Here is a 72,089-nt window from a genome sequence, read left to right as displayed (position 1 = left end):
CAAATAAGTTTTTGCCTAAAATTTTATAATAAACATAATTCAATAATTTATTATAGTATTTTCTTAAAATAATTTCAAATGTTTTGTTATTTTGTAAGGAAAAAGGTTTTAAAAATGCAATGTGACATCTTGGACTCGTATTCGGATCGGGTACGGATTGAGGTGTTACAATAAGTGAGACAACTAGAGTTGTAAATGAGACGAGTCAAGTTTAAGTATTGTTGAGTTTAACTTGACTCACAAATTTAAAGTTGAATTCGACTTGATTCGAAAGCTCATGAGTTTAAAATTTTCAAACTCGACTAGAACTCAATAAAAAATTAAAGTTAATTCGAGCTCGAAAAAACCGTGAACTTAAGACACTCATAGGCTTAGCTCAATTAAAACTCGAACCAAAATTTGAACCTTAAGAACATGACAATATTATGTTGTATTTAAAAAACATAATATAAAAGTTAATATTATTAATAATTTAATATTAAAAAATTAAAATTTTAATATATTATTTTTTGAGTAGTTCAGGAGTTTTTAGATCTTGATATCAAGTAGCTCGTTTTGACTCGTTAAGAACTAGAGTCAAGTAAAGAACAATAGTTGCCCTAGTTTTCTCTTTTCTCTTTGGTCGCTGTTAGTCTCTTTTCTTCTTCATCTTTGTGATCGACGGAGAAATCGGTCTTGGTGCTTGTCGTCGATCATTGGTATTCATTGTTTTTCTTTTATTTTGTCATAGTGTATTTTTACTTTTTTTTAAATTTTTAATAACTCTATCTTTGTGGCACATTTTTCTATGTCTTTATGACATAATTTTCTCTGTATTTATTGGCACGTTTTCAGTTGTTTCACCGTTGTTTTTGTTTATCTTTTTTTTAAGGGTTGGATTTGACATCGCCAATATTGATCAATATGATACTTATTTGTTATCATGTTGATCTTTCTTGATTTAGACCCTCATATTGGATTTAGATGTGTGATTTGTGTTTGTGGATAGTTTTTTTCCCACATCGCTCAACTATGTTTTGTGGTTTATCGTTGATCTTTCAATATTTTGATCCACTTTTGTGGTTCATTTTTCATGCGATCAGGCGTATTCGTATGTACCTATTGTTCAAGTTTATTTGTTTAGATTTTTAACATTTTCCTTGCATGATCCTTTTTATGAGCTTAAGTAATTAGTTTTCTTGTGTTAATTTATAGGAAAATGTCTTTATTATGTGTTTAGCTTACAATTATGGCTGTAAACTTTTATTGTCATTTGAATATTTTTTATTTTTAATAAAATTAGCGGCTTCTATTAAAAAAATCGATTTAAATCGAGTCGAATCGATTCAAATAAAATATTAATCAAACTTGTAGTCGAATCAAATTCAAATTTGTTTTTGGATGGAACCTGTGCAGGGCTTCATCAAAGAAACTTTGTTTCATTACCAAATTTGCGGAGGATCATTTCCCAGATCCACATGTTCCCTTGAAAAGGCCACTTCCAAATCATCTTTTTGGTTAATCATAGATACAGAAATACCTAGCATGTTGCATAAATAAATGTGCTACCTCATGAAAAGCTGCTTCATTTACTTCAACATTAGGGTCCCATCCCCATGCCCCAACCGGCTTTGCATGAAAAATCAAAAACAGAACAATGGATACGAACCAGAAAGTGTCAACATTGGACAAGGCTTCCTTTTTGCAATACATGTATGTGGGATGAACTGTGTAAGTTCAAATCCTTGTTTTTAACAATTATTCAAACACACTGTGTTGGAAATAATGTTAGGAGTTAACACTATTTGCCGACAAAGTTCTTTCTCCCCTCTGTTCTCAATTTTGCCCCCTGGGGATTGTACAATGCTTCCCACTTGCCTGTCCCAAGCAATTTTTTTTTATACAGGCAGAGGTTAGTTTCTGGATGTTAAAAATCTAGGTTTAATTATATTCTTAGTCCCTGTAATCTTCACACATTTGAAGTGTAGTTCCTCTACTTTTAATCACATGAACTTAATCTTTCTACTCCTTTGATTTAATAATTGAGAAGTTTAATTAATAATACAGTAAAAAATGTATTTTTGTTAAATCAGATTGTATGACATTTGAAAAAAATGTTCATATGGGAAATATTACACGAATGAAAGATCAAATAAACAAATAAAGATATTAAGCAAGAGATTGTAAAGATTTTAATTATGAATTTCGAGTTATAAGATTCTTAGATACTATTACAGAGAAATAAAGTGAAAATTTAATTTTTTTACTTATACGGCTACCATGTGACTTTTCAGTGGTCACGTGAGCATTTGTAAAATGTTACATGATTCAATTAATCAAAGGACTTCAATCACTTAATCAAAGGAGTAGAGGAATTAAACTTCAAATATGTGAAGACTACAAGGATTAGAAGTATAGTTAGACCAACAATTTAAGCAGGATGGATGAGAATTTCATAGTTCAAAGTTTGAGTCAGCCAGATCCCGTATTTTATTCGTTACATTACGAATTTAATATTTTTTTAAAATTGGTACCTGGATTTTTTATTATTTTAAATTGATTGTTAAATTCAAAAATAAAATAAAATTAACATATAATATTTAAGGGACGGATGTATTAAGCTTCCTAAGGATCAAATACATCCCATTATTTTGAAAAAATGGTTAAATTTAATTTAATATATTAAAGAAAAATAAAAATAAAATAATTGCATAACAATTATTTAAAAAAAATTAAAATTTTAAACCCTCGTCTCAAATTTTTAGATCCACCACTACAATATTCACGTGATATTTCAACAATCAATCATATTGAATATGTTACTTAATAACATTATTATTTTAATACGTTAACATCACATCAATAATTTAATCGATTATTAATATAAATAATTTTTTTAATTTTTTAATCTTATATATTAGTTTAAGATAAAATAAAATTTAAAAAATTAAAATTAAATATCAGTTTATATAGTAAGAGTTAGGATCTACTTACACTCAATGTATTACTTTAGTTTTACACCATTTTATGATCATTGTATGAGAGAAAACTAAAGGTTAAAATTAACTAATTGTTTTTTTTCCTAGTGAATATCTTTCAAATTCCTAATGTTAATCTCAACTTTTGATTTCTCAAATTTAACGATCTTAAAAAAATGTATTTTTTTTGTAATTTGATCTTAACCCATATAATAAACCATAAAAAACAAAGATCCTAACCCAATATTTTTTTTCATAATTTTTATTAATCACTAACAAGGTAAGTACATTTTACATACACAATTAAGATTCAGGACTTAAAAAAATATTCTCCTTAAAAAATTATCTGTTTAAATGTAACCAAAATTAATTTTATAAAACGTTAGAACATCAAGTCGTATAGATTATAGGCTTTTTTGTAGCGTAGCCTTTTACTTGGGAGACAATTAAAATTTTTAATTTTGTTGATGTAACTTGTTGCATGTTTTAATTTTAGAGAAAATAACCTTAATGACCAAAAATGCCTTATAATATACGATTTTAACCAATTTTTTTTGGATTTGCCAAAATGACCAACTAAATCGCAATGCGATCGATAATTCGCAACGCGATCTCCGGTATCGCAAATCAGTTTCCAGATTCGCAACGCGATTCTGACTATCGCATTGCGATTTCCCAAATTCGCGTTGCGATTTTCCTAATTCGCAACGCGATTACGTAAATCGCAACGAGATTCTGACTATCGCAATACTGAATTTCAAATTCGCAACTCGATTTCTGAATTCGCAACATGTTTTAATTTCGCAACACAAATGTTTTGGGTATATAACTACGCAGCAGCAGCAACTCATAACCTAAATTCCTAAATCGCAACTCATAACCTTTACCCATGAATCTTCAACTAATACTGTCATTAAAAAAGTTAACTTATGAAACTCTAATGTTACGTGTTGCAAATAAATTGAATTTAGAGCCCCTAAGTGGATTTAGGCTATCTTATCAGAGAAATGGTAAAGTTTATTTGTTAACCGACAATGAAGATGTTGAACGATTCATTGCTTACATTAGTGTTTCAAGTGATGATGTTACATTGTATGTTGTTGAACCTAGAAGTAGTGAAGTTGGGTCAGTAGCGGGTAGTAATCAACTAAGTTTTTCAACCCCAGTTTATGGTGCTCAAAATTTAATGGTTTCACCACAATTTCATCACCAAGCAAATATTGTTTCACCACATTTCCAATACCAAACACAATCTCAAAACCCACAACCTTTCCCTAATCCAAATCCCAATCAACTTTCAGCACCAAATTCCGGTTTTCGTATTTACCAGTTAGACGATGATGAGCTAACAAAAAAAATTGTGAGTACTAGTCAGTATTCGAAATTTGATCTTGGTCAATACCCGGACTTTGATCTTGGTCAATACTCGGATTTTGATGATTTTTCAAAAGAAGAAACAGACCATGAGTGTAATGATTTTGATATTGGTCAATACCCGAATTTTGATGATGAAACAGCCGTTGCCGAGGAAGATGTTGTTAATGATAATGAGGAGGAAGTTACGACTATAAATGAACATGTTGAACATCCATTCTGTAATTCATATAACACTGAAGAAGAAAAAGAAGAAGAAGAAATCCCCAAAGAAAAGTCCCTGAAGAAAATTCCACGAGAGTATAACTGGAATATGCCAGAATTACTTCAGATACCGGAAGAAGAGTTGGTAAAGATAGCAGTTGATTGTTACACAAAAATTATTCGTATCAAGAAAGATGATTGTTTTGATACAAAGGAAGACTTGAAGATAGCTTTGTATACGAAATGTGTGGAAGATGACTATCAATTAAAAGTTAACAAATCAAGCAAAGATCGTTTCGAAACAAGGTGTATGATTGACAAAAACTGTATGTGGCGTATGATTGCAAAGAGGATAAAAGATTGCGAAATGTTTCAAGTTAGGACTTTTATTGATAAACATACATGTTCAAGAACCCAAGTTTTTCCTCACCATAGACAGGCAAACAAAAAGGTGTTGGGTGGTTTTCTGGCTGAGTTAATGTTTTTGAATGGTAGGGTATATCGGGGACATGAAATTATGACTGACATGAATGCTCGGTTCAATATTAGTATCTCATATTCTCAAGCTTGGAGAGCCAAATGTTATGCCTTGGAATTGTTGAGGGGGTCGCCAGAAGCATCGTTTGCCCAACTGCCGGCTTATTGTCACAATTTAAAGCTGAAAAATCCTGGGTCGATAACTCATATCAAAACAGATAGAGATTGACACTTTGAGTTGCTGTTTATCGCCATTGGTGCTGCGGTTAGTAAATCAATATAATTTTGTTGACTCATTTTTGTTAGTTACATGCATTTCACATTTAAATGATTATATTTCTTGTGTATATGATTTTGTAGATTCGTTCGTTTATTAATTGCATGCACCCAATTATTATAGTTGACGGAGCACATTTAAAAGGTCGATACCTTGGAGTAAACTTATTAGCAGTAGCCATGGATGCTAACAATGGGATACTGCCAATAGCTTACGGGGTTGGCAAATCTGAAACCTCTGATTCATGGACATGGTTTATAGGGCATCTTAGGGATTGCATAGGTCCTATTAGCAATCTGACAATCATATCCGATAGGCCAAACTCAATTGACAACACTGTTAGAAGGTGTTTCCCAGATGCTTTTCATGGACTTTGTGGTGTTCATTTGTATAGAAATCTAAAATCAAGGTCTGCTGGTATAAAAAATCACAAATGGACATACTAGAAGGCTGTAAAAGCTTATCGGGAAGTGGATTTTAATAAGCATATAAACTGTTTAAGACGTGTTTTGCCTCAGTGTGCTCAAACACTAGAAGATGTCGGGTTTGAAAGATGGTCAAGAGTACATCAACTTGGAGCAAGATATGGTTTCATGACGTCTAATAGTGCAGAATCAATAAAAGCTCTAAGTCGTCATTCCCGGAAATTACCCATTACTATGTTAATAGAGTTTTTTCGAGCCTCTATTCAACAGTGGTACTACAAGAAAAGAAACCATGCAGGTATAATTTCTTTAAATTTGTAACTTATCATATATTTTACTAAGTATTATTTATTTAAATTTACAGGAACATTGGAACATCGTGTTACACCATGGACAGAAAAAAAGATAACGAAACGTGTTCTGAAGTCAACGTCATGGAGAGTTGAACCATGTTCAAACACTTTGTTTGAAGTACTGGATAATAACTTAAATGGCCTTGTCGATCTAAATGCAAAGACGTGTAGTTGTATGAAATGGCAAACATCTGGTTATCTGTGTGGCCATGTTATAAAAGTTTCTCTTTATCTAAACCAAGATGATTCAAGCGCATACGCTATGGATTGCTACACTACAGAAGTATATCGACAGACTTATGGCGAGATTGTCTACCCTATTCCACATCCTTCTGAGTGGGACATACCATATGACTTACAAACAGTTTTGCCACCAGCCATGGATAGAAGGCTACCTGGCCGACCAAAAAGTCACGATCGTATACCGTCTAAGGGCGAAGAGAAGAAAAGATCGACATGTAGTCGGTGCAAGGAAAGTGGTCATACAAGGTTGACATGTGGATCACCAGTGCCATCACAATCATCTTTTCCTCTACCAAAATATGGATCCTCATCAAAATCCAAAGCTCATATGGTGTCAAGCAAAAGGCAATCAAAATCGCAATCATCTTTAAAATCCCAATCACAACCGGCTTCACCTTTTGGGACTGTTAACTTAGGTGATTTTTAAATGCAAACGTTGTATTATGTGGATTTTATGTGTGAACTTTTAACATTTTCAGTTAGGCATATATTAGTAACTTGTGTTTGAAAAATTCTATGATCTGTTCAGTTGTTATCACTTATTAGGCATTCATTTGAATATCGCAACACGGAAATGACGTTCGCAATCATCTTAATGTCTATCGCAACGTGGAAATGAAAATCGCAACGAGAGAATCGCAATGCGAAATGAAAATCGCAACGCGAAACTAAAATCGCAACGCGAAAATGACTATCGCAATGCGAAATGAAAATCGCAAATTATTGAATTCTAGGTACTTAACCAAACATTTTCAAACAAAAAGCCTATAAACTTACCAATTGTTTATGGACATTTTTATAACGCGGATGCAGGTAGGCAGCGTCTCGTATATATCGATCTAGCCATATAATACCGAAACCACAAGCCTACTGCAGCTCTATCTCTATCGGTGGGAGATAGATACTTTATACTTCCTGTGATCAAACGCTCCAACGCCAAGCATACGAGAGGACCACAATCCCCTCTGACTCCTTTCGTTTGTTGTGGTGCGGTCTCGTCTCTGCTAACTGTAATATTGAGCTTCTTTGGCTTCTTGTTTCCAGAACGAGTCCAATAATTTATCGCATCCAAGAATTTAGCCAAATGAGAGCTCCATCCCTTAATAATATCTCTTAAATCAGCCAATGATATGTAATTTATCATGCTGTCATATACTATTGCCTTAAGGGATGGGAGCTGAAGCTCGACGAGAAGCCAATGTTTACGTTTCAAAACAGGGATAAACACCTGCAATCATAAGTAATAATTCATTCATTTGCACACTTATTTATGAATACCTTTAAACTCAATCTAAAATAAATACTAACCTTATCGACCTCCCACCATGCAGGATACAATTTAGCTTGTCCATTGCCCAACGCAAATGATTCATCTGGTTGATTCTTCAAGTGAACGGCGTTAAAAGACGTCGGTATAATTGTATATCATGTATTTCTTTTATTTTCCTTAAGTTTCCTAATTATTAAAAGACGTGACACCCACACATCGATATGCTGTTTTACAAAAAAAGACATATATTAGTGACTTACATAAATTTAAAAAAAATAATCAAATTGAAATATAAGAAAAATATAAGACTTACCCCTCCATCGAAATAGCCATTGTCTTCGACCCCTAATAATACGCCCCACCAAGACCGATCAAGCAACAAATAGATATCATCGTTGAGCTTGCATATGTCAGTGAAATACCCCTGGCTCCGCTCATGTAGATAAAAATCAACTGCGGTCTTAGCCCAAAGGGTGTTATCCAGAATTGTGTCCGGTAGTTGTCTCCTCTCCACTTCAGATACCGGAATGGTACTGGCCGGTAACTCATACGAGAGCCAACTCTCATCCATCATGTCCGGCACGTCAGAGGGTTTCTCAAGAATCTTACATATGACGCCATGTGAATCGGGCTCTTGAATGGTGGGAGGGACCTCTTCAACGATGACAGTGGCCTCTTGAACGGTGGGAGGGGACTCTCGAGGAATGATAGGGGCCTCTTCAACGATAGGAGTGGACTCTTGAGGGATAACAGGCGAGTCGGGCTTCTTCTTGCGGTGTCTTCGCACTATTGAGGTGTATGGAGACTTAATAGCACGTGCACGCCATCTGATGCGTGAACTCCGTCGTGTAAGAAAAACCCGACGTAAAGCATCCATCTTATCGGGCCGCTAAATAATTAAATACAAAAATCAGTAAATAAACAGACATGATATTTATCATCAAGTTAAATATGGAAAATCTTAAACTTACCTCGTTGCGTAGAGTATGAACCTCATTCTGCAATGATACTACCATCTCACGTAGAGCGGCAACCTCACCACGTAAAGTAGACACCTCCACACGCCATGCACCATCGTTATCGCGTAGAGTACCGATCTCCTCACGCAAGGCATTGACCTCATCACGTAACTCCCTTGACTCATCCCGTGGAGGTGGAGGTGGAGAACAAGGAGATAGAAGTCGTGGCATCTTTGTCGATCGCCTATCATGAGGTGATGGTGGAGAAGAGGCTCGATGATGTGACGGGATAGGTGATGGCTCTCGTTGTAGAGGTGTATAGTCGGGTCGATCAAGTGATGGCTCTGGGTGAGGTGATGGCTCTCGAAGTGGAGGAAGTGGAGGCTGCTCATCATTCGTGCCATCAAAAAAACGCTGACAAGCTTGCCACCAATCAGTGGAAAGCTCAGCCTCCGTGGGTGTCAGTCTCTGTAATGGAGTGTTGGCCTCCTAAAAATATAAAAACTCAAACAAAGTTAAACGTCTACTATTAATAACTTGTTTATATATGATAGTATTTGTGTTAACTTACATTATTTATTGTCGCATATGGTATTAAGTCTTCCCAATCCAACAGACGTTTCCTCTTCCAGGAAATAGCCCTAGGAATATCATTTGAAGTTTTTAATGCATATATCCGCATGCTGGGGAAAGCCTCGAATATCCAAATCTACAAACAATATAATAACAAACATTAGTAATTGTTAAATAATTAATTATAATTTTGAAAACATTATATATAAATTCTTACCTTAAAGGCCCAAACAAAGCCTGACAAAGTGTATTTCGACCCATCGCCACGCAAACTTTTGCGGTCATCAAAGGCAGTCGACAACTTAGTCCAGGTAGCTTTCCATATATACGAACCCCACGGAAACAGATTCCATGCATTTAGGTCCTCTACCAATAATATTAGCTCCTGAGGAATAGGTTGTCTGGCCTCTCTGCCTAAAAAGCTGGCATACAAAAGTACTAGAAGGCATACTCGGACAACATCGACGTCATTCATCCGAGTAAAACCATCTTTCTTATTAAACAATTTCTTCAGGTCTTCGACGTGTAAGTTCGGCTTCTCTATTGACTCATCAGGAAAAACCCGGGATAACCATGATGGGCGGGTGATATGATGAGTGTACCGACCTACATCATCGTGTCCGAATCGTAGACCAGTGATTAAGCAGAACTTCTTCCGCCCAAAACAAGTATACGCCGGTGGAAAATGAAACCATATTTCTTCCTCACCACGTTGTATACTGTCGGGTAGATCGCTAGTTATGGTCTGAAGCCACAAATGGGTCAAATTAGCATCTCCACCCGAATGTTGTACTCTCAGCCATGGCCCGAAGCAGGTTTCCTCAAACAATTTTCTTTGTGCAGGTGAAAGCTTCGAAGCAATTGTAGTGGCTAGGCTAACTTTATTCCTTAATGTCAATGAAGCCGAAAAAAATTTCTACAAAAACAATAAACATACCAAGTTAGATATACCAAAAAACTACACTGTGAAGATATACCAAAAACAATAAACATAAAGAGTAGTAGTTTATTCTTGAAACTAAAATTTGCAACACTGTTTTGTGTTTTGGTTGAAATGAAAATTCCAACGAGAAAATGACTATCGCAACGCGGAAATGACTATCGCAACGCGAAATGAAAATCACAACGAGAGAATTGCAAAAAATTAAAATAGCAACGAGAGAATCGCAACGCGAAATGAAAATCGCAATGCGATTTTGGTTTCACGTTGCGATTATCTCGTTGCGATTTTCATTTCGCGTTGCGATTTTCATTTCTCTCGTTGCGATAGTCATTTTCGTGTTGCGATTTTCATTTTCATGTTGCGATTTTAAGTTTAGAAACTATTCTTCTTTTGCAAATTGAAACTTTAATGGATTGCATTACTTCAACCAAAAGACAAAACAAAGACAAATACTAACTTCACAGGGTTAAAGACTAAACAATTTAGCAGTATTAACAGCAATCGAATGAATTTAATAAGAAATCTAAGTGAAATGGTTAATCTATTATTGAAATTACCAGTAAACTTATCATCAATTTCAATATGAAAAACCTAAAATAATGCAAAAATTTCAAAATAAAAATAATTAAAAAAACTAACCATCGGAGGTTGATTTTCCATTTCTGAATGATTGTGAGGGATTTCTGACCGTGAATGGTTGTGAGGGATTTCGCCGGGGATGGGGACGAAAATCTTCGGAGATGGGGACGGATTTCGCCGTAGAGAGTGAGAGATGGAGATGGGGCTGAGTTGTGATTTTAGGTTTTAGGTTATGAGTTGCGATTACGGGATATACTGTGGATGGTTCAGTGTTCCGATAATTAATATTCGTGTTTGGAATTTGAAAATAAAATACGCGTCGCGATTCTAATGGCGCTTTAAAAATCGCGTTGCGATTTACGGATACGCGTTGCGATTTTATGTATTGTCGTTGCGATTTACGGATACGCATTGCGATTTACGTATTCTCGTTGCGATTTACAGATACGCGTTGCGATTTACGTATTCTCGTTGCGATTTACGGATACGTGTTGCGATTTTACGTATTGTCGTTGCGATTTACGGATACTCGTTGCGATAGTCAGAATCGCGTTGCGATTTATATGTTCGCGTTGCGATTTTCATATTCGCGTTGCGATTATGGAAAATCGCAACGCGAATTTGTACTATCGCATTGCGATTCTTCATAATCGCGTTGCGATTCTGGTAACTGATTTGCGATTCTGGAGATCGCGTTGCGATTTTTATTTCGCATTGCGATTTTGTTGGTCATTTTGGCAAATCCAAAAAAAGTTGGTTAAAATCGTATATTATAAGGCATTTTTGGTCACTGAGGTTATTTTCTCTTAATTTTATATCCTAAGGTGATCAAAGTGGTCCTCATACTCTTGGATATGGTTTTATACAATATATGCATTGTATTATTTTGTTTATCAAGTATTTATATTAGATAAATAAAAAATCATATAGAAAACATATATGATCATCGGATTGTTGATTCAATATGATTATATTGATATTAAATATGTAAACATTAATATTCAAAGTGGTCCTCATACTCTTGTTTAATTTCTTTCATCTCTAGTCACTTTGCCCTACACACATGCATGTATCAATTGATATTTGCACGCATTTATTTGATGAATTACTGCAGATCCATAAATTTAAGAATAATGATCTAATTTTTTTAAATTAATGGGTATGCAAAATTTTTATTTTTTCCCTTAACACATTAAGTTAAATTTATTTATTTTTCCAAAATAATAGGGATGCACTTGGCCCCTATCGGGGCTTAGTGCATCCGCCCCTGGTTATATCCGTATATAAATATTTATATTTTTAATATATTCAAATGTATTTATATTTAGGGATAGACACATGATTTTATATTAAGAGAACTAATTTAGAAATTTCTAAGTGAGAAAGAATTTATAAAATTTTAGAAAAGTAAAAACAGATTTTCAATCAAAAACATAAAAAAATATCTAAAATATATATGAATTTAAAATTTTTACGGACAATTACCTCCACCCGTTCCTTTCGGTCCAATGTTTATATTATTATCTATTAGGCCTGTAAACGAACCAAACGCACATGAACGGATGTATGTTCATGTTCGTTCATTTAATAAATAAACGAACACGAACATAAACGAACATATTTTTTTTTGTTCATGTTCGTTTATTAAGGAATATAACTTGTTCATGTTCGTTCATTTAATAAATAAACGAACATAAACGAACACGAACATAAACAAACATAAACATTGGAGACCCTACATTCCATTGTTCTTTCATGAAAAATAGTCGACAATGCAAATCAACAAAATCTACAGTGATAAATAGCATAAGAGCTGATTAGCAGTGATGAAATATTTGAAGATATAACTTGTTTTGAAGCTTTCAGAGATCGTCTCCACTCTCCAGTGAACACTAGGGTTTGGGAAAAAAGGGGAGAAATAAATATAGGTGCGAGGTGCCTCACGGGTTAACATATTGGATTTAATCTCCAAATAAAATTGGGTTAATTATGGAGTTGGTCATCAGAATATCAGATTAATTAATATTTTTAAGATACTTACAAATTGGTCACCAAAATTGATTTAAGAAGATTGGGTTAAACATAAATGAATGAACATAAACGAACATAACCGAACGAACATAAACGAACATAACCTAACGAACGTAATCGAACGTTCACGAACGTAAATGAACGAATGAGACCTATTTTCATGTTCGTTCATTTAATTAAACGAATACAAAATCTTGTTCATGTTCGTTCATTTAATAAATAAACGCACATAAACGAACTTACCGCCACACGGTTCATGAACGGTTCGCTGAACGTTCAGTTCATTTACAGGCCTATTATCTATCTATTTTTCACTTATAGTTTGAATTATTATTATTACATTATTAATAAATAAATATTTTATAAAAAATAAAATAATAATAAACATTTTAAAAATAAACTTAAAATTTTAAAAGTAAATGGATAAAATAGTCATAATCATTTTAAAAATGATTATAAAATAATTTTTCGCCGATAATACATCAAATAATATTATTTAAGTATTCAGAAATATTCTTTAACGTGAAAATGCAGTATACTTCAGTATTATATTTCATATAATTGAAAAATTACTTTAATACTGTGTTTTTTTATAAGGGTCTGTATCTGGTATACACATGCCAAAATTAAGATCCCCTAGGGCTAGGGTTCAGTGCGGGGCTCATTGAATAAGGACCCATTTCCGATTCCCATCAAGCATCTTAGATTAATTAAGCTTACACGGTCCATTGAATTGAGGTATTTAAGCTTTACGGCCAACTCTCCCATTTCCATACTCCATATATTCATAGGCTTTCACATGTGCCTATCTATAGATATATATAAACAATTTAATCCCTTTGAAATATGAGTGTTCAAGAGTTGGGGTATCAACTACCAAGAAAATCAAGTAATTTAGATATATATCCATTAAGGTGCTTACCTAACACGATAAAGATTATCTAAAAGGTAAATCTAATTTATAATTGTTTAAATTAAAAGGTTGTACTTAATCATTGAATTAAAATTTTAAGTAGGTTTTTAAAATAATTTAAATAAAATTATGTTTTACTTTTTAAAAACATCATTCGTATTTTAGGACTTCTAGAGAATACAACATCTTAAAATATCCCGTAGATTTATAAACATCTTTAAATTTTTGATCTTTTACGTGCCTCCAAACTTTTGGGAAATTCAGGAAAATTATCTTTAGACAGAGAATCTTTGGAGCCTTATACCTCGAAAAGTTATAAGATATGACTTTTGACGGATTCACGTTGTTTATCATAATCAAATCTATTTTCAAATGATTGTATCTACTTAATTTGTTAATCTATGAGTAATCATAATAACTCTATGTCTGACATCAACACTAAGAGTCAATATAAATCTTTTCGTTCAAGATTAAGAGAAAGCATCTCTAACCTTCTTCAACAACCTCTTTTGTCGTTTCATCATCAACTACGACTCTCCACTCAAATTATAAGAAATAAACCATCTACAGTCATCACAACTCATCTGTTCTCATCAAAATCTAGAACACTGATATAAGAATAAGGATATTGAGATTAAGAACAATTCATTTGGTTTGGGAAACAATTTCCCTTCATTCCTTCTACCTTCCCCACTATGATATTTTGGTGGGGGGGGGGGAACTTTATCACTTAGACAAAGATATGGTAATGTGGACCATTGAAAGTATGGTTGGGGAAGAGGCCTACCCAGAAGTTGTCCAAAGTCTTGAATGTCTGTATGGTTTACCAATACTTTGGTCACATTGGATAGAAATGACAGCCTTTATGAAAGGTGTAACAAAACAATGTATCTTTTTAAAGTTAGTTTGACTTTGAAGATAGCTTGCGCAAATGAAAGGAAGACCGAACCCTTCTTTTTCTTTATCTTACAACTAAAACAAACTAAAGTTGATTCCCTTTTATTGTTCTTACCAGGTTCTGTATTTGGGTTTCCGGTGGATTGCTAGATTTTCAGGGTCCTTTCAATTAATTTTCCACATGATCCGTCTTTTAATTAATGTCGGATTTTGAACCATAAAATTCTATAAATTCTCGAAGTCCATGGATTTGATGACGCCATAGAATATAAACTCAGTAATTAGACAACAACAAGACAAGTTGAACCACCATATCTTGTTCTGTTTTATCAGAAATAATAATACAATACAAGAAGAAGCCGATGTACTTTTTAACCCAAAATCATTTTCACACACAATTTGGCAATGGTAGAGGAAAGCTCAACTTACTATCATTTTCTATACAGGAAAAAAAAAGTATGTTATTATTAGGTTCTCTTCGTGAGAGTCCTTATTATCCAGCTTTTCTTCATGGCCTTGACTCCCTCAGCCTTGTTGGTGGACCTCTTCCACCTTACGAGCTGAAACAAGTGGCCCATCCGCTTTCGCCACCGGAGCGAGCCACCTGGTTTCGGATGCTCGATCACACTCTTATTGCCCTCTTTTAGTCCTTTGTCCAACGTGGGGTTCCACGACATGCTGCAATTCTCAAGTGAAACCTTTGAAACTTTGCCTTTTTCCCATGAACTAACACCATTCTCTTCAAACTTGATTGAGATAAAGGAGTCTGCAGAAAGAAAAGGAAGAAGATTACAATAAATCAAAGCACAGTTCTATAACATGGAAAAGTTTATTGTATGTTAAAGGATCCTCAGAATATATCAAAGTAACTTGGAAGATATGTAATTTAGTACATCCACAAGATTTGTAACTGGTTAATTAGCTGCATTAATGGTGAGGCCAACTTGTAGCCCGAAAAAGAATGTAAAGGAAAGGCAAGTTTTACCAAATGGAATGGACATTCAAGGGGTCCATTTTTTGTGGAAGATTAGATGAATTTGCATAAATTATATGCAGAATTCAAATGACTTTTTGCTAGCCAAACATATATTTCCATGAAAACACACACGAATATTTTCATGCAGGGGAAAAGTTGCAGAGGAAACTGAAAAAAACAGGATAAGATTCTTGGTTTTCCAGTTTTGCCATACTTTGACCACACTTATGTCATTTACACAAACAATAATTCTGCATACGAAGAGACATGTGCATGCATGTGATGGATATTCAAGAAAGAAAGAAAAAAAGAGAGAGAGGGAGAGGGATCTGAAACTGAAATTGAAAAGGGTGTTTACTGTTTACCTTCTTGACTGGTTGAAGCATCATGGTCATCAAAATCTTGAGATTTCCGTTGCTTGAGCTCACGGCGATGGGGAAGTGGGCCTAAAGCAAAGATCTTGGGGAGGTGAATATGTGGTTTCTTTTGAAGAAATCTATGGCTGCCTCTGGTGGACGACGATGAAGATGAAGAGTGGCCGCCTTGCTTTGAAGCTAAGATAAGAAGCCTGTCGTTTAAGCACAAAGGGCAAACCCCGATGACCACTTGTTTAGGATGGAAATAGCAGTATGAATCGTCTTCCCTATACCCATTCATCATAATAATATGGTGGCTATGGCGATTGTACTGGAAAACAAGAGAAGCAAATGTGAACTCTTACAAGACAAACTACAATGAGTCCTTGGATTGCTGTTCTGATACCTTATATTGCGGAGAATGTGGGTAGAGAATTATGAAAACACAATAAAATTTGAGTTCCGAGTCAACAACTCAGAAGAGTAAATGAATATTGCTAATTCATATAGAAATATTAAAATTTATTTGACTTATTATTAAATGTTGTATAAATATAAAATCTTTAAAATACAAATTATTAGAAAATATATATTAAAAACAATAAAACAATTACTAAAATTATTGTTTTATAACAAATTGGTCACTCTGCCTTTAACAACCGTTATCCCAACAACAAAGTACTGATGTGGCATGTTAGACCGACTTATTTGGCATTCTTTGGCCGTGCAAGACATGAATAAACTGCATAAATAATCATTGAAGTATGATTAAATTCCTTTTTTCAACATTGAAATTTCAAAAGTAATGAAACGATCACTAACGTTATTGTTTTGTAACATTTCAATCATATTTCCTATTCATTGAGTAAAGGATCGAGTAACCGGTTTGTTATAAAACGATAATATTAGTGATTATTTCATTATTTTTGAAACTTCAATATTAAAAAAGAAATGTACTCGTACTTTAATGACCATTTCATGTAATTTACCCTTTTCCAAATAACCATAATTCAGGGAATTTGAATTGTTTATTGATAGCGGCCTAACAAGGAAAAGATTTGAATTGTTTATTGATAGTTAAATAAACATACTAACGTTATATTATAATTACATCCAATAATTCCGAGCATGAAAGTACCAACATTTAGAACAAACATATTTGATCGGTTTGTTAAGTTGTTCCTTCACGTTCCTCTAAATATAATTAAAATTAAATTTAAAATTTATCAAAAATACATATCACCATTTAAATATATACGTTCCAAGTACAATCATGATTTGTTAAGAGTTTACATCAATTCCCACCCAATAATTATATCCCATGGGCATGTTATTCTGTCCCCCTGCATTTGTACAAAAGTAAATGCTTTTGAAAATGAAATGTCTTAAATGAGGGCTAAAAATCATAAGAAAAAGAAGAGGTTGATTTGAGTTTTGAAGGTGTCCGTGAGAGAGTTTAAGAAAAGGTGAAAGGGAAACAATGAAAAGCAATAGGGAGTGAGTCACAGTCACATGGGGAAGAAGAAGGGGCTGTTAGGTTCCCAATGTGGGTTGGGCAAGTATTCTTATGAGCATCATCACATACCGAGCAAACTTTAGATGTCCCTTTGTATTCAAAGGTAAGTGTAGCAGTGACAGATCTTAATAATACAGTTTAATTTTTTTTTTTAAAAGCTTTGAAGACTTTTAAAATTACAGGTATATTTTATTTTATTTGATGGAACATTATGGTTCAAAAGAAGAAATAGTGATAACATAAAGGTTTGGGCATCGACTCCTTCCTCACATATTTTCCTCTAAATTATAAATCTCTCTTTCTAGAATAATACTTCTCCAGACTTGCTGACCCTCAATGTTCACTTTTAAGTGTTCATGCAGTACCGACTGTTAAAAAAACCGTTAATAGACACATGTCATCGTTAAACGACCCTCAATGTTCCTAAACCCAAATCATCCAACTCTTTTGTCGGTCGCTTTTGTTGCTGTCACAGTTGCCAGTGGCCGTTACCTCTGTCGCTGTTGTTGGTTGCATACCCACCGATCATCCATTTTCACGAGGTCACAAATTCCAGTGATAGTTTTTAAATATATATGTTGGACGGGGTACCTTTTGTTGAAGCGCATCCTCTGATGATACCCTCGGTTCGGTTTTTTGTCTGACCAGTTCCTTTTATTGTGATTCTTTGTCTCTATCACAATTCCCTGTTGTTTTGGGAATCATCTATGTCGTAGAAATTATCTGCCTTTTGAATTCGAGTGACGGTTCCTTATGCAGAAAATGAGAATTGTTTGATGTAGCATGCTATGCTACATACGTCAGTAGCTCCTTCATATTGTATGAACGGTTCCCTTGCTCTCCAAGAGCTGCCTAAATAGTGTTCATTTTTTTTTGCTTTGGAATGTCAAATGTGGATAAAATGATGTTCATGCTAATGCTAGTTTTAATTTCACTTCTCGGTGACAAACTTTTCAACTTGTTTTTCATATTGTTTGTCTCTCTGTATCTCTTCTCAATAATGAACTGATGACATAGGATTTCCCGACGAGCAGTATATTTCGGTTTTTGACTACTCATTTTTGCCAGAAAACATCAGTTTTTATCTTATCTGAACGAACTCACAATTCTCTTCATTGCAACAGGTAAGGAAAGGGATTGTCGATGCTATTTTCAATAGTCAAGAGATGACAGGAGGATTTGTTACATTTTAGGCCCTAGTTTACCACTGAACTTTGACAACATGAGCCCATCTTATTGATGTCTATCCAGTTCAGAGTTTTCCGAAGCACACTTCCCGCGGTAAGTTCGAGTAGCATGGATAACAAGAATATTATACTCTGCACATGCAAAGTAACAAAAACACAGATAAATCAATGCTCAGTTCTATGAAGAAGGAAACATTCTTTGAGACTGTTATAAGCGAAGATATAAACATGCGGAACCTGACAAAAAAGATTTGGATCTAACGATCCTGCGTAATGGCACACAAAGCAAAAACATGTGTGTTTTGTTGTAGCTTGTTTAGAATTTAAACATAAACTGCAATGGAAAACTAAAACAAATAAAATCATATACATATAAAAAAAAAGGAATGTTGAAATCTGGGTTCTAACGTGTATATTTTGGGCAGGTCTTTAGAGAAAGCTCTTCTAATGGCCTCTTTCTTGATCTTGAGCGCTGCAGTGACAAGGGCAGAGTACAAACCAAATTGATTTTTGCAAGAATCTCGAACTTCTCCAACCGTGACTTCTTGGCAGCCTGCATTATAAAAGCGACATTCGAAAGGTCGGAGTGAGAAGGCTTGATTCTCCCTGTCACTGTTCGCCATCTCAATTAGAGACACACAAAGGGTATGCTCGATGTAATTATGAGTACCATATCTTTCTTTTATGCATCAAACAACATGCAAATTCAAAGCCTTGATTCTTCTTCTTTTTTTCCCTAACTTTTCCATTGTTGGGATTTCAAACCCCAAGCTGTCAGGCTTTCATAAAGTTTATGCAAGCTCCTGAGTTCTTTCCACAAAAATGAACTTAAACATTTTTTTCACCGTTTTCTTTCGTTCTTTCTCTCCGGGTGTGTTCTTCAAAGTTCAAAATTGCACACGACTTGGAATTTTCAGCACACAAATTAAGGCATGTGATGCATAAACTATTACTGTTCTTCTTTCATCCAGCAATTTTGGGATTTAATGGTTATTACTGTTTTTATTTCATTTGGAGATTTTGAGATTTAATGATTATGCCGAAATCAAGATAAAACAGACCAAAAAAATTAAGAATTAAATTGATAAAAAAAAATCAAGTTATACACTACTTTAAACTATAGTAGTTGGATGACTAACGACTTAGTTTGCCCTACATTATATTGATAATTAAGTAAATAGTAAATTATTAGAATATTAATCTTAATTTTACACCAATGTACGTGAATCCATCTTATATAGAATTGGAAAAGTAACAGGTAATATAACCCATGACATGAGCATCCAGGGACTACAACCCACAATAAAAAACAATGAAACACTCTATGACCCAAGCAATAACCTGAATAGTTCAATCCTTCAGCAACGAATTACAAAATCAGTGATTTGGATCTCTACTTTCTACAATAACAATAAGAGAAGTTTAATATATTTTCTCAACTACCAAGAGTACCCTTCGTAACTTGCCAAAAATGGTTAAAATCGAAAGCACGGACCATTAGAAGTTGAAAACAATGGGGTAACATGTTTGTATAGTAGTTTAGTTTGAACCCGATTCCCCATTTCTGTCCTGGTTGTTTCCATGCGGTGGTGTCCCTGAGAACATATCCATCACTGATCTGAAAGCGCCAGTTAACTCTTCTGGTATTTGCATTTGCTCACCGAAATTCATGTTGAAGTTCCCACCTATTCTTATTCCAGGTTCTTCCAATCCTTCATTCATGTTGACATCTCCACCCTGCCTGTTTTGAGATGGTTGTCCCTGATATGCACTTGCAGCCATATTCATGAGCATGCTCGCAATGTCCGTCGGAAGGGAACTAGGGTCGAAAGGCATTGTAAAAGGAGTTGATCCGCTATGACTCCTTGATCCAGTTGATTGGTCATTAGATCCTTGATTATTTTGACTGGAACTAGAACCCTGCAAGATGTGTATTAAAAGATGGAAAGAAAATGAGACATTTCGATGAAAACCTCAATATGATCTCTTCAGAAAGGGAAGGGATACATATGAATATGGAGAAACACGAGAAATAATTTCAGAATAACATTCCTTCAAGCAAAATTTATTGAGAATAACTGAGTAAACAAAATGGGGTCGCATTATCAAGGGGCTTGAGAAAGTCATATCCACCGTCTTTTAGTGCCAAATTGTAAGGTGGTAAACTGATAATGAATATTATTGTGAGTTATTTACAAGAAACTGATAGTTCATATTACCCGATCCCTTTCAGCTCTCTGCTGTTCATCTTTCAATTTCTGCTCAGCAACCTGTATATCAAAACCATAATGTCAAGATCGCAATATCAATGTAAGAAAAGGAACACTGAAACCTACCTTAATATTTCTTTCACAGATTCATTGTTTGGATCCAGTTGTAAGGCTGCACAGGTCAGATGAAAGAGGAAAAATTAAAGATTAGAAACTACCATGTTTGACAGCATAAAGAATTGGCAACCATCAATTCTGTGATTGATACGGGGAAGGAAATAAAAGGACTTTAAGAAAATGAGGAAGCTATCTTAAAATGTGAATGTAATAAAACAATCCAAACCAAGAGATAAATGCTTAGAAATGATATCATATATTTGAATATGTCCATAACAGTAATCATGTATAGTTCAGAAATAATTTCTCAACAACCTTTCTTAAATCCTTTCTCAATAGCATCAGCATAGTTGCCTTGAGCATAATATGCTAAACCAAGACGACTGTATGCCTTGCTGTAATTCGGATCAATTTCAATGGATTTAAGACAGTCTCTAATAGCTTCACTATACTTGTGAATTTGAGTGTAAGCAGCAGCCCTGAGAAACATGCATCATGGTTCAATTAGAAATTACGGTAACATGAAGATGCATGAAAATATCAAAATTTACTGCAATCAAATGCAAGAAATATGCACCATATCTAAAAGTTACTATAAACCAAAGGTTAACAAGAACCAAATTTCTAAATCCTAATATTATTGAGACATGATGAACAGAAAAAACAAGTTTACTATTCCTAGCAGTCAAAGGCTAAATGCTTTTGCTGTGTTCAATGAAACCAACAGTATGACCTAATAGTGCAATAATAATGTGGCTTATGCTGATAAGGACTTTCCATCTTTTGGTAAGAAAAAATTAGCCACCATAGGTCTAATATTATTTCCCAAAATATCCATCATTGAATTCATTATATTCTTTTCCCTTCCATTCCCTACATTAACACATGCATTTACAACCTAACTCGAAAAATATAAAAATTGTAAATTGAACAGATATATATATCAAATTATCAGCATGAGCAAATTATTGTTGTACCGATTACAATAATATACTGCATTATCATTGCAAAGAGAAACAGCAATAGAATACAACTCTATTGCATCAGAGTATAGCTTTGATTGCATGGCCCCGTTACCTGAAAGCAAAGACTATATAAATTAAGAGCCGCTTTTAAAGAGAATAAACACTGCAAGATATTTATAAAATTATGCTACTAAAACAACACATATGGTTAGCATATTTACACTTCTCAAGCAATAGTTATTATTAAAAAAATTCAGGTATTGGATTCCTATGTGACTTTAGGTTTGGTTCATTTAGAGTCAATTCAGGAAGGACCTGTCTAATATTGGCCTGGCAGGTTTGACGAGTCTTTCAAGTTCATGTTTTCCACATTTTGTTCAACAAGGATATACAGCGGTTAAGTCACCAAGTAAAAAAATGTGCTGGATGAATTGGATTTCAAGTGAGCTAATCTGCTTGGGTCTGCTTCTACAACATCTATTTTATCAACAGATAAAGCACACACAATTTAGACAAAGAAAGATAACAAAACTTTCTCCATCCCTCCAAACAATGATCCCATAAAATAAGGTTACAGATTTAAAACGCTAATTGTCAACAATACAAAAAGCACACAAATTTTTATTACCTTGACATTTGAATGTGTCAGCCAGGTTTTTGCAGTCAAATGCCTGACAACCAGATCTTTCCATCTCCTAATGTGGCAGAATTAAAATATCTTTAGAAAGTAAAAGTAGAAGTATATAATGAGAATATGAGAATAGCCATAAGTTGCAAGAAGTTATCTAAACTAACAGAGTATATAATGGAGATCAAGTCCCAAACAGTCTTGATTTAATGATGTGAAAGCAACATGAGTTTCAATATCACTGGAGGATACCAACGTCCTAACTAGTTCAATGCACTTAAAAGAAAAGATATTGAGAATCCAAACAACATTAATACCCTTCCTCATAATCACATTAAAAGAAAAGATATTGATAATCCAAGCAACATTAATACCCTTCCTCATAATCACATTCCTACACGGAAAAATCACAGAGATTACAAATGCCAAAATCCAGTTGGATGCCATGCAACCGACTAATCTTGTAACCTGTAACTATTAACTAACTTAGTTCTCCAATCACATCAGTCATTACCATAATTTTAAGGCTGGTCTACTAACCTAGCTCTCCATCCAAATATAACAAGCCACTTGATCAAGGATTCTTATTTCAGGAGCTTCAATCTGGAAATGTGATTTCACTCTTTCAATTTCATGAGCCATGTATCTATATGATGATAATAAAAATGCATTTATATGTTTCTTAATATAAGAGATAACTGAAACTGAAGTTTGTAAGTGTAAGACTTTAGAGGATGGCCAATTTGCAAAGGAACATGTTACTTTAATCAAGAGGAGGAAATAAAGAAGATGTTATCTGCTCTTGCCCCAGATATCAAGTTAGGAAATAAATTATAAGAGTTTGCTCATATAGTTCTGCGAGGTCAATAATGAAGCTCAACATGATTGGTTTTAACTAAATAATCAGAAGGAATCCACCACAGATTTTCATACTATAATAGCTCATTTACAACAAGGATCATTACTGATAAATAAATCCATGGCCCGGTGAAACATTGTTGACCATTATACTCCATCTACTTGGCTATCCTTGGAAACCAGTACTTTATTCAATAAAGACCCATTTACAGAATTTCCCTACACTCTAAATTTCAGTCAACTTTCTACAAGGATAGAAAAGAAATTTTATTGTTCAATATCTTACCCTTGATTCAGCTATTTAATTCAGTGTCGGAGAATATTTCTTCTGACCTTCTCTATTAAAAATGAGAGTCAGAAAATCCTCTAAAGTGACCCGAATCAGGTAATTCAGCTAGCCTGCTTTCTGGGTGCAATGACATAGTCAAATTATGGATACACAATGAAGAAACTACTTCAAAGAAACATGTACAATCTAACACTTATCCCGAATCCAAAGGGCAAATATGAAGATATCTCAAAAAGAACCTTCACATTGTAACAATTAATTTAAGTAACACTAACCGTAAATCAGTGCTAACTATCCATCCATCTAGTGCGACAGGTTTAATATACAGCAGAGGAAAACATACATTTACAGCATCTTCAAATAAACGAGTTGCTTTCTCCAGTTGAGCAGGATCATCATTCCCATCGGACATGGCTTTAAGAAAATGAATTTTCTCTAGTGCAGCGAAGAATTGCCCAAAGAGTTCATCCTTAGAGACTCCTGCAAGTTACACTGGTGGTGTCAAATTTGAAATATTTGTATAACCTAAAAGCATTGAAATACATAACATAAAGGTGAAAGATTTCAATCCAATTATTAGAACTCCAAAGTGGGAAATTATTAAGAAAGATATCATTGCATACCTGTAGATGGAGGTTCTTTAGTCCAACTATCCCCCTAATTCATCAAAATCAAGACACCAAACATATGAGTAAGAACTAGAGGAAAACATGACGTCCAAATACATGACAAGAAACAAAATAAGTGCTACAAGATAAAAAATGTCCCTGACAGAAACAGGATACCAAACGGCATCCATTTAATGATAAGGAAACTAGGAAAGAGAATCATCTGTAGATAAAATTTCCATATTAAATTTTAGAGGACATACTCATGCCTCAATCAGATTCCGAAGCCAGATATTCTTCAAGTAAATTTTACAAGAAAAACGAGTTATCATAAAACACCAGCTTTCATGCCACCCAGGAATTAGCACTTACAAAATCATGGGTAGTAGAAGGTGAAGCAGTAACATTATCAGAAGCCCCCCTGTGACTTAGATCTGATTTAACTTCCTTATCCTCACTTGCATCCAAAGAACTGATATGTCAATTAATACATCAGGTTTTGCATCATTTATAGAAGCTGAGTTGAGTTTAAACACTTCCACTAAACATTCCCTAGCAACTTCAAGGCCTTCAAGATCAACCCCCAGGGCAGGTTCAACTATTTTATAGAAACAGGACAATTATTAAAAATGATTTAACAAGAAGAAAAACACACTAAATTAAAAAGCATATGACAATGAAATTGGTGGAAGAGGCTTAAGCCACAGAGAACAGAGGAACGTTTTAAAGTAAAAATGATTATTGGGTCTACAGGAATTAGCAATAGTAACTGACATTCTAAACAATATGAAGATCTAGAAACATGCACCCCACCCAAAAAAAAAGTAAAATAAATTAGTTGAAAGAAAAAGGCAAACTATATCGAATTAGAGGGTGCAAGCAACCAGTAAAATTTGATGATATCAAATGCTATTAAAGTTTTCCATTTACCAAAAAGAATACCAGTCATGCATTGCAAGAGCACCTTCTCACGGTCAATCTTAAAGAGGATGCACACAAAAACCAGTCCACTTGTTTTCTTACTAACCAACGAGGTTGCAGCTCCTAAGACAACGTTTTGCATGTTTACAACACTTTATTTTGCCTAACAATTTAAAGATCGACCAAATTCTGTGTCTTGTCCAATAGTAACGTTCTATGGTATAATGCTGCACTCTCGAATTTTATTGAAATGTAACAATCACATAATATCACTATTTATTTCTGTCTACACTGAATTGTCGAACGACAAAACTCAATTATTCACACACTACTTTACTTTCTAGCCCTATCAAATTCCAAGTAACTAAGAAAGCTTTACTTCAACTCAGATTTTACAATTACAAACCCAAAATTTTCAGAATAATTAAGTAATCGCGCTTTGCAGAAGCCGAAATCAATCAGCAAATGAGCTAAATCCGCTTTCGCATCATAGCGAATAAAGAACAATGCAAAAGAAAATTCATTTAAAATAATGCAAAAAGAAGAGAAGAAATTAGTGACAAACTATAATAAGTTAACCTAATTGAATGAGCAAAAATTAGTGAACAAAATCAAACGTCGTAGGAGATAAAGAAAGAGATATAATACCTGAGTCGAGGAAATCTAAAAATGATAGAACGATGCGACGGGAGAGGGGAGAATCGGACTTTAATTTATCCATCCAATTTGCAAAGACAGGTTGACCAGCTTCTGCTTTGTTGTGTTTTCGCCACGGCGTTGGGGACCTCAACCCCTAAAGCATAAACGAGAAGGAAACGGTTGACAGTCGTCCGGTTTAGCTGCCGGGATACCGCTAATCTCTTCTTGTTTGATTGAATCGGATTCTGATTCACTTGCGCTTTCTGGTTTCTAGTCTGGAGTTAGAAAATGATGTTTTCTTAAGGGTAATTCCTGTAGGTTTAAATTAAGCAGTCAAAATTGAAGAGAGCAGATGTTTTTTATTTGTGTTTTTGCGGATTTAATCCAAATAACATGTTAGATGTCAATTGTCAAACCGGTGTGGGCCTATTGGGCCTGGTTTAGAATTGTTTAAAAAAAAGTAGATAGCATTTCATGAATAAATTTATTTTATTATAATTTAATTTTTTTAAAAATATGTATTTTCAATTATAAAATTGATTTTTATTTAATTTTATTAATATTTTAGTATTATTTTTTAAAATATGATTATATGAAATATGCATTTTTCCCTTTTAAATGTTTTGAAAGTTAGAGTTTACCCAGTATTAGGGTTTCTACCACCAACGTGGTTTTTCTATTTTCCTTTGTGGTTTGCGTTGGTTTGGACTGTTTTGTTTTGCGTGAATCTACATGGGGGATTTAGAGCACGAGTTGAATAGTTTATCTCTGGGAGAAGAGGAAGATGAAATTCTTCTATTAGAGAAATCTGGTAGCGTTCCGCTGGTTTCTTTCGATAACTGTTTTGTTGGTAGGTTTATCTCTTCAGGCAGCATCAATTTTCAGCGATGAAGACGATGTTGGAAAACGTCTGGCATCCTATTGGTGGTATCTCGATTTCTGAATTAGAGGAGGGACGTTATTTATTCAGAATGTATCATGAAGTGGACGCTGATCAAATCTGGAATGATGGACATTGGTATTTTAACTCTCACATATTGATTTTTCATAGGATTCAGAAGGATGAGGATCCAAAGACAGTGGCGTTGAATATGATAGCATTTTGGGTCCTGGTGAATGATCTTCCTGTGGGTTTTATATCTGAGCAGGTTGCAAAACAACTAGGGAACTTTGTTGTTCTTATATTGAATTTGATGCTACTGCAATCTCCCTTGGTTATAAAGGTTGTCTCTGTATTCAAGTTAATGTTGATATCAGGAAGCCACTGAAACGGAAAAAGAAGATTGCATTGCCTAGTGGTGGATCAACTTATGCAACTTTTCAATACGAAAAGCTTTGGGTTTTCTACGTTCTGTATGGGAAGCTTGGCCACGATGAAGGTTTTTGCCCCTTACTATTCTACATCCCAAATAGGAATTGGAGATGCAATAAGATGTCTCCCTTCGAGCTCCGCCCATGTGTCGTTTGTATACTCCTAGCCCTTGGTTACGGGAGGAAAGTAGATAGGTTGGTGCTGGTGATTCACGTGGTAGCTCTATTCTTTTTCCATCTGGTTATATGTCCATAGATCCTTCTGATGTTGTTATGGTGGCAGCTGAGGATGATCGTCCTCTGGTTAAACATGATGGGGCAAAGTGTCAGCGAGGTAATCCTGTTGGTTTGGATGCGAGTAAGGAGAATGTATCTTACAGTAACAAGTCAGTTATATCGGCAGGCCTGAAGGATAAGGCCAGCCGGTCATAATGAAACTCCTTAGTTAGAATGTCTGGGGGTTGGGGCTACCCAGGGTAATTCGTTATCTCCGGCACATGCTGAGAGACATTAACCCCGCTGTGGTATTTTTTATGGAGACAAAAATTCAAAAGTTTCGGATGAAAAAGGCTCGACTATCATGTGGTTTTGTACATGGTGTGGATGTTGATGCACTTGAAACTAGAGCTGGTTTGTGTTTGGCCTAGCGAGCTTCGTACGAGGTGATGCTTCGTTCATTTTCTGGTTCACATATCGATGTTCTTATTTGTGAGAGTTCTGAAAATTTAACTTGGAGATGTACAGGATTTTATGGAGCGCCTGAAGAATCTCGACGATTGGGTTCATGGAATTTGTTACATCAGCTTAATGATATGCCTGATTGTTATTGGGGATTTTAACGAGATATTGTACTCTCATGAAAAAAAGGGTGGTTTGATCCGTAGTGAGCGACGGATGAATAATTTTCATGTAACATTGTCTGATTGTGGTTTGGTTGATATGGGTTTTTCTAGTCCTGATACATTGGGAAAAAGGTCGGCATGTTGCGACCATTATACGTGGGAGACTTGATAGATGATTGGTTAATGATTAGTGGAATCAATCCTTCCCCAATTATCGTTTGTCCCACCTTCAACATGATTTTCTGATCACTATCCCCTTCTATTGGAGTCGAATATTGCTGGATAAATACCGAGAAGATGGCACTTTAAATTTGAATCAACATGGCTTCTTGAGGAGACTTCTAAACATGAGGTTCGCCGGTTATGGGAGGAGGTTAATGGTTTAGTCCCTGCTAAATTAAATCATGTTATCCTTGGTTTGGAGAGATGGTTTGAAGAGATTTGTCGACAGAAATATTACACAGGGAGGGATTTGGAAAACCGATTTGAATCTCTTGTTGAGCTTGAGCCCACAGATGATGTTATTGGGGAAATTCTGGATACTAAGCTTCAACTCAATTTAAAAGCATACAAGGCAGAATTATACTAGGAACAAAGAGCTAGAGTGAATTGGTTAAAAAAACGGGGACAATAATACTTCATTTTTTCATCGACTCGCTTCGCACAGAAAACGTCGTAACAAAATCCATTAGTTAGAGGATGATAATGGGATCGTTGTTGAAGATAAGATGGGTTTGGAGCAAGTGGTAGATGCTATTTTATGGATATATTTACTTTCTCTTCCTCCACCATTGATGAAAATTTATTGTCTAGGGTAAGACAGTGGATTACTCATGAGATGAATGAAGGACTCTTGAAAAACTTTACAAAAGTATATGTGATAGAGGCAGTTAAATCGATGAGCCCTATCAAGGCATCTGGTGAGGATGGCCTTGGAGAGCTCTTTTATCAACGATTCTAGTCTTTGATTGGAGATGAAGTTGCTGATTATTGCATCGATCTCATTCATGGTTGGTTTGATCTTCGGGAAATTAATCATATGCATATTGTTTTAATCCCAAGGGTGGATTCTCTGCGAAGATGACTCAATTTCGTCCCATAAGTTTGTGCAATGTCATGTTTAAAATTGTGTAAAAAATATTGGCTTTTCGATTTCAGGGGCTGCTTGATGTTTGCATTGACGAGGCTCAAAGTTCTTTTATACCAGGCCGTCTAATCTCTGATAATGTGATTACAACCTATGAGTTGTTACAATCCTTTGTTCGCAAACGAGAAAGAATGAGGGGCTATTTCGCTCTTAAGCTCGATATGAGCAAGGCCTACGGTAGAGTCTAATGACGCTTTGTGTGGGCTATCATGTAAAGGTTGGGATTCTCGTCCAGCTGGATTGAAATTATTGCAAGGTGTGCGAGCACTATCTCATATTTGGTAGTGCTTAATGGCATAGTCGGCCAAATTTTTAATCCTTAAAGAGGTCTGCGCCAGGGGACCCGCTGAGCTCTTATTTGTTTCTTCTATGCAGTGAGGGGCTCTCTTCCATGTTACATTGGGCTGAGGACTCTGGTAGATTGGAAGGCGTACAAATAAATATGTATGCTTCAAAAATTTCCCACCTTTTCTTTGCGGATGATAGCTTAATTTTTGGTGAGGCAAAATCTTCAGTGGCAACATCTCTTAAGAGGTTTTTGTGTTCATATGGTGAGAGCTCGGGCCAAATAATTAATTTTGAGAAATCGGGTATTTTTTCATTTCGAATGTGATCGATGATAACTGGCGAGATGTGAGGCGTGTTTTGGAAGTCGATAGTACTTCAAGCCCATAAAAATACTTGGGCTTACTAACGATTGTGGGACAGAATAAAAAAAGATTTTTTTCATCTAAAGGATCGATTGAAAACCTAAATTCATAATTGGTGTGTTCGGTCTCTATCTTAGGGGGGAAAGAAGTTTTTATCAAGTCGGTCCTCCAGTCTATCCCCCTTTATGCGATGTCATGTTTCCTATTCCCAAAGAGTTTCTGTTCTGAATTGAAAAGTATTATGGCTCATTTTTTGTGACAGAAGTCTGATCTTAAACGAGGAATACACTGGTGTAATTGGGCTTCGTTATGTTCATTCAAAGATTCGGGTGGTATGTGTTTTCGAGATATGGAAAAAAATTAACATTGCCCTTTTGGCAAAACAAGGCTAGAGATTGCTTACTAATCTGACATCTCTTGTTAGCATATTAATGCGAGCCAAGTATTATCCACAAGGGGATTTTATGAGCTATTTCCTTGGCTCTCATCCTTCTTACATATGACGAAGCATCTGGTATTCGAAAGGATTGTTAGAGAAAAGTTTGCATTGGAAAGTGGGGTCGGGGATTTCGATCTCAGTTCGGATCGATTTTTGGCTGCCGGAGTGTATTCATTCTCTTATCACCTCTCCCCGCATCAATTCGATTCAGAGGGTGTCGGATTTAATTGACGAGGATACAAGACGATGGAAAGAAGAGCTTAATTCCTCTGTATTTGATCAGGATGAAGCTGGAAAAAATATGTCTATTCCGATTTCGAGGTTTGGTCAAGACGATTGTAGAGTCTGAAGTGGAGAGAAGTCGGTATTTATAGTGTTCGAAGTGGGTATAGATTGCTGTTACCAGTGGATGGTGCTTTCGTGTCTTATGCTGCTTTACTCAAACGAATTTGGGCGTGCTCTTGTCAATGAAAAATCAAGCTTCAGGTGAAGTTCTTTCGAAAATTTATACCTTCTAAACAGAATCTATTTGCCAAACAATTAGCTAGAGATCCTTACTGTCCTAATTGTGAATGAGTAGTTGAATCAAATGTTCATATAGCTAGGGATTGTGTGCTTGCCAAAGGTGTATGGGAGAAACTTGGCATACGTTGGCATGCGCATCTGAACGTGAGTGATTTCCAACCTTGGTTGGAGTGGTTGATACTTCATTTGCATTTTGATAAAGGAACTATAATTGTTGTGTGTATTTGGAGCTTATGGTATACCCGTAATTTACAGTTCCATGAAGGTAAAAAGATGGGTGTTATTGAAGTAGCTACTTTCATTCTGGCCCAATTTCGAGAGTATGCTTCTGCTCTTCCACTCCCGTCGTTAATTGGAGTCCCCCGTGGTTGATACTTCAAAGTTAATTTTGATGTATGTTTCAAGCAGACACAAGATAGGGCTTGGTTATGAGCCATCATTGGGAATCGTAATGGACAGATAATGGGTGCTAGCAGGAGAGTAATTCCGAATGTTACCTCGGCGTTCGCAGCAGAGATTGTAGCGGCTATCCACGCCATTGAGTTAGCTGTCGATCTAGGCTTCGGTCAGGTAATACTTGAAGGTGATTCTATAACTGTCATCAACAAACTTTCTTCTGCAGATCACAACCTCTCGGAAATCAGTGCGTTTATTTAGGATGTGAAATTTCGAGCTCGGAACCTTCATGCATGGTCATTTAGCTTATCTCCTCGGTCGAGCAACCGAGCGGTTCACCTTCTTGCTACGTTTGACTGCCTGTTGAATGAGGATCGTTTCTGGATCGAAGAAGCACCGTCAGATGTGGAAGCTCAGGCTGATGAAGATGCCCGCTTTGTAAACCCACCTTAGTTTCATCTTCTTCGTCTGATACCTGGTTCTTTGGAGTCTATTGTTCTCTTCTTCCTTTACTGCTTTTCTCGCTCACATCCTTATCTCGTTTCTGCAGTAAAGTTGAATGGTCGGCAGTGGTTGTTTCTTTCAGATTGATTTACTTTTGCCTTTTCGGGTTTATTGTCTTCATTTATTTTGCTTAACTATTTTTCTTTGATTTAAGGACTTTTTATTAGGACCAGAGTTTTGTATTTCATTTCTTAATGTAGACACTAATTTTTTTATTTTAATTTTTTTATTATTATATATTATTATTATTATTATTATTATTATTTTTAATTACAAGGCCCTAAACCCGGAGCCAACCAGAATCGACCCAACAAACCCAAAATTCAATTAGGGTTTTTACATATACAGCTAGGGTTTCAAACCCTCTTCTACACCACCGTTGGGAAGCTTACAACCGCCTCTGCCATGGACTGCGGACGGTTCCACTTCCAGATGTCTCAGCCCGCCGCTACCATGATGCCACGCCGCGCCGAAGATTCCAGAATCACCAGCTGCCCTTCCACGTTGAAGCCCTAAAGGTGAGTGATCACTATAGTTTGGTGACTCACCGAATCTCTTTTCTTTGCCCGGTCCGAAGCCATCACCGGTGGTGGCTATAAAAGCCACTGATCCTGCTAAGAAGGAAGACATCAACAACGTACCACCAAGAACCATTCGAACCAATATACACAAAAACGAGAGAAATAGAGAAATAGAAAGAGGAAAAGAGACTTACCGAGAAGACTACGCGATCGTCGGAGCCACCATACACCGCCGTAAAACCGAAAGGTCGAAGGTCAAGAAAGTTATATCTACTTCGATTTAAAGGGTTTTAATCTAAAATACGTTTGGATTCGGGTTTAGGAAAATAAAAGCTTTTATTTGGGAAAATTTGTAAAGCCTGGCCACCGTGGGTGGTGGCCGACGATGATCGGGATCCCTCTGGAGCTTTTAGAGAGGGAGATATTTATTCATCTCTCTTCTAGAGAGAGAAGAAATGGAAAAATGAGATAAAAATGGCCTTATGACCGGTTTAAAGGGGTATTTATACCCTCACCAAACGACGTTGTTTCGGTGAGGGGTGTCTATGTAATTCCCTCAAGGGAAAACCCCGTCCGCAATCCATGGAAGTTTGTAAACTTCATTTTGGTCATTGAAAGCAATTTCTAATCCTTTTAATTGGTCTTTTAAATTTTGTGTTATTATAATTTAGTCACTATATACATGTTAATATTTAGGGTAAATATTAGATTTAATTCCTTAAATTTTAATAATTTATATTTTAATTCGAATTATTTAAGGATAAATTAAACTATTAATATTTAAATAAATTAAATTTTAAATGAAATTTAAAGTTTTTTTTAAAAGTTTAAAAATTAAAAGTGAAGAGTACATGAAAATGTGAGTTATTCAAATGTATTTTTGGTGAGAGACTGTGTTTGGCAAATGGAAGCTTTCAATTTAAATAATTCAAACTGGATAGTTACTGCAACATGTGTCTACAGTGCATCGGAAAAGCAAAGGCACATATTTCTATTTAATTTTTTATATTTTAATAAAATATGTCTAAAAAATATTTTAAAAATTATTAAATAAAACATTGTTCTTTTTAACACATAAGATAAAAGCAGTGTCACTTCAATTATATATTTTAAAACGTAAGAAAATTTATTGTTCCTAGATTTTATGTTTTTTTGTGTTATGGCCATAAGTTTTATTACTTTTCAATTTAATCCTATAATTTTAATTTTCTTGTTTAAATTATTTTATTACCCTTTATGTTGCAATAATTAAATAATGGTATTTATTATTATTTTATTTCATATGAATATATTTAATAATAGTATTTACTTATTTCAATATTAAGAAATGGCAGTCTTAACGTAACTGGATGTCATTTTCTGATATTTTAAATAAATAAATATTCTATTTTTATAAATTATATATATTATATATTTTTTAGAAAAATGTTTTAATATTTATTTATTTTTAATATTAAGAAAATGACAGTCTTAAAGCAACTAGATGTCTATTATGGTATTTAAAAAATAAATAAATATCTTATTTATAAAATATAAAAATTAATATATTTTCTTAAAGTTATACTAATAAATTTGAAATAATAGGATTATAAATTAAATATATTGTTGAATTCTTAAATTTCCAATAATAGAGACAATTTATAATTAATGAGTACTAATTTTGGGTGTTATAGGGGTGTTAATCATTCCCTAAACGTAATCGACACGAATTCCTTTTTACTAAAATCTTTGGTTATACGCAGATCCGTTTTATCTTTTAAATTATGTTTTCTTAAAAACTATTTTAAAAGATTGTTTTTAGGTATTTGACCTACCTAACCCAAAAAGGTAAATGACGACTCCAAAACATTTTTTTAAATCAAAATCATTTATTTATTCATTTTAGTTTTCCCGTCAAGTAAAAAATTTGTGCCCGGGCGAAAACCAGTTACACTTGGTGACTCCGATGGGGACCGGTCAAGCTTTGAAATTAATTATAAATTTTCTTTATCAATTAAATTAAAAATTCATATTTATTTAATTATTTCTTTTCTTTCAAAATTTTTATTACTTGTAATATTATATTTTATATTATTAATGTTTTTATTTTATTTTCAGATATTAAATTCATTTTTTGTATTTGTTTGTCAAAGGTTTGAATATTTCTACTCACACACCACGTACATTGCTAAACTAATCTCTATACTTGAGATTTTTGCCCTTTTAAGTGGGAGTGAAAGCGACGTGTTTGTGATAATTTATTCTCCGTGTCAGACTTAGCAAGTAACTTTGGGGTTCATATGCTCTATGTCTTCATGAGAATTTTCTTGTGTCAGGATAGAGAAATGTGTCCCCTCGAATTGAACTCGATTCGCTTAAGTCTGTAATGGACCAAGATTGAGGGTTTGGCAGCCAAAGGGGCACCAACAAGGACAATTCGATATTACTCCTAGAACTGAACCTGCATATATAAACCCTAGAAATTCTCCTGATCTAAGACTATACTAAACCTCTGTCCGTAGGTGTACACAAAGGAGAAATAAGTCCTAACTTTTAATTCTTTTCTTTTATTTTTTCTGAATAAATGCATGCGAACTAGAAATCATGTAGTTAGGTTAATTTTTCCAATAAAGCATGAAACTATAAGCATGAGGTTAGGATTTATATCTTGATAGATAATTTTTTTTCTTTCCATTAGTGGTACTAACCATTTTAATTTTTTTCTTATTTTTTCCATGCATGTTATTTTGCTCTAATTGTTTATTGATTTCTTTTTTTGCATTACATGATCATGGCATAACCAAAAGGTGTTGACTTGAAAGACTTTCATCAAATTGGAAGAATTCATAAATGGACAAAAATTTATAATCGAACAAAATATGACGCAACCATGGAATGGCATCCTGAGAACTCCGAGGATAGAGGAGAGTTAGCACCCAAAGATCGTATGCCCATTGAAGAGCAAAAGGAGATACGAGAAATAAGAAAGCAGATGTCCAAAATGATGGGTAGAATATGTTTTGGCCAAGGAAAGAGACTCCGCACAAAAGAGAAAGAGTCATAAACATAACCCAACAATCTCATATAGCAAGACTTCTTATTTTAACCAATTTGAGAAATTAGACACTCATTCGTATTCACAATCTGTCTGGAGATACCAAAGAAATGGTGACAACTGTAAAAGCTCCCAGAAATGAGAAGAATCATGTAATATGAATCGTCGAAGTTTAGTCTGATCCTGACGTCTAAAACTCGGGTTCAATCCAAGACAAAATACGGTTCTCATTTTGATGTTATCCCTATATCATATAAAGAGTTATATGAGAAGCTACTTGAAGCAAAGAAGTGGCTCTGCTACATAAAACCGTTCCAACCTCCGTATCCGAATTGGTACGACATCAACGTTTTGTGAAATCATGCCGGAGCTCAAGGACACCATCGAGAATTATCTTGCCTTCAAATAAAAAGTCCAAATTCTTTTGGATCATGGAACCTTACAATTTATGATAAATGATCAACCTAGTTTGGTAACTGAAGGTCCTACTAGATTAATACCAAAAGTAGTCAAAGGTAAGAATATCAGTGGGGCCCAAAAAGAAGAAGATTTGCTAAGGTCTGAGGCTCAAATACGTCTTTAAAGATGAAAACGATAAATTGGGTCACCAGACTGAAAAAGAACTGTAACATACATGAAGGTCAAGCCAAGAAGTTTTCTCATGATTTAAGAGTTGCAGAAGAAATATGCAATACCTCTGTCATTGAATTCGAAAAATGTCAAGTCAAAAATCAAATGTTGAGTAGTGCTATACCAATAGGAAGCATCTATCAGATCCATCAGCATGAGATTGATACTGAATTAAAAGACACTCGATAAGAACAAGACTGAAGAAATGTTTAGATGATTATGGAGATCTTGTACGATAACTTCTTAATCACAAATTCTATCACAAGAGAAATTTGTCTACAACTTCAAGAGTTAACACAAAAGATGAGGAAAAAGACAATATCATGAAGGAAGCTGCTCAAGCAAACAATGTGGCTCATAAGCTGGTGGACTTTGCTGGCTTCACGAGAGAGTTAAGGCAGATTAACTCCACACCTTGAGCATGATGGAAGTTAATTGGCTTTAAGGGAAATAGAGAAGTTAGGAGTGAAAGCTATCCCCTACATGTAAAAGTTGTTTGATGCACAAAACTTTGTGTTCAATGAAATCTATTTTAAGATGATCACTCTTGGGTAACACCTTTTCATACATGCATTGTATTTCACATCTTTGCATTTTTTGTATTTATACTTTTATGTTGCTTTTGCATTGCACAGTTTGCATTTTTGCATTTATGCATTTTCGCATTTACATTACATTTTATTATTTAATATTTGTTATATATTAATTATAAAAACATGTAAATAATTCTGAAAGGTTTTGTAACAGTAAAACCAAAACCATTCATTCATTTTACTTTACCATCATCATGAAACAATGGAGCAATCTTATGAGGACTACAAGACCAGTGGTTAGAATTTGACAGGGTTACCTCAGGATACAAGGAAAGAAATACCAGATGGATTAAATCAAATTAGTCAAAGGATGACTGATAAAGAGGAGATACTGATAAAAGCAATTATGCTATCAGATGAAGAGTCGAGAATGATAACATACCCTGGGATATCCCAATCGAACCCAAAGAATAGCTCATTAATTATTCACAATAGAGGAGAGATTCAGAGGATGGATGAAGCAATCAGAAATATGAAAGGTGTTGGAAGGATATTTAAGTTCTGATGATCTGTTAATTCACTTTTCATGATAGCCTCGTTGGCCCAACAGTAGTCTGGTATAATCAGTTGACCCAAGAACATATCAAGAGATTGATTGATTTAGCTGATGCATTTTGGACAATATCGGTATGTTAAAGGTTTAGCTCCAACACGTATGGATCTTCAAGGAGTAAGATGAAAGCCAATGAAAGGTTTAAGGAGTATGCTTAAGATGGAGAGGAGTGCCAACACAAGTTCAACCTCCCATGGTAGAAGAAGAGATATCACGTATGTTTCGAAATTTCTTCCCGCTCATTTCTTTGAGTTAATGTTGGCAAATCGATGAAGGAATTCAAGAATCTTAGACAAATGGAGAATTAATTGAAAATGTTAGGATTTTCGGAAGCTCGAATCGATAACCGAACATTTTGCAAAGAAGGGTCGGAACGGTTTTGTGTTTATGGAGTAAGGAGATTGAAAGATAGAGAATCGCACAACGATTTATAGTGGTTCGACTTTCTCAACCAAAGTCTCGTCCACTACCTTAGCTACTCACAAGGATTTTCCAACAAATTCACTAATTTGTTCTTTCTTTTGAGGATAAAGAGTAACCTTACAAACTCCCTAGTTTTTCCGTGCTAAACTAGAACCTTTCCCTAGCTTTTACAGGGCTAAGCTAGAACATTTCCCCTTTACAAAAGGATAAAAGTTGTAAACAAGAAAACCTCTCTAAGGTAGGTGTTTACATGATTGAGCTCACAAGAACAAAATATTTACAAGAAAAAGATGAAATAAGATTGAAAAACTCTTATCTTGTGTTTGATGCTTGGATAGTTGTTCTCTTACTTCTTCAAGTGTCCTTAGCTTGTATTTATAGCTTGGAATGTGTTTGAAGTTGTATATAGTCATTGGGGATGTTTGGGAGCCGTTTGGGGATGAGAAACAATTAATAAAACAGCTTGGAGCGTGGGGGGAATCGGTACCCCCTCATGGGAATCGGTTCCCTAAGTGCAATCTGTTTTTGACCGTTAGACAGGGGAATCGGTACCCCATGGGGGGGAATCTGTTCCCCTGGACATCTGATTTTTCTTGAAACCCTTTAAAATATTTTTGCTCGATTAAGGCTCGAAATACTTTGTAAAATTGTTTTAAAATAGTTTAAGTATAAAACAATTTTACACTTTAGTAAGGATTAAAATGAACTTTGAAAGACTTGGAGTAATATTTTGATATTCTAATAATTACATCGAATATACTTAGAAAATCTTTTGTAAAATCTTAAAATTCATTTAACTTAATTTGTTATATCGAAACATCAAAATGTTTTCAACAAAATGTAATCAACGAAGGAAACTAAGTCACACGATCAAGAAATACTTTAGAGGTATTCCAAACTTCTATTTCAGACTTATACCCTCATTGATTAAGGGTCAATACATCACACCAAGACCAATGAAAATGCTACCAAACCCTTCTGCTCATAGCTATGATCAAGGTAGTGTTGTGATTTCCACTTGGGGGTATTTGGGCATTCCACGGGCAATTGTAGCTATTGTTAAAGAATAAAGATGTTTGTTGGCAAATGAGTCTGACACAAGAAATGATCAGAAATGGAGAGCAAATTAAGCTGAAAATCCTGGGCCAAGTACATACCCAATATTCGAGGAATGGTGGAAGCTAAACAAAATAAGGGGAAGTTGTTATCTACTATTGTAGTACCTTTTTATTTTAGCATTTTTTTTACACATGTTTTTTGTTCCTTTCTCCGTCTTTTGTGCAAAATAAATTTATGTTGCTTGTAAGATTATGAGCATTGAATCAGAGTTATAGTCTTTGACAAAATATCAGGATTAAAACCAGAAAAACAAGAACCCTTAACCTTACCTCAGAAGAAATATACCCAACACTACCCTTTCCATAAAATGAGAGAGCTTTCTCCAATATAAGAAATTAGGCCAAAATGCTTGGTATTTACATACAAAGGTGTACAGTGTGAGGCATCTTATGAAACTTTGCAAAACTGACTAGATTGCTTTTCTATTGATGAAGTTCGACGATGAAACTTTGAAAAATCTAGTCTAAAGTCATTTGATAATGAGATTTTCTGAATTCCACCAAAACACCTAGATTATAACTGGTTTGTTCTTAACAAGCTTAAGAAATTGGATTTGGATACCCATGTTATATTATTATATATACAATAAAGCTTGAGTTATCCCCCTAAAGCAATTGGTTAATAGCCTCGCTTTATGGATACTTAGCTAGTTTGTTATGCTTGAATTTGTCCCCCTAAAGTAATTGGTTAATAGCCCCGACTTTATGGATAATATTCAGCTAGTTTGTATGCTTAAGTTGTCCCCCTAAAGCAATTGGTTAATAGCCCCGACTTTAGGATATTCAGCTAACATATTATATTATATGCAATAAAATTGTCCCTCTAGAGCAATTGGTTAATGCCCCAGCTTTATGGATAAGTTTCAACTAGCCTGATAAAGGTGATTATATTATTATATATTTATTGTTATATACAATAAAGCTGAATTCAGCTAGCCAAATGGCAAAAAGTCACTAAATAAAAATGGACTAAGAGAGTTACTTCACACCTGTTATAGTCAACTTTACACAAGCACTCAGAAATTCATTATTATATCGATGTTTTTACATTGCTTTATCAAGGATTTCAGAGAATTGAAATGGAAGTATTCTAGAAGGTCTAGTAACCGTTATGCTAGATTGTGTCATTTTGTACGCATCCGGTAAAATACCAAGTCCTTAAAGTGAGGAATGTGACAAGGTTCATAAAGAGCGAAAGAGGAGTGACATCTTAAATAGATGTAACCATAGAAATAGGAAAGCCATCCTGAAACTAACCCATAAATCTTGATATTTGTAAAAAATCTATAATTCTCAAACATTAAAGAATTGTTGATTCTTTTGATATTCTTTTGAATTCATGCTTATGATTTAATTTCTTGTGAATCTGTAATAGGCAATATTTTACAAAATTATTTCATTCTTTGATAAAGAAAGGAGAAAAACATTTTCAACAGGATATTCTCAATGATGAAGGTCCTTGAAGCAATTTGTTGTTATTCTACCTCTATTGAAGAAAAAGAATAACGAGGACAGAATGATAAAATATTTCACTTTCTGAAAGTAAGTGGTCCAAGAAGCCAGAAAGTTTGGAGAATTGAACTTATGACGCTTTCCTGTAACATTATTAGCAACTTATCAAGAAAAATGATCACTTATCTTTACTGAAGGCGATAAGCATCATCAGACAAATTATTTTCCCCAGCCATCAATCCATGTTCTCTAGAAGATTACATCACATAATTATAAGTCCCATTAAGGGGTATTATGGGAATGAACAATTCCAATACTTGCACTCTGGTTATACTGTGATACTGGCTCAAGTCTTGATACATCATTGTTCCTCTTCCATGCCGATCATTTTCTTTGTCAGGATTATATTATGTCATTCAGAAGATTGTTGAACTTAAATTTGACATTGGAACAAATTCTACACTTGTATGCCTTTCATATTGGGTAACATTGGTTACTGGATTCCAAAAGTAAAGATAGCTAGTTTTACTATCAGCCAAACCTTTCCATGGTTGGAAAAGAGTGAGATATAGCAGTACATATCTTGAAGAAACAGAAAAGAAGTTGATGTAGCATCCATTGCAAGAAAAGACACCAACAAAAATCTTCTAGTTCATCCCGATGATGTTTATTTCTTCCGTCAGGTTGTTATATTGGATGCCACCAACAACAAGGTCAAATTTGCCAAATCTACTCATTAATTGCTCCAACCGATCACCATTCAGTTCTTGCGCATCTATTTTCAAAGGTATGCCAAGACAGCAAAAGACAACCTGTGCATCACTGATCCCAGAGAAAAGAGACAGGACATTGATACCACCGGGGAACATGTCTCTAGCAGATCCTCCTCCTCGTGTATGGGTTTTAGGGAAACCTAGAAGCATTTCACCTTATTAGGTTCAAGTGGAATAACTTTACCAGATTCCATTTTCGGTACTCATCAGGAACGTACTTCTGGACACTTGAAGGTGGCTCATCATCATAAGCTTCAAGAGCCTTACAGATCTTTTCTTTCAATTTGACACTTCTTGTACATGTTTTTAAATAGTTCAACTTTGTTCTTGGATCCCAGGAAGGCCACCATTTTTTGTCAATGGAAAAGCATCATGTTGGTGCGTAGAGGAAGCGGAAAAAGGGGAAACCTGTTCTCAATTGGCAGATTATGAATATAGCCCCTTTTTCGTGCAACATCACAAAAATAATTCGAATATACAAATTCTGGCTCTACATCATATAAGTACCGTGACATTTCGGTCCAAACACTAACTGGAGCAAGTGCCACGTTCTCGTAGTAGAAATAATGAGGCCCAATAGCATCTTTTGGAAGTATTCTTTGAGTTATCTGATCTGGTTCGATAGAAACCCCAAAACCAATCATTGGATTTGGAAGATGAACTACTGATTGTCTTCATTAAGAAGCTGCTTTTCAAGCTTCCTCTTTTTCTTCCTTTCCAAAAATCATAGCCCGAGTTTTGTCTTTGCTTGTAATTGAGGTCATTGCATAATAGCTTCCTATCTTCTACCGGAAGAAGTGCGTCAACAGCCTTAGCCATTTGAGCAGTACATATAAAATCTGTCAACTCTGCAATTAATGAATCCGGACCACATCTCTCCATGGCTATTGAAGCCTCAGCCTTTGAGTACCCCATTTTCTTCAAGTATAGCAGTTTATTCTCCTCATCAGAATCATAATTCAGGATTCCTCGGTATCAAAAGAACTATCAATATCTTTGAAATCATCCTGAAAGATCGCTTCATATCAGAGAAAAGTATATTCCAGAAATAGCCTTCACTGAAAACAAGGTTCACTGTGTCGGCCTGGAATGAATTACCAAGCGATTATACCTCTCTATCCGACTAGAGCCCTCCAAATCCAGAAAATGGTTATCTTATTCAGAAGAGACACATATCTCAGACATTTCTGTCAGAAAGATTAATCACGTGTTAAGTTTGTGACAACATGGAGATAATTCCTCAAGTTACTTAACAACTGCTGTTTAGTGACATCAAATGAGAAAACAAATTTGAGGTATGTATAAGCCGCAAGTACCCACAACAGTACATTGTCAAAATTGGGCCTCGTGGGATCATGATATTGAAATCGAACAAACATTGAAAGTAAACCTTACAATTTAGAAGGTTGAGGGCATTTGAAGGCCCAATTCAGACAGATCCATGCGGGACATCTTGAAATCTCATTTCAACCAGAAATAGAATAGTGGGGCATTTTGAAGGCTCATAGTAATATGAATATTTGGGCATTCTTGGAGGCTCATCTCAATAAGAAGTAATGTTGAGCACACTTTTAATATATGTATTAGTAAATGTTGGGGCATTTTAAAGGTTACTTCAGACAGATCCATGTGGGGCATTTTGAAGGCTCACATTAACAAGAACAAATACTGAGGCATGCTGAAAGCCATTTCAATAAGAATCAGGAATATTGAGCATTTTGAACGCTTGTATCAGCAAATGTGGGGCATGCTGAAGGCCCACAACATCATGTGTTAAAGATCATTGCCTTGAGCAAATATTTCCAATGAGACAAAAAGGTATGAAGAATGAAAGGATGAAACAGTGACAGTGGAGCTGAATATACATAATTGCTTCGTTTATCAGGCAGTCATGTTGTTGAACAAATATATACTCAGCAAGTATGGTTTCAAATACCTAATCTTTAACCATGTGTCACATGACAGCGTGTTCTTTGTTAAGATACATCACGGTTGCATGAATAAAGATGGTCCCCATATAGACCATTCGATCCAGGGTTCAGTTCATCAAAATATCGGCTTTGAAATTTGTATTCTGTGTGTCGGTGATGATTAAATATTTCTTTAAGATTCATTGCAGTTAGTTTCAATCATACTGATGGGGCTATAAATATGTTTTTCACAACAATTTTCGCTTATTTGATGCCATTGAAGAAAGAGGCTCAACTTATGTTATTCTTATTCCCGTTGTTACTGGGGTTATCATTGCAGCCAGGGTGAACTGAGTTTTCATCTATTTGGTTTATTATAACCGTTTCATCTACCGCAACAAGAATTCCATGAACCTTTTTCTGTACATGGCTCCTATAGTTGATGTGTTTCTACTTCCTATAACACTCAGTATAGAAGAAAACGTGATCGGTATCACCTTTGCCCTTGCCCGAAATGATGTCAAGATCAGTTGATATCTCTTATTAAATTCGACACCAGCATATTTTGTGAATTTAACCAACTTTTTGGTCATACCAGCATCTCACTTGTATTCCCACTGACTTTTGTTCTTGGTGTCTTGTGACATCATATAAAAGCTTTAAACACTATGCAAAGAGCTTTATCGATGAAACTCTGGGTAGAAGCCACAAGAAATAATGAATGTGTTGCCAAATGTTTACGAACATCTGGACAGAAGCCACAAGAAGGATGAATGTGTTGTCAAATGTTTTCCGAACCAGTGATTATAATGCTGAACCAATGTTGAGATCATATGGTGTTTCCATTATAGACCCAAGATGAAGTTTGTCTTCTTCAACCCTAAAGTTATAATGAGATATGATGAAGATTTCTTTCCACAGAAGGGAAACTGAAATTTAACAACAAGAAACTAGTGGATCCAACTAAGATTGAACAATAGGTTGTTGTTAAACATCTCGACATAATATAGTCCAAGTTGCCTTATTCGAGATTTGATTAGATGTGGAGACATGAAAGGAATTAGGTTAAATCCTCCTTATGATGTGTTTCAAGAGTCAAATCAGAACAGACGCTGATCTCCTAATTAATTTACTGAGTCAGGCATATCTACATCTACACTCTTCAAAGATGATAGATTATCTCTTCAAAGATGATAGATTATCTCTTCAAAGATGATAGTTTCTCTTTTCAAAGATGAAAGCTTTATTGGATTTCTACACAAGTATAGACGAAGAAAGCCGGTGTTATCAAAGACAAAAATGGGGCATCTATGTCATCATTCTAATTACGGTAAGAGTTCCATAAATGACACATTTCTTCCGAGATTTTCATGAAACAAAGAAGATAAAGATACAAGTTGATCAAATGGTTCTTCAGAAATATAGCATAAGTTGTGTTGAGCTAATCAATTGACGGATTTGGCTAAGAGGGGGGTGAATTGGTGAAGATACTAATTTTTTACCCATTTTATTTATATATTTATTTATTATTATCATTATTTATTATTATTATTATTATTAATATTATTAAATATTACAAAGCCCAATATTTTCATGAAACAAAGAAGACATAAAGACAAGTTGATCAAATGGTTCTTCAGAAATATAGCATAAGTTGTGTTGAGCTAATCAATTGACGGATTTGGCTAAGAGGGGGGTGAATGGTGAAGATACTAATTTTTACCCTTTTTATTTATATATTTATTATTATTATTATCATTATTTATTATTATTATTATTATATATTATTAAATATTACAAAGCCCAATTACTAAACTCAGGCCCAGTTTGCAAACCTAAACAATATGGCCCAGATACAGAAGCCCAACATAAACCCTAAACCCAACTAGGGTTTCTCATCTCATGCCCCAGCCGCCATTGCTCACAGCCGTTGGATCTGGCCAAAATCCAACGGTCCTAATGCTTCCAGACGAAAACCCTAGGGTATGATACCCTAGGGTAACCACGCGGCGCCGCCTCAGCTATCTCCAAGCTTCCAACCGTCGCTTCACTGCCAGGTGGTCCAATGCCCCACTGTCAACGCCTCCACCCCATTGTCGACACCAACAGAAGACTCCAGAAGCACCTCGTTTCTACCCACGTTGAAACCCTATGGTGAGTCACCACCATAGTCCGGTGACTCACCTAGGGTCACCATTGAGACCAGTCCGAGAGCCACACCGTTGATGGCTATAAAAGCCATCGACCATACCTGCCAAAAAAGGAGGAAGAGCCACGACAACAAACGGAGAAAAAAAAAAAAAAAAGGGAGGAGGACAACCACACAAAAACGAGAGAGATGCAGTAACGAGGAACACATCAACAGAAACCAAAACCAAAAAAAAACCGAGAGAAAAGAGAAGAGAAGCACTTACCGAGGAAGGAGCACGACATCGAACCTACACGAGCCACTAAAGAAGACGAATACCGAACGTATTTCCATAGATCTAGGTAATTTTACAGCTTTTTAGGAGAAAAGGAGTTTGGAATCGGTCTTAGGTTTCATAGCTTTATTTTGGGGATTTGGGAGTTCGGCCACCGCTCACGGTGGCCGGCGATGGTGGTGGTCAACGGCCGGCTATCTCTCTGTTGAGAGAAACTAGAGAGAAGGGAGAGAGTTATTTTTTAGAGAGAAGAAGAAAAACAGAATGAGAAATTGGCCCGTAGGGCCGGCCATTTGAGTATTTAACCCCTCTCCAAACGACGCCGTTTTGAGGAGGGGTATCTGTGTAATTTAAGAAAGGGTAACCCTTTCCGTACCCTTATAGGTCTGTAACTTGCAATTTAGTCACTGAAATTGACTTTTAATCATTTTAATTTAGTGTTTAAATTTTATTATTATATTTTAACCATTAACTATTTAAAATATTTAGGATAAATAACATATTAGTCCCTAATTTTATTAACTAATATTTTAACCCCAAATCATATGTTTTAATTTATTAATCTGATATTCGAATTTTATATAATTTTAGTTTAGTCACTAAATTAATAAATAAGAAAATAGCATGTTTAATCCCTATAATTTAAATAATTAATTATAATTAAGTATTAATTTTATAGATTATAATTTAGTCACTAATTTTAAATATTTTCATTTATTATAAAGTTTGTTGCTTTTAAATATATAGTTCTAATTGTATTTTTATTATTGTTTTATTTATGTTTTAATTTTACCTTGTTATATATTTAAATATTATTTTATTATTATTATATAGTCATATAAATATATATAAATAATAATTTATATTAAATCTTAATTTGATTTTACATAAATTATTTTTATCATATTTTAATATTTATTTATTTCAATATCAAAGAAAAGGGCAGTCTTAATACAACTGGATGTCCTATTCTGGTATTTTAAAATTAAATATTATAAAAAAATTATAATTTATTTTTTAAATTAATATAATATTTATTAATATCAAAGAAAAGAGCTCTCTTAAGGCACCTAGAAGTCATTTTCTGATATTTCTAAATTAATAATATTTTATTTATAAATATATATAAATAATATATTTTTCATAATTATAATCTTAAAATAATAGGATTATAAATTAAATATATTTTGAATTTTTAATTTCTAATAATAGAGACAATTTCTAATTAAAAAGTACCAATTTTGGACGTTGTAGGGGTGCTAATCCTTCCCTAAACGTAACCGACCACGAATCCCTTTTTATTATCAAAAAGAACGAATTTTTGGTTAAAATGCAGATCAGTTTATCTTTTAATCGATGCTTTCTTAAAAACTCTTTTAAAGGATGATTTTTAGGTATTCGACTACCTGACCCAAGGTCGATGGCGACTCCCAAATTATTTTAAAACCATTTATTCACATCACTTTTCCCGCCGAGTAAAAAAATTCGTGCCCGGACGAAAACCGGTTACGACAGCTTGGCGACTCTGCTGGGGACCAGTCAAACTTTTAAAATCAATTATAAATTGTCTCTATTAATTATAAATTAAAAATTCATATATTTGATTTATAATTCTTTCTTTTCAAATTTTTTTATATACTTATTATTTTCATAGTATTTATATATTTTCTTATTAATATTTCATTTTATTTGCAAGTATTTTACTTCATTATTTATTTTTCTGTTAAAGGTTTGAACATTTCTCCTCACACCCAACACTTGCATTGTATAACATAAAGCTCTATAATTGAGTTATCCCTTTTAAGGGAGTGAAAGCGACGTCTCGTGAGAATTTATTCTCCGTGTCGACCTAGCAAGTAACTTTCGGGGTTCATATCTCTATGTCTTCGTGAGAATTTATTCTCCGTGTCAGGCATAGAGAAATGTGTCCCCTCGAATTGAACTCGGTCTGCTTAAGTTTGTAATGACTAGGATTGAGGGTTTGACAGCCCAAGGGGGCACTAACAAGGATAATTCAGGTACCTTTATTCTTAGAACTGAAAACCTGCATATATTAAACCCTAGAAACTCTCCTGATCTGAAACCATGCCGAAATTTTGTCAGTAGGTATACACAAAGGAGAAATAAGCTCTAGCTTTTAATTTATTTTATTTCCTTTTCTTTTTCCTGAATAATGCTGCGAACTAGAAATCATGCGGTTAAGTTAAATTTTCCAAACAAAGCATGGAACTAGAAAGCATGAGGTTAAGATTTATACATTGATAGATAGATTTTTTTAGTTGGTACTAACTATTTTATTTTTTCTTATTTTTTTCATGCATGTTACATTGCTCTAATCTATTCATATTGATTTCTTTTGTTTGCATTGCAGATCAGGGCATAACCAAAAGGTGTTGACTTGAAAGACTGTTCATCATATTGGAAAGAAATCGTAATGGATAAAAAGTTTTATGATCAACAAAATATGATGCGGCCAAGGAAAGACATCCGAAGAAACTACGAGGATCGAGGGAAGTCTGCACACAGAGAACCAGTTATATTAATACCAAAAGTACTCCACAAAGATTCTGCCAGATTGATACCAAAAGCAGTCTATGGTAAGTATCAGTCGGGACATTCAGAGTAGTGGAATTTTTATGAAGCTCAAGCATGTTATTTGAAGGACTTGAACGACCAAAACAAGAAATTGAGCACAGAAATGAAAACCATGCATGAAGATTTTCAGAAGATCAGTCAAACCTTTCAAAATGCTGGCCTAGGAAGTACCCCAGAAGAGTGGATAACAGGGTGGGGTCACCAAGCTGAAAAGAGCGCAACATATATGAGGATCTTGTTCAAGAACTTCTTGGAAAGAAAGGTTCTCTTACAAGGGAAAATGACAACTCCGAGAATGACACAAAAGATGAAAGATGTCATTGAAGAAGTTGCAGTCCAGACAAGCAATATGGTCTTTAGATGATAGATTTAGTTGACTTTACAAGGAGATGAAGCAGATTAAAGACTCAATGGAACTAACTGTCTTTGGAAGTTAGAAGTGAAAGATATCCCTATATGTAAAGTTTTGTTTGATGTACCGAAACTTTGTGTTCAATGAAATCTGTTCTAAGATGATCACTCTTGAGTAAACACCTTTTCATACATGCATTTGTATTTTGCATTTGTACATTTTTACGTTTGTATTATTTACATTTTTACATTTGCATTTGCATTGCATCTTGCATTTGTTTTTCATGTTTGCTTTTGTATTGCACAATTTTTATTCTTATTATTACATTCACATTTACATTTGCCTTTGGCATCTTTGCATTTTTTTTATGTCATAATACATTAAAACATTCATTCATTAAAAATAAGGATTTCAAACGAAGTGATCTTGGTTTTTCTTTGAAGAAGAACGCTCAGCACGACACAAGAAAATGTCTAAAGAAACTGAGGATAGGCTAGCCAAATTTGAGATAGAGCAGAAAGAAATACAAGAGGAATTAAGGAGCAAGTTGGCACAAATTGAAGCTAATATCACAAATTCTCATATCGATCTACTGAACAATATGAAAGAAATGATTGAGAAGCACCAAACCGCTGGAAAGAGTCTTGTTGAAACCCCAGAAATTCTTTGGATGTTACACCTGTTCATATTCCTGAGTTCACCTCTATACCCCAGGAAATTCAATCACCGATTTACTTCACTGTTAAGAACTCACCATATCAAGCTGGAGCATCGTTCCCCACTGATTGTCCTACTACTTATGAGTTGAAGCCTGATGAATTTTGTATTAGTAATGAGGTCCTTGACCTAAACAATCAGTTGAGAAGGAAAAATTCACTCAACTACTGGAAAATATAGAAGAGGTGATAAAATCTATAGAGACAGTTGAGTCATTTTATGGGTTTGATGCCAAAGAACTAAGTTTGGTCCCTGGCCTGGTTATTCCACCAAAGTTCAAGGTTCCAGATTTTGAGAAGTATAATGGGACCACATGCCCTTCATATCATATCACTATGTATTGTCGTCGTATGACTGGCTATGTAGAGAATGAAAAATTGTTGATCCACTGTTTTCAAGACAGTTTATCTGGGTCTGCATCCAGATGGTATAATCAGCTAAAACGTACTCAAATACGTTCTTGGAGGGATTTAGCTCAAGCTTTTTTGGGTCAATACAAGCATGACTGATATGGCCCCTGATCGAACAATGTTGCAAAGCATGAATATGAAGTGCAATGAAAGCTTTGACAATATTCACAACGATGGAAAGACGTTGCTTCTCAAGTACATCCATCATTGACTGAAAAAGAGTTCACTATAAACATGGTGCCAAACCTTATAGAGTGATCAAGAAGAAAAGAATATGCAGGGATTTCAATTTCCTCCCTCCACTGTTCGAGTGAAAATTGCATCCAAAATGCTCTTAGCCAGATCAATTACTCCACAACTTGATCAATCACAGTGGCCTTCAATTGAGAATTGGGACCTATAAGGAAGTTCCTTGGATAAATCAGATTGGAATTCCAAATTGTTCAGCTAAGGTTCCTGGTAACCTTAAGGGAAATTTCCAAGACCCTTTAGAGCAAGCAATTCAAAAATACAAATAAAAGAAGGGTTTAAGGTTCAATGTTCAGAAACCGTTGTTGCAACAGAAACTAATGTAACCAAATCCTACGAAGAATATGGGCACAAGAAAATGGGAAAAGAAATCAAAAGGCTCCCATGGATGTAATTCGAGATTGGCCTATAGGTCTAAGAAGAATGAGGCAGATATAACCCAGAAGACACCTCAGATACATGTATCAGATTTTCCGAAAAACCAGTAAGACAAAGGAAAACTTAAGAATCTGGTTAATATTACCCAGTTATAGCTGAAATGAGCATTCAGAACCCCTCGATAACATGAGAGCATTTATTTGTTCAGAACGATCAAGAAAGTGATAGCCTCGCGAACGAAAAAACTTTGAAGGTGTTTCAGAATCTATCTCAGACTTGTACCCTCATTTGGTTAAAGGTCAATACATTACACCAAGATTGGTGAAGGTGTCCAAAGCCTTTGCCCATTTCTATGATCAAAATAGCTTCTGTAATTTTCACTTGGGAGTATATGGACAACAGGGAATTGTTGGTCACTGTTAAAGGAAATAGAGACGCTCGTCGACAAAGGAGTCTTGACATAAGAAACGATCAAGGAATGGGGGCAAATAAGGATAAAATCCTGGGCCAAGTACACACCCATAATAGAGGAGTAATGATGCAAACAAGTGGAAGTGTTATCTACCACTGTAGTACTTTCTATTTTCAGCATCTGTTTGATATGTTTTTGTTCCTTTCTCCGCCTTTTGTGCAATAAATAAATATGTGTTTCTTTTATGGTTATGAGCAAGGAGTCAAATTTTAATCTTGAGATTATTGAGTATCAAGTAGATTAAACATTCTTTTAATTTTTCAAGAGTTATAGATCTATTGGCAAGTGGTAAAATTATATCTTCAATATCCCATCCAATGCCAATTACTCGACCCTTACCAAAACCAAATCCTGACACTACATTTATCTGAGATTCTGAATAAATGTCTCTACTTGTTTTTGAGACATCAACTCTAGATGTTTACCTTCTCGGATAGTTTGTTAGTTATGATATTACCCTTCCACCATATACATGACTTTAAGAGTCACACATTTATCCTTCCAAACACAAAACCATCATAAACCAAAAGACCTCAAAAGAACCAAACTCTCAATTATCCATGAATTTTACTACAAGAAGAGACGAGATGAGGCATCATTGACCAACTCATTGATGATAATTTCGAGTGATTAGGGCATACTCAAAGAAGAAGGGGAAAGTGATTGATTGAAATAAATATATCATGCATTAATTACATTTTTCATGTAAGTAAAATTAATCTTGAATATTCATCCCCTGGAGATACCTCTTTTTACAAAGTTTCTGTGTATGAGATACGAACGACATTGTTTCATTTATCCTTTAATATATATATATATATATATCCTTTGTTGTCCCCACTTGAGCCTGAATGATTTGTCTTCTGATTCAACCCTAACCAAGGATCACCCTCCATATTAGGGGGTAAGGTGAAGGATATTTGCTCACAAGAATAAAGATTGTCAATACATTTTTATTACGAAGACAAGTTTCCATGAAGTCATGAAAGTTTTGAACTACAAAGTATGTCAAATACAGAGTACTTGAAGATCAATCCAATCAAGAATAATGGAAAACCTCCAAAATGCAAAAGGAAAAGGAGGTGCTCAAAGCAATTGAAGTATTATACTCATCCAGCAAAGAAAGAAAAAAGAAAAATCCAGCAAAGAAAAGAAAAAAGAAAAAAGAGGAAAAAAGAAAAAAAAAAAAAAAAAAAAAAGAAAAAAATGAAAGAAATAGAAAGAAAAAGAAAAAAAGAAAAAAGAAAAAGAAAAAAATTGAATCAAGATGGATGACTTATTGAGCCTCAAGTTACAAGGTTGATCAAGTACAAACAAGAAGAGCAAGAAATGCTGGAGATATGAGAAAATGGAAATGAATCCAAAATTTGGCAGTCTAGAGGGATCCAGATGATGGAAAATTCCCCAGCAAGGCAGATCCAAGTCAAACAAAACAAGATTGATGGCATCAGAATGAATTGATCCTTGGTTTGATTACCCTTAAACACTTATTTGGGCCTTTTTATCATTTTTTTTCATAACCATAAGCCATGGCCTACGTTACGTACCTGAAAAGTCCATTTTAATCGTACATGGATTTCTAAGTAAAAGAGAATATCTTCAGAATTCATTCCGCTTCTCAAGATTGATTTTTATTTGCAAAAATTGATTTTTTAAATCTTTAATGCATGATATGAAAAATTATAAAAGGAGGGTTCAAGATATAAATTTTTAAATAACATCTTTGAAACCAAAGGAGGATTCGAGTTGAAAACCTGAAAAGGTGGCTCGAATATTGAATGGTGCAACAACGACATAAGAGACGATCTTAAGCTCTTAATGAAGCACCACACGACGTTCCTGAGATTCTAGAATCAAGAAGTATCTCTACAAGATGAGCATAACAATCATTTCTTCAAGTTAGTGGAAGCCCGAAGAGACATACTGAACCAACTTGAAAAAACCTATTTTACCAGAACTAACCTACACCTCAAATCAGTCAATAATTTTGACACTTGCCATAAGACTATGATTTTTGAATGATTTAAAAGTGTAGTTGATTTATTTGATATTCATTAAACTCAAGGTTTATTATTCAATTATATTGTGAACCTAAAAGGGATAATACTTTACAAAATTCTTTCATTCTTCAATAAAGAAAGGAGAAAAAAACATTTTCAAACAGGACAGTCTCAAATGAGGAAGGTCCTTGAAGCTATTGTTGCTTATTTTACCTCTGTTATAGAAAAAGAATGAACGAGGTCAGAAAAATGAAGCACGTCACATTTTTTAAGGCAAATGGTCCAAGAAGCCAGAAAGTCTGGAGAAGTGAAATTGTGACTCTCCTATGACATTATTAGTAGCTCATCAAGAAAGATTATCATTTATCTCATGCTGAGGGAGATAAGCATCACCAGACATATTATTTCCCCAACCATCAATTCATGTTCTCTAGAAGATTACATCATAGAGCCATGAACAAGTCACTACCTGCACTCTGGTTATACCGTGATACTGGCTCAAGTCTTGATACATCATTGCTACTTCTTCTATGCCGATCATTTTTTTTGTCAAGATGATATCCATTTTGTCCTTCAGAAGATTACTGAATTTGAATTTGCGGACTTATTGCACAGAATAAGACATTAGAACAGAATCTACCCTTATAGGCCTTTTATATAGGGTAACATTGGTTACAGGATTCCAAAAGTTGAAGATGACCAGTTTTACTGTCAACTAAACCGTTCCATGATTCGAAAAGAGTGGGATATATTGGAACAGCAGAAGAGACAGCTGTCGTAGCAGTCATTGCAAGAAAATGCACAAACAAAAATCTTCTAGTTCATCCTGATGATGTTTATTTCTTCCAGTAAGGTTGTTACGCTGGATGCCACTGACAACAAGGTCGAATTCGACAAATCTACTCATCAATTGCTCCAACCGATCATCATTCAGTTCTTGCACATCTGTTTTCAAAAGTATGCCAAGACAGTAAAAGGCAATCTCTGCATCATTGATCCCAGAGAAAAGAGAGAGGACATTGATACCACCATGGAACATGTCTCTATACAGATCCTTGTGTATGGTTTTTAGGGAAACCTAGAAGCATTTCCACCTTATCAGATTCAAGTGGAACAATTTTATTCTTTTCAACCCATACCAGATTCTATTTTCAGCACTCATCAAGAACATACTTTTGGACACTCGAAGGAAGGCCATCATTTCTTTGTCAATGGAAAAACATCAGTACATGGAGGAAACAGAATAAGAGAAAATTTGTTCTCAATTGGCAGAATTATGAATATAGCCCTTTTCAGTGTAGTAGCATGAAAATGCTTCGAATCTACAAATTCTGGCTCTACATTGAATAAGTACTATGATATTCCAGTCCAAACATTAACTGGAGCAAGTGCCACGTTCTCATAGTAGAAATAAGAAGACCCAATAGCATCTTCTGGAAGTGTTCTTTGAGTTATCTGATCTGGTTCGGTAGGAACCCCAGAACCAATCATTGGAATTAAAAGATGAACTGCATGATCGTTTTCATTAAGAAGCTTCTTTTCAAGCTTCTTCTGCTTATTCCTTTCCCAAAAATCATAGCCCAAGTTTCTCCTTTTCTTGTAATTATGATCATTGCATAATGGATTCCTATCTTCTATCAGAAGAAGTGTGTCAACAACCTTAGCCATTTGAGCAGCACATATAAAATCTATCAATTCTACAATTGATGAATCTGGACCACATCTCTCCATGGTTATTGAAGTCTCAGCCTCTGAGAATCCTATTTTTGTCAAGTATAACAGTTTACTCTCCTCATCAGAATTAGAATTCATGATTTCCTCGATATCAGAAGAACTATATATTTTGCTGAAATCATCCTGAAAGATCGCTTCATAATCAGATGAGTTGTTATCAGAATCAACATGTTGCATGGGTATGGATTTTTCAAGAGCTTGTATCACTGTATATGTAGTCTTGCTATTGCATCAGATTACTGTTTGCATAAATTGGTTTCTCTCCCAAAGAAAAATATATTTCAGAGATGGCATTCACTGAAAGATGATAAGCCACTGTGTCAGCCTGGAACGGATTACCAAGCTATTTTTACTGCTCTGTCCGACTAAATCCCTCCAGATACAGAAAATGGTCACCTCATTCAGAAGACACATATTTCAGACGTTTCTGTCAGAATGATTGAGTAATTCTTAAGTTTGTGACAATATGAAGAGAATTTCTCCAGTTACTTGATAATATTACTGTTTAGTGACACCAGAATGAGAGTATTCAACATAAACAGATTTGGGGCATGAATAAAGCCACAAGTACCTACAATAGTTCATTGTTAAAATTGGACCTCGTGGGGATCATGACATTTCAGTTAAACAGACATTGAGAGTGAATCAGAAGCAGAATATTGAGGCATCTTGAAAGCCCATTTCAAACAGAAATAGAATATTGGGGCATTTTGAATGCTCACAACAATATGAATATTTGGGCATTCTTGGAGGCTCATCTCAACAAGAAGTAATGTTGAGCACACTTTTAACATCTGTATCAGCAAATGTTGAGGCATTTTAAAGGTTCTTTCAGACAGATCCATGTGGGGCATTTTGAAGGCTCAAATTAACAAGAAGCGAATGTTGTGGCATGCTGAAAACCCCTTTCAATCAGAATCAGGAATATTGAAGTATCTTGAATATTTATATCAGCAAAATGCTGGGGCATGCTGGAAGCCCCTTTCAATCAGAATCAGGACTGTTGATGCATTTTGGACACTTGTATTAACCAATGTTGGGGCATGCTGAAGGCCCATATTATCCTGTGTCGAGATCATTGACTTGAACAAATATTTCTAATGAGACATAAAGATATGAAGAATGAAAATGATGAAACAGTGACAGTTGAGCTGACTACACATAATTGCTTCGTTCATCAGGCAGTTGCATTAGGGTCCTGTTGTTGAACAAATATTTATTCAGCAAGTATGGTTTAAAATACCAATCTTCTTAAAACCATGTGTCACATGATAGCGCGATCTTTGTTAAGCTACATCACAGTTGCATGAATAAAAATGATCCCCAGGAGACTACTCAATCCAGGGTTCAGTTCCTCAAGATCTCAGCTTTGAATTTTGCATTCTCTGTATCAGTGATAATTGAAAATATTTCTTTGAGGTTCCTGACAGTTAGTTTCAACCATACTGTTGGGATTATGGAGTTGTTTTTCACATCAGTTTTTACTTACTTGATGACATTGGAAAGGGAGACTCGACTCACTTACATTATTGTTATTCCCGCTATTATTGGGGTTATCATTGCCAGCCAGGCTGAACTGAATTTTTATCTATTTTGGGTTTTATCATGTACGTTTCATCCCCAGCAGTAAGAAATCCACGGATATCTTTATGTACATGGATCCTATAGCTGAAGTGTTTCTACTTTCTACAATGCTCATTACAGAAGAAAACGTGATCAGTATTACACTTGCCCTGGCCCGAGATGATATCGAGATCAGTTAGTGTTTCCTATTCAATTCGACACCAGCACATTTGGCGAATTTGACCAACTTTTTGGTCATACCAGTATTTCACTTGTATTCCCATTGAGTTTTGTTCTCAAGTGGTCTTGTGACATCATACAAAAACTTTGAACACCATGCAAAGAGCTTCATTGACCAGCAATTCGAGCAGAAGCCACAGGAGATGAAGAATGTGTTGTCAAATGTTTTATGAACCAGTGATTATGGTGTTGAACCAATTGTTGTCATCATATGGTTTTCCTTTATTGATACAAGATAAAGTCTGTCTTCTTCAACCTCAAGATTAGAAATGAGATATGATGAAGATTTCTTTCCACAGAAGGAGAGCTGAAATTTTAAACAAAAAACTAGTAGTGCCAACTAAGGTTGAACTACAGGTTGTTGTTAAACATCTCGACATGATATGATCCAAGTTGCCTTATTCGAGATCTGATTATATAAGGAGACATGAAAGCAATTGAAATAAATCTTCCTTGTGATGTGTTTCAAGAGTTAAATTAGAACATACTCTACTCTCCTAATTAATCCCTGCTGAGTCAGACATATCTACATCTACACTCTTCAAAGATGATAGATTCTCTTTTCAAAGATGATAGATTCCCTTTTTAAAGATGACAGATTCTCTTTTCAAAGATAAAAGCTTTATCGGATTTCTACACAACTCCAAGCAAAGAAAGTTGGTTTTATCCAAGACAAAATGGGGCATCAAGGTCATAATTCTGACTACGACAAGAGTTCCACAATTGAAACAATTCTTCTAAGACTTTCATGAAGCAAAGAATACATAAAGATACAAGTTAATCAGATGGTTCTTCAGAAATGCAAGCTTGATAGCATAAGTTGCTACACTGATATCCAGAGGTGACCCTGGCAATAAATGATGAAGTGGAGGAAAACCGAGTTCACCATTTTGAAGTCAAATGAAGATTGCATCAACATTCATGCATCATATTTAGACATTTGCAAAATAGGAGCATTTTCATTCATTTTATCCATGTTGAATATTTTGACAGGAATTTCAAAGATTTTAGCAAAGATTCAAATCCATCATCTGATGGATCAGCTTTTCCAGAAAAGTTCATAATGAGAAGAACTCATCTGAAGAAGGAAGAAGAAATTAATAATGAGAAGAATTTGTTCAACCTTTTGCTCAAATCCATCATCTGATAGATCAGCTTTTCCAGAAAAAGTTCATAATGAGAAGAACTCATCTGAAGAAGGAATAAGAAATTCATAATGAGAAGAATTTGTTCAACCTTTTGCTCAAATCCATCATCTGATAGATCAGATTTTCCAGAAAAAGTTCATAATGAGAAGAACTCATCTGAAGAAGGAAGAAGGAAGAAGAAATTCATAATGAGAAGAATTTGTTCAACCTTTTGCTCAAATCCATCATCTGATAGATCAGCTTTTCCAGAAAAAGTTCATAATGAGAAGAACATCTGAAGAAGGAAGAAGAAATTCATAATGAGAAGAATTTGTTCAACCTTTTGCTCAAATCCATCATCTGATGGATCAGCTTTTCCAGAAAAAGTTCATAATGAGAAGAACTCATCTGAGAAGGAAGAAGAAATTCATAATGAGAAGAATTTGTTCAACCTTGCTCAAATCCATCATCTGATGGATCAACTTTTCCAGAAAAAGTTCATAATGAGAAGAACTCATCTGAAGAAGGAAGAAAAAATTCATAATGAGAAGAATTTGTTCAACCTTTTGCTCAAATCCATCATCTGATGGATCAGCTTTTCCAGAAAAAGTTCATAATGAGAAGAACTCATCTGAAGAAGGAAGAAGAAATTCATAATGAGAAGAATTTGTTCAACCTTTTGCTCAAATCCATCATTTGATGGATCAGCTTTTCCAGAAAAAGTTCATAATGAGAAGAACTCATTTGAAGAAGGAAGAAGAAGTTCATAATGAGAAGAACTTGTTCAACTTTTCGCTTGAATTCATCATTCGATGGATCATCATTACCAAGAAGAAGTTCATAATGAGAAGAACTTGTTCAACTTTTCGCTTGAATTTATCATTCGATGGACCAACAATGCCAGGGCGAGTTCATAATAAGAAGAACTCATCTGAGGAAGGAAGAAGAAGTTCATAATGAGAAGAACTTGTTCAATCTTTTGCATGATTCAATCACAGAAGGAGATAGATCAGCATCAACATTTCCAGATTACATCACATAAGGAGATAAATTGTCATCCCCAGTGGAAAAGTTCATAATTAGAAGAACTAATCTCAAAGAAGAAATTATTCAACATTACCATCATAATCAAGTGAAGTCAAATGGATACAAAATTTTATCTTTTCATCTTTGCCCTATTCTTGTTAACACAAGAATGAGCAAAGAGGGGCAGCTGAAGATACTAATTTTTTTACCCTTTTTATTTATATATTTATTATTATTATTATCATTATTTATTATTATTATTGTTATTAATATTATTAAATATTACAAAGCCCAATTACAAGAACTCAGGCCCAGTTTGCAAACCTAAACATTATGGCCCAGATACAGAAGCCCAACATAAACCCTAAAACCCAACTAGGGTTTCTCATCTCATGCCCCAGCTGCCATTGCTCACAGCCATTGGATCTGGCCAAAATCCAACGGTCCTGATGCTTCCAGACGAAAACCCTAGGGTATGATACCCTAGGGCAACCACGCGGCGCCGCCTCAGCTATCTCCAAGCTTCCAACCGTCGCTTCACTGCCAGGTGGTCCAATGCCCCACTGTCAATGCCTCCACCGCCATTGTCGACACCAACAGAAGACTCCAGAAGCACCTCGTTTCTGCCCTACGTTGAAACCCTATGGTGAGTCACCACCATAGTCCGGTGACTCACCTAGGGTCACCATTTGAGACCAGTCCGAGAGCCACACCGTCGATGGCTATAAAAGCCATCGACCATACCTGCCAAAAAAGGAGGAAGGAGCCACGACAACAAATGGAGAACAACAACAAAAAAAAAGAAGGGAGGAGGACAGCCACAACCAAAAACGAGAGAGATGCAGTAACGAGGAACACATCAACAGAAACCAAAACCAAAAAAAAAACGAGAGAAAAGAGAAGAGAAGCACTTACCGAGGAAGGAGCACGGCCATCGGAACCTACACGAGCCACTAAAGAAGCCGAAATACCGAACGTATTTCCATAGATCTAGGTAATTTTACAGCTTTTTAGGAGAAAAAGAGTTTGGAATCGGTCTTAGGGTGTTCATAGCTTTATTTTGGGGGATTTGGGAGTTTCGGCCACCGCTCACGGTGGCCGGCGATGGTGGTGGTCAACGGCCGGCTATCTCTCTGTTGAGAGAAACTAGAGAGAAGGGAGAGTTATTTTTTAGAGAGAGAAGAAGAAAAACAGAAATGAGAAATTTGGCCCGTAGGGCCGGCCATTTTGAGTATTTAAACCCCTCTCCAAACGACGCCGTTTTGGGGATGGGTATCTGTGTAATTTAAGAAAGGGTAAACCCTTTCCGCAACCCTTATAGGTCTGTAACTTTGCAATTTAGTCACTGAAATTGACTTTTAATCATTTTAATTTAGTGTTTAAATTTTATTTTATTATATTTTAACCATTAACTATATTTATAAATATTTAGGATAAATAACATATTTAGTCTCCTAATTTTATTAACTAATATTTTAACCCCAAATCATATGTTTTAATTTATTTTAATCTGATATTCGAATTTTATATAATTTTAGTTTAGTCACTAAATTAATAAATAAGAAAAATAGCATGTTTAATCCCTATAATTTTAAATAATTAATTATAAATTAAGTATTTAATTTTATTAGATTATAATTTAGTCACTAATTTTAAATATTTTCATTTATTATAAAGTTTTATTGCTTTTAAATATATAGTTCTAATTGTATTTTTATTATTGTTTATTTATGTTTTAATTTTACTTATTTATATATTTAAATATTATTTTTATTTTTATTATATATTCATATAAAATATATATATAATAAATAATAATTTATATTAAATCTTAATTTGATTTTACATAAATTATTTTTATCATATTTTAATATTTATTTATTTTTCAATATCAAAGAAAAGGGCAGTCTTAATACAACTGGATGTCCTATTCTGGTATTTTAAAATTAAATATTATAAAAAATTATAATTTATTTTTTAAATTATTATAATATTTATTAATATCAAAGAAAAGAGCTGTCTTAAGGCACCTAGAAGTCATTTTCTGATATTTCTAAATAAATAAATATTTTATTTATAAATATATATAAATTAATATATATTTTTCATAATTATAATCTTAAAATAATAGGATTATAAATTAAATATATTTTGAATTTTGAATTTCTAATAATAGAGACAATTTCTAATTAAAAAGTACCAATTTTGGGCGTTGTAGGGGTGCTAATCCTTCCCTAAACGTAACCGACCACGAATCCCTTTTTATTATCAAAAAGAACGAATTTTTGGTTAAAACGCATATCAGTTTATCTTTTAATCGATGTTTTCTTAAAAACTCTTTTAAAGGATGATTTTTAGGTATTCGACCTACTTGACCCGAAACGCCGATGGCGACTCCCAAATTATTTTAAAACCATTTATTTACATCACTTTTCCCACCGAGTAAAAAAAATTCGTGCCCGGACGAAAACCGGTTACGACAATTGGCAATTAAAAATTTGGTAGAAGCTTCTGCAGAAAATTGAAAGTAATTGCACAGCGATTTAGAGTGGTTCGACTTTCTCAATCAAAGTCTACGTCCACTACCTTAGCTATCCACACTAAGGATTTCCCAACAAATTCACTAATTTGTTCTTTCTTTTGAGGCCAAAGAGATAACCTTACAACACCCTCAAGAATATACCCCAATTCTTGAAACACTCTTTCTCAAAGAGAAGATTACAAATTTACAAACTTACAAGGAAAACCTCACAAGGTAAGATGTTTGCACAATTCTAGAACAAGAAAAGAACACTCAAAGATAATTACAAATGAGCACAAATGGTGTTCTTGAAAGCAAAATGAATATTGAAAGGAAAATTGGCTTGATTTGCACAAACTTGGTGTATGATGCTTTCTCTCTTGTTTCTCTATGATTTCTTATTGATCAAGGGCTTCAGAACTTGTTTAAATACACCTTGAATCACTTCTGAACGTTGGGGATAATTAATGAAGATAATATAGCCGTTTAAGTGTGAAAAAATTTAATAAAAATGCTTGGAGCGTGGGGGGAATCGGTTCCCCCTCATAGGGGATCGGTTCCCTAAGTGTAAAATTCAAATATTTTGACCGTTGAACAGGGGGGGGGAATCGGTACCCCCTGTGGGGGAATCAGTTCCCTCCGAGTATTCTGAAAATCTCGGAGCCAAACCATTCAGGGGGGGATCGATACTCCCTTGGGGGGAATCGGTTCCCTCTGAGCAATCTGGAATTTTTGGCTTTGAAATGGTTCGAAATACTTTGAAAGATTATTTTGAAATTGTTTTAAGATTAAAACTTAATTTTACACTTAAGTAAGGATTAAAAATGATTTTTGAAATATTTGGAGTAATGTTTTGATATTCGAATAATTATATCGAATATACTTAGAAAATCATTTTGGAAAATCTTAAAATTCATTTAACTTAATTTGTTATATCGAAATATCAAAATGTTTTCAATAATCTCCCCCTTTTTGATATAACAAAACATTTTAGTAATTTTAAGATTTTGAAATCAAGTTTTGAAATTACTCCCCCTTACTTTAACACTTCTTCCATTTATCATTTTTAAAACACACTTAAAACACACACTTCTCCCCCTTTTTGTTAAATCAAAAAGATTCAAAGAAACGTGAAAAACATTTAGCCAATTGATTAGGTATATGTATGCATAAGTTGCTAAGATCACAATCAAGAGAAACGTTAGCCATTAGTTCCATAATCAATATTCATAAACAATGTGATATGGTAAAATTGGTCATATTACTAATAATGATAAATGATGCAATAATTAATAAATCACACCAAACATATAAGTTCACACCATCCATAAATCCAAACAAATTCATAATCCACAAATTCAAACATTCCAAAAATATTCAAAAATATTAAAACAATAAATTTGGAGTTCAAAGTAAAACATTTAATCACATATCCAGGTCAGGATGAGGAAAACGAGCTCGCATAGCGGCCATTTCGTTAGTGAGGTCATTAATACGTACGTTGGTTGCTTTATTATTTGCACGCATTTCCCGAAGAATTTCTAATTGTTGAGTTCCCATTGTGGATAAATGAGACTCTATAGAATTAAAGCGCGAATCCATGGTCGCATATCGGTAATCAAATGTCTCCATAAAAGATTGAAAATATGGAGGCATTTGAGCCGATTGTTGTGCTTGCTCTTCGGGCTGCTCCTCGGGCTGCTCAGGTTCATCTTCAGCTTCATCGATGTCTCGCATTAATTGCTCAAGCTCGAGATCTTCGTCAGCTTCGGGTGGAGCTTGTGAAGAACTAGCTCCCGGAGTAGTTGCAGAAGATCGAACCCATTCACCGGTTTCTTTATTTTTGACTCATCCCGCTCTTGTTAAAGAAAGAAGATTGATTTGTTTCTTAAGAGGAAAAGCGGCATCTAGACCAACTCGAAGCTCGGCTTTAGAAAAGAGATTACTAAGGATACAACCGTAAACTAGTGAAGAACAGAGTTTCTTATTTGGCACTAGGTTAACGGTTTCAACGATCTCAGCAAAGATAATCTCGGAAAGGTTTATTTTTATGTTGTGTTCAAAACAATGCAACCACCAAAGGTCTAAAGCTCTGAGAGTGGAATAACGACCCCCGGATGGTCGAAACCACCAAGTGATCATGAGATGAAGAAAATGCTCATGAAGATCTAGAACACTTGCACTATCATTTCGTTTATATCGTGAGCCTAAAACTTGTTTTTCATTTGATAAACCTTCATTATCCAAGCCTAAGGCATTGGCTATGTAATCCGGATCAAGATGGAAAAATTGACCTAGGAGGTAGGAACGTACTCCTATGGTTTTGGTTTTGTCATGATTTTTGATACAAACGGCATTACAGTAGAAGATACGAATAAGTTGATGATAGACAACGGGTTCAAGTTCGAAAAGTTTATCAAATTTCCATTCGTGCAAGATAGGGAGATATTTAAAGTTAATAGCAACCATAGCTTGAAGAGATGGGATACGTTCTTCCCTAATCTTATACGAGTCAAAATATTGGTAAAACCAATAACGATAATCTTTAGGACCCGGTTGATTGAAACAAGAATTTTGGATAGTCAAGTTAGGATCAAGATTTGGAATAGGATTTTGAGGAATAAGAGGAGGATTTGGTTGACGACTAGAACGACTAGAACGACTAGATGAAGACCTAGCACGTATAGGATTAGACATGGTGAAGGAAATCAGAATAGATTGGATAACCTGCAATTTTAAAAACAAATGTATGCAATTCAATTAATCCCAAAACTCAATTGAGTCCTCAATATTTCAAGGTTTTCTAAATCAATCCTAATGGGCAAAGTTTTTGAAAAACTTTTGAAAAATATGTTTTGAGAAACAATATATGTATAGTTTTCATAACAACAACATAATCTATTTAAAACACAATAATTTGAAAAACAACAATTTTTTTTTAATTTCGAAAATTTAAAATTTTTGGAAAATTCTTGTGTTTTTGATGAAATTAGTTGTAACATCTAGTTTCTAATCACTAAACAATCAATGCTCGATCACTATTTCAACCTAGAACTAATTAAAACTAATCCTATGTTCAAAATCAATGAAATAGAGAGTTTAGAAAAATTTACCTTGAAAGATGAAGATTGAGGGGATTTAGATGTTGTTTGCACGATTTTAATGATGATTGCAAGTTTAGGAGATGATATTTGAAGTGAATTCCGATTAAAATCAATGATTTGAGGCAAGAATGGAGATTTGAGTGTTTGAGGGTGAGAAACGGCGGAAAAGGTTTTGGGGTTTTGGGGTGTTCTGCCCGATTTTAATAGAACCCCAGGGGGGTATCGATTCCCCTGTGGTGGGGAATCGGTTCCCTCATGGGGGGATCGATTCCCTCTACACCAAAATGCTAAAATCCGACTTTTAAACACACAAAATGCTAAATTAATCTTCTCTAGTGGTATAGGCAACTCATATATTGAAAAATAATTATGTTCAAACAATTAAATTAATCTTTAATCAATATTTGAACATAAAGTTAATTTTTTATCAAGAATCATAAACTCCCCCTAACTAATAGTAATGAATGCAATCAAAAATTACTATTATGAGCATTTTTCAGTATTTATTAAAAGTGCTGAATTATTTTAAACACTAAGTGAAGATAGGTCAGTTAAACCTAATTCTCTCCTAAGTGTCCAAAATCTTTCCTTATCTAAGGGTTTTGTAAAAATATCCGCTAATTGATGCAAAGTATCAACAAATTCTAGAACTACATCTTCCTTAGCGACATGGTCTCTAATGAAGTGATGTCTAATTTCAATGTGTTTAGTTCTAGAGTGTTGGATGGGATTTTTAGTGAGACAAATAGCACTAGTATTGTCACACTTGATAGGAATAGTACACATACTTCAATTCCATAATCAAAAAGTTGTTGTTTCATCCATAAAACTTGTGCACAATAACTACCGGCTGAAATATATTCTGCTTCAGTGGTAGATAATGCAACACAATTTTGTTTCTTTAAAAACCAAGAAATCAGCATATTTCCAAGGAATTGGCAAGTACCGGAGGTGCTTTTCCTATCTAATTTACATCCTCCATAATCCACATCAGAAAAAGCATGCAAGCTAAAGCTAGAGTCTCTAGGATACCAAAGTCCTAAACTAGGAGTGTCCTTAAGGTATCTAAAGATTCTCTTAACAGCTAGTAAATGTGATTCCTTAGGGCATGATTGAAATCTAGCACATAAGCAAACACTAAACATAATGTCTGGTCTACTTGCAGTTAGATAAAGTAGAGATCCAATCATTGACCTATATAATTTAACATCTACACATTTACCTCCTTCATCTAAGTCAAGCTTTGTTGAAGAGCTCATTGGAGTGTCATGAGGTTTCCCATTTTCCAGTCCAAACTTCTTGAGCATATCTTTGACGTACTTAGCTTGATTAATGAAGATGCCATCTTTTCTTTGCTTGATTTGGAGTCCCAAGAAAAATGAGAGCTCCCCCATCATGCTCATCTCAAACTCACTTTGCATTAGCTTAGAAAATTCTTGGCAAAGAACATCATTAGTAGAACCAAATATTATATCATTAACATAAATTTGAACTACTAATAAATCTTTACCTTTATGCTTTAAAAACAATGTAGTGTCAACCTTTCCTTTTGAAAAACCTTTTTCAACTAAAAAATTTGACAATCTTTCATACCAAGCTCTAGGAGCTTGTTTTAAACCATAAAGAGCTTTTGTCAATTTAAGAACATGATCTGGAAATTTTGAATCTTCAAATCCTGGAGGTTGTTCCACATACACTTCTTTTTATAAAACCATTTAAAAATGCACTTTTAACATCCATTTGATATAATTTAAATTCATGAAAACATGCAAATGCTAATAACATTCTAATTGCTTCCATCCTAGCTACGGGAGCATATGTTTCATCATAGTATATACCCTCTTCTTGAGTATACCCTTGAGCAACAAGTCTAGCCTTGTTTCTCACTATATTACCACTCTCATCAAGCTTATTCCTAAATACCCATTTAGTACCTACAGTAGATTTATTACTAGGCCTTTCAACTAATGTTCATACTTTACTTCTCTCAAATTGATTTAATTCTTCTTGCATAGCCATAATCCAATGTTCATCATTTAATGCTTCTTTAATATTCTTAGGCTCTATGCATGAAATAAATGCAACATAATTACAAATATTTCTAAGAGAAGTTCGAGTTGTTATCCCTTTGGATGGATCACCTATAATCTCACCACCCTTGACATAGTTGTACTCTCTTGGATAATATACTTCCCTTTCTTCAATGGTTAGATTCTCAAGAGGATCATGAGTTTCCTCATTTTTCGTTTCTTCCTTTGATGATGGTTCTCCAACTTCATGTCTAACATCATTTGTATTTATAACACCTACATCATCATTCACACAAGAATCCTTCCTTGGAAGGGGATTATCATCGAAAACAACATGTATAGACTCTTCTACAACTAAAGTTCTTTTATTAAATACTCGATAAGCTTTAGAATTTAAGGAGTAACCCAGAAAAATTCCTTCATCACTTTTAGCATCAAATTTGCCAAGGTTTTCTTTACCGTGTTTAAAACAAAACATTTACATCCAAAGGATGAAAATAGCTAATGTTAGGCTTTTTATTTTTGAAAATTTCATATGGAGTTTTCTTTAAAATTGGCCTAATCATTACTCGATTAACAACATAACAAGCAGTATTTGTGGCTTCCGCCCAAAAATATTTTGGCAAATTATTTTCACAAAGCATGGTTCTAGCCATTTCCTCTAAAGTTCGATTTTTCCTCTCAACAACTCCATTTTGTTGAGGGGTTCTAGGTGCTGAAAAATTATGACTAATACCATTAGAATTACAAAATTCAATAAATCCAAGATTTTCAAATTCAGTGCCATGATCACTCCTAACACTAGTTATAGAGTAACCCTTTTCATTTTGGATTATTTTTGAAAATGTGATGAACTGTTCTAATGCTTCATCTTTAGTACTTAAAAATAGAACCCAAGTATATCTAGAATAGTCATCTACCAAGACAAATGCATATTGTTTTCCACCCAAGCTAGTAGTCCTAGTTGGCCCAAAAAGATCTACATGGATCAATTGTAATACTCTACTAGTTGATACGTCATTAATGGATTTAAAAGAAACACTCTTTTGGTTTTCCTTTAGCACAAGCATCACAGATTTTATCATTATCAAATTTAAGCTTAGGCAACCCTCGAACTAAATCACCTTGAATTAGCCGTTGCAAAACACTCATACTAGCATGTCCTAGTCTCCTATGCCATAACCAACTATCATGTTCATCCTTAGCAACTAGGCATAAATTAGTCATATCAAAAGAATCTAAATGCACCATGTAAATGTTCCCTATTCTATGACCAATAAGCATAATCCGATTAGATGCAATGTCAATGACTTTACAACCATTAATTTCAAATAAGACATTGAATCCTTTATCGCATAATTGACTAATACTCAATAGATTATGCTTTAATCCATTCACATATAAAACATTCTTAATTTTTATGGAAGAGGTATTACCAATTGTACCAATACCTTCAATGTGACCTTTTGAATTGTCTCCAAAAGTCACTTCTCCTCCATTTTTTGGTGTTAAGCTCAATGAATCGGCTTTTGTCTCCGGTCATGTGTCTTGAGCATCCACTATCAAGGTACCATGAATTTGAATTTGTTTCCCGTGCCTTGTAGCAATGCTCCCTTCCCTACAAACATAGATTAATTTTTGATTTTTGGTACCCAAATTCTTTTGGGTCCATATTCATTAGTTTCCAAAATCCTAGTCCCCTTAGGTATCTATTTATGTAGGATATTTTTATCTTTAGTAGTAATTAGTTCTTTAGGAACCCACATACTTCTAAAGATTTTTCCATTAGAGGTTCTTTGGGGACCTCTATGATTGTAGTTTCTAAAACTTTTTCTAACAAAGTTGGATTTTGGATTTCCACATTTTTCAAAATGTTTTGTTCCAACTTTATCAAAAGAAGTTTTAAGATCATCACTTTTCTTTTGATGATCATCATTGATCTTTGAAAGTAAATTTTGCAAATCTAAATTTTTCTTTTCAAACTCTTCTAGTTTGATTTGCAAATCTTTGATTTTACTTTCAAGATCGTTGTTGGTTTTGGATATGAGTTTGTTTTCATTTTTCAATTTTGAAACATCGTTTTTATATTTTAAAAATAATTTCTCATAATCCGAAGCCAACCCATTATATTCCTCTAATAACTCATCATAGGATAAATCATCAAAATCGGATGAGTTAGAAGTTACCTTAGAATCTTCCCCAAATGCCATCAAGCACAAGTTAGCTACTTCTTGTTCCTCTTCATCGAAACTTTCTTCATCGCTCCATGTAGCCACATGAGCCTTGTGCTTATTCTTTGATTGACCCTTTTTCTTCAATTGTGGGCAATCATATTTAACATGCCCTGGCTTTTTGCATTCGTAGCAAATGATTGGGTCCTTCTCTTTCGGTTCATTTTTGAGGCCTTCATTTCGTTTGAATTTTCTTCCTCGATAAGGTCTCATCATTTTTCTGAACCGTTTGGCAAACAATGCCATTTCCTCGTCATCGTCATCATTATTTGAATCACTCTTATCTTTTGTGGATTTGAGAGCAACTCCAATGTTTTTCTTCTTCTCCTTCTCCTTTGGTGTCTCGTCAATTTTGTCGAGGTCCACCTCATCTTCGAGCATCATTTCATGAGTGAGGAGTGACCCAATTAGCTCTTCAAGAGTTAAGGACGTGAAGTCCTTAGACTCGATGATTGCCGTCTTCTTTGATTGCCACGATTTTGGGAGGGAGTAGACTAACTTCCTCACAAACTTTTCATTTGAAATGATCTCTCCATATGATTTGAGACCATTGACAATCGTTGAAAATCTATCCGTCATAGCTTTGATATCTTCATTTGGTTTCATCCTGAAATTTTTTATAGCTATGTGTTAGAATACTAATTTTAGATTTCTTTACCTCATCGGTACCTTCATGAGTGACTTGAAGTTTGTCCCATAATTCTTTGGCGGTTGTACACGATGAAACTCTTCCGTATTCATATGGTCCAAGAGCACAAAAAATGATATGGATGGCTTTGGAGTTGAGCTGGAACATTTTTGTCTCTCCTTCACTCCACAACCTTGGATGAGTGAGAGGTTTGATGTATCCTTCTTCTACAGCATTCCATGCTCCCATGTCACTTGCTTGAATGAAGTACATCATTATATTCTTCCAATAAGCATAGTTAGCTCCATTGAAGAAAGGAGGCTTGTTGACGGGCATCAAATCGAGACCGGAGTCGAAGTTTGAAGCAGAAGCCATTGATGACTTTGATAATTGATATAACTCTTCCCGAATCGACTCAAGAGGCGATTAAACCTTCAAATGAGTTAGGCTCTGATGCCAATTGTTGAGTTAATCAATTGACGGATTTGGCCAAGAGGGGGGTGAATTGGCAATTAAAAATTTGGTGGAAGCTTTTGCAGAAAATTGAACGTAATTGTACAGCGATTTAGAGTGGTTCGACTTTCTCAATCAAAGTCTACGTCCACTACCTTAGCTATCCACACTAAGGATTTCCCAACAAATTCACTAATTTGTTCTTTCTTTTGAGGCCAAAGAGATAACCTTACAACACCCTCAAGAATATACCCCAATTCTTGAGAACACTCTTTCTCAAAGAGAAGATTACAAATTTGCAAACTTACAAGGAAAACCTCACAAGGTAAGATGTTTGCACAATTCTAGAACAAGAAAAGAACACTCAAAGATAATTACAAATGAGCACAAATGGTGTTCTTGAAAGCAAAATGAATATTGAAAGGAAAATTGGCTTGATTTGCACAAACTTGGTGTTTGATGCTTTCTCTCTTGTTTCTCTATGATTTCTTATTGATCAAGGGCTTCAAAACTTGTTTAAATACACCTTGAATCACTTCTGAACATTGGGGATAATTAATGAAGATAATATTGCCGTTTAAGTGTGAAAACATTTAATAAAAATGCTTGGAGCGTGGGGGGAATCGGTTCCCCCTCATAGGGGATCGGTTCCCTAAGTGTAAAATTCAAATATTTCGACCGTTGAACAGGGGGAATCGGCTCCCTCCGAGCATTCTGGAAATCTTGGAGCCAAACCATTCAGGGGGGATCGGTACTCCCTTGGGGGGAATCGGTTCCCTCTGAGCAATCTGGAATTTTTGGCTTTGAAATGGTTCGAAATACTTTGAAAGATTATTTTGAAATTGTTTTAAGATTTAAACTTAATTTTACACTTAAGTAAGGATTAAAAATGATTTTTGAAATATTTGGAGTAATGTTTTGATATTCGAATAATTATATCGAATATACTTAGAAAATCATTTTGGAAAATCTTAAAATTCATTTAACTTAATTTGTTATATTGAAATATCAAAATGTTTTCAACAAGTTGCTACACTCCAAAGGTAACCCTGGAAATAAATGATCAAGTGAAAGAAGACCGAGTTCGCCACTTTGAAGTCAAATGAAGATTGTATCAACATTCATGCATTCATAAGAACATCATTTACACAATAGACAATGCATTACATTGATACATCTGATTGCATTCAAATATGAAGTTTTACAGATCTTCGTATGAAAAAGAAGAATATTCATGATGGAAAATACCTTACAAAGGGAAGGTAGAATTCAAATCACATGAGGAGAGGCAAACATATGAAGAATAGATGGATGCAATCCACAAGAATGAGCATTATCTTGAGATTGGGGCATGTTACCCAATCAACATGTTATTTTGAAAAATAATGAGAAAACGGTTTCCAAAGTTTCTCATTTAATCTTTTCTGAAAATGAAATTGTTGAATAGTAAGAAAATAATTTTCAAAGTTTCTTACTTAGTAAACCATTTCCCACATCTGTAAGACCTACAGTGCAGGATGTTTTCAAAAAGCCTTCGGGAGTTTTTTGATATTTAAAGCCTCCGGGTCATCTGGAAGACCTACAATACAAGATGATAAGACCTCAGGGCCATTCATAAGACCTACAGTGCAGGATGTTTTCAAAAAGCCTTCGGGAGCTTTTTGATATTTAAAGCCTCCGGGTCATCTGTAAAACCTACAGTGCAAGATTATAAGACCTCAGAGCCATTCATAAGACCTCTGGGTAGAATGTTTTCAACATTTCCATCATACTCAAAAGAAGCCAAATGAAAAAATTATTTTCTTTTTTGTCTTTGCTCTATTCTTGTTAACACAAGAATGAGCAAAGAAGGGCAGTTGTAGACACTAATTTTTTTTATTTTAATTATTATTATTATTATTATTATTATTATTATTATTAATTACAAAGCCCAAAACCCGAAGCCCGTTTCCATGCCAGGCCAACCAGAACTGGCCCAATAAACCCAAAACCTAATTAGGGTTTTTACATATGCATATAGGGTTTTAAACCATTTTCTACACCGCCGCTGGGAAGCTTCCAGCTGCCTCTGCCATGCCACTGCCGACGCTTCTACTTCCAGATGTCTCAGCCCGCCGCTGCCATGATGCCATGCCGCGCCGAAGACTCCAGAATCACCAACTGCCCTTCCATGTTGAAGCCCTAAAGGTGAGTCACCACTATAGTTTGGTGACTCACCGAATCTCTTCTCTTTACCCGGTCCAAAGCCATCACCGGTGGTGGCTATAAAAGCCACCGATCTTGCTAAAAAGGAAGACAACAACAACGAACCACCAAGAACCATTCTAACCAATATACACAAAAACGAGAGAAATAGAGAAATAGAAAAAGGAAAAGAAACTTACCGAGAAGACTACGCGATCGTCGGAGCCACCATACACCGTCGTAAAACCGAAAGGTCGAAGGTAAAGAAAGTTAGATCTACTTCGATTTAAAGGGTTTTAGTCAAAAAAAATTTGGATTCAGGTTTAGGAAAATAAAATCTTTTATTTGGGAAAATTTTATAAAGCCCGGCCACCGTGGGTGGTGGCCGGCGGGGACTGCCGGCGCCGGAGCAAGGCGGCCGACCGATGATCGGGATCCCTCCGGATGGAGGCTTTTAGAGAGAGGCAGAGAGAGAAAACCCCGTCCGCAGTCCATGAAAGCTTGTAAACTTTCATTTTGGTCATTGAAAGCAATTTCTAATCCTTTTAATTTGGTCTTTTAAATTTTGTGTTATTATAATTTGGTCACTATATACATGTTTATATATTTTAAGGTAAATATTAGATTTAATCCCTTAAATTTTAATAATTTATATTTTAATTCAAATATTTTTAAGGATACATTACACTGTTAATATTTAAATAAATTAAATTTTAAATGAAATTTAAAGTTTTTTTTTTACAAGTTTAAAAATTAAAAGTGAAGAGTACAAGGAAAAGTGAGTTATTCAAATGTATTTTTGGTGGGAGACTGTGTTTGGCAAATGACAACTTTCAATTTAAATAATTCAAACTGAATAGTTACTGCAACATGCGTCTACAGTGCATCGAAAAAGCAAAGGCACATATTTCTATTTAATACTTTTTATATTTTAATAAAATATGTCTAAAAATATTTTTAAAATGATTAAATAAAACACTGTTCTTTTTAACACATAAGATAAAAGTAGTGTCACTTCAATTATATATTTTAAAACGTAAGAACATTTATTGTTCCTAGATTTTATGTTTTTTTTATTTATGGCTA

General features: G+C 34.6%; 1 protein-coding gene and 1 pseudogene across 1 annotated transcript; both read right to left on the bottom strand.

Moving 5' to 3' along the window:
* Positions 1–14,848: 14,848 nt before the first annotated feature.
* On the bottom strand, positions 14,849–16,205 carry LOC120130044. The gene is made up of 2 exons (XM_039147393.1): positions 15,817–16,205; positions 14,849–15,241 (listed from the first exon to the last, which is right to left on the bottom strand). The coding sequence occupies exons 1-2, from the start codon at positions 16,109–16,111 to the stop codon at positions 14,943–14,945; spliced, it is 594 nt and encodes a 197-aa protein (XP_039003324.1). The 5' UTR covers positions 16,112–16,205; the 3' UTR covers positions 14,849–14,942.
* Positions 16,206–19,829: 3,624 nt separating this feature from the next.
* LOC120130045 lies at positions 19,830–26,098 on the bottom strand (annotated as a pseudogene).
* Positions 26,099–72,089: the final 45,991 nt, after the last annotated feature.

The sequence above is a fragment of the Hibiscus syriacus genome, unplaced genomic scaffold (assembly GCF_006381635.1).
Source record: "Hibiscus syriacus cultivar Baekdansim isolate YM2019G1 unplaced genomic scaffold, ASM638163v2 tig00110505_pilon, whole genome shotgun sequence".
Classification (NCBI taxonomy): Eukaryota; Viridiplantae; Streptophyta; class Magnoliopsida; order Malvales; family Malvaceae; genus Hibiscus; species Hibiscus syriacus.
This window is presented reverse-complemented; position numbering and strand designations above follow the sequence as displayed.

Coding starts and splice junctions, on each gene's coding strand:
- LOC120130044 (XM_039147393.1), bottom strand. CDS start 16,111: ATGATGAATGGGTATAGGGAAGACGATTCATACTGCTATTTCCATCCT. Junction 15,242..15,816: donor TGCTTCAACCAGTCAAGAAG/GTAAACAGTAAA, acceptor TTCTTTCTGCAG/ACTCCTTTATCTCAATCAAG.